We start from the raw sequence: 72,089 nt of genomic DNA on the forward strand, positions 1-72,089 counted from the left end.
GATTTAGCAGATCACATTAAATTCTTTAGTTTTTCTTATACCGATACTGAACGTATGTACTACTGATCCCTTATGAAAGATAAAGGAGAGAACACGACACATCTAATAACAGAAATACTTCTAAGAAAAGCCAACTGAGAGAACAATATTCTATTGATATTTTCATTTGGCTCAAATTGTTTCTTTATGTTTTTACTCAATGATAAACAGACCTCAATGGTCCATACGTACAGCAATTCCATCGGAAAAGGGCATATTCTGGGTATGGGCTCTATAGAAATATTATTATTGGGCACTGACAAGGCAATATTTTAGTTCTGGCTATAAATTCAAGTTTGAGAACAGGGAATATATATAAATATAGTCTGGATACCATGGGGTTTATTTAATTCTACTTCCAACCTTTGTGAGACATGTATTTAGTTTGGAATTCGTTTTCTACTTTAAGTGCCTATTTAATGTAAAAGCTTGTTTTGATTCTTATTTTCTCTAATAATATTCGCCATAATTGCTAAACCTACAGAGTTGGAACGATTAACGAGATTTTGTCTGACAACAATCACTGCAGGCACTTGATGTGAAGCAATGATTTGTTTGGCAATGCTATATATACATTTATGGTGTGTTTATTGGATACTGAGCTAGTTTGTTTTGCAGATGTGTGTGCTATTGTCTGTTGTTCGTTTGCAGTGATATTCTCTCTATACTGTTAGATTTACTAAGTGCTGTAACCATATGGCAATATTCTTTATTTATAATGGTTTATAACCAAACCACTTGTGATAGCTTTTCATTTTAAACACACAGTGATCACCAACTTAAACTTGGTAACTTTCAGATTTGATCTGACACTCTTTGTGATTAACACATTATTTGAATTCAACAAATAAAAATAGCTATATTTTTACATAAGGCTTTGTTTTATATATTTAGATATGATTTAACTCAGATATTACATCTGCCTTCTCAAAAGGCAAAATCAGAGAATCTTAAGTAATTTTGGACAAATTACTGTAGTTTTGGGAAAAATATCAAAACAAACTATGGGATTAAAAACTAATTAAAGATCCCCCCCCAACACTACAAGCTGAAAATGTTCAGCTACAAATAAGCATATTTCCTTAAAGGGAAACTCTAAATACAATAATAAAGAAAAATAACTTTTTAGTAGATATATCCCAATGATATCAAGCAAGCATTTAATTATTTTTTTTTTTTTTTATTGGGCTAGATCTATAAACAGCTTGTAAAAGCTAAAGATCTCGCATGCAGCTTTTGCAAACCCTCCCATTATTATCCCACCCGGACTTTCTGTGGGTGTCCAATCACACACTTTTAAATGCAGCTGGATGAGAAGTCTTTGCAAGGCAGGTGCTCTGGGCGTAAGCAACAAGCTGAAGTGCTTCGGGGATCTGGAGTGTCCCTTTCAAGGGACCCTCCAAACACTTGAAGTGCTTCAGCATGCTGAAATGTTTGAGGTGTGAAAAGCGTGTCCTCATTTCATTTTATGAAAAGCACAGATTTCAATGGTAATTGTCAATTTTATAAATGAACCTTATAACTTCCCTCTTTACTTCTTGTTTTTCCTAGCTCGGTGAAAATAAATTCAAGAGGCAGCAATTGCCCAGAGCACCTGCCTTGCAGAGACTTCTCATTGAGCTGCATTGGGGAGTCTGTGATTGGACAGACACAGAAAGTCTGGGTGGGGGTAAAGGGTAGGGATTATAAAGGCAGCATAAAAGAGATCTGTAGTGTTGGCAAACTGTTTTTAGATATACCCCAATGACAAAATGCATAATTATGCATGTTTTCATTGGTCTATCTACTAACCAGTTATTTTATTTTATTTTTTGCATTTAAGCAGTGGAGTGTCCCATTAAGAGAGGGACCAGTTTGCATATAACCATTACTGTTTCTAAAGACCTAATCATAAAATGTAATTAAAAACTTTGACCCTGTGCAAATTGAAAGGGTAAGGGAACCAATATCACCCCTTTGCGTGCAGCATCAGGAGTTTCTCCAAAGGCTGTATAAGGATGACAGGAGTTGCCCATGCTCTGGTCATGGTTAATAGTGAATGCAGATTAATCGACACACACAATGTCCTTTGTATCACTCGTCCATTCTGATGATGAGGATCTTGTGCTCTTGTGTTGACAATTTGTAAAAGTAATATCTAAAATACATCAATGTGCTACAAACAGCTTTGTTGCAGCATTTATCAGTCATGTTTACAAATGCTTGGGATATATCAGTGGGGCTATCTGTAGTCATCCACGCTAAATTCACTACAATATATTAAATCAGAAATCTATTCATTAAGAAGGACACATCAGATAGATTTCTCTTTTGCTGGTGAAATATTTTGGTCAAAGAGTTCCTTAGGGAAGCGGAGGCATTATAATAATATAATTTAACCTCTAACAACTGCTGCTTAAAACGCTGAAAAAAAGAAAGATAATGTAATTGTTTAGATTAAAAATCACAACACTTCACTCTTTGAGTACCAAAGGGGTGAGCAGCAAATCACTTTACACAGCCCTTTGCATTCAATGGGTTAACCAGCGCACCATAAAATGTCACGCTTCAGTGTAGGCCGCCATTTAGCATTATCCCTCAGAGCACCAGAGAGATGGACTGCGCAGTGCTCACCCCTGTGGAACTAAAATAGTAACTAAAAAGAGAAAGAAAGCAAAAAATAAATAAAAATCAAATAATAAAACCCAGAGGAATTAAAGAGGATTTGTCCCATAACTGATGTGTTTTTTTTTTTTTTTTAAGTGTCACTCTTGTTGATAAACAAATGATTTTGTTATTTTTGTATTTCGGTTAAAGTATTTTTACTTTAAAGCTACAGCAGTCTTCTGGAAAGGCAAGGCAGGGAATTTAATGCAAATAGACTTACGTTTCACATGATTCCCAACAGACTGGTCTCCTCTTTTAGAGTTTCACAAACAAAAAATCATGGGAAAAGTAAGTAGTGTGACCACCTGAAACAGAATTATCCTGGTTCAGCCAGCAGAAGTATTCCTTTTTACATACATATGCTTGTTACATAAATGAATAATGCTGAATTCTCTGGAAAACACAATCTAGAAATGTGACAGATCCCCTTTAATGCCTCGATGAAGGGTCACTCGGAGACAGTTTAGCTATTCCAGCTTCCTTTACAGAATGCTTGCTGTTCTCTAACCCATAATGCTTATGGTGTTTCTGCTGAAAAGGCCTGCAGGGTATTTACCCACATTGGTATAAACCCCACACACATCTGCACACAGCAACACATTCACATTACTTCAAATCCAAGGCTTTGTGTGAGCCATGTGCATATTTTCACATGAAGAACATTAACTCAATACAAACTGGTAAAAACATAACAAGAACTTGCTCCTCTGTAATACGGTAACAGCCAAAGGATCCATTGGGTATAGCCAGGAGCTCAGCCATTGGCTTGTGAAACCCACCTCTGGGATGTACTCAGTGTCCCCAGAAAGCCAGCTGATGTGCGGTGACGTATCCCAGGAATATTAGCATTAGTGAGATGAAAACATGGTTTGCATTCTGCCAATGTCCTCAGTTGCTTAGATTGTTTCCTCATAAAAATATAAAGTAAACTATAAATTGACCAAAACACAGGCACTTTCCAAAGAAAGAAAACAAAACCAAAGATTACGCAGGGGTTGAAGTCTGGGGATGCAGGGCAGGTATCAGCTATTCCACAGCAATGGAAGCCACCTCCGTTTTTGGGGTGTCATCTCTGTCGGTTTCTTCCATGGAGCTGGGTTTTGAGGGCTCTGCCATTTCCTCCTCGTCCACCTCTTTCTCGGCCAGTCCACCCAGCGACCCCAGGGGAAAAGTGCTCTCGCAGTTCTGCGTGGAGGAAACTTGGGAAATGACAGGCATTTGCACAGAGGAGTTGCTTTCAAAGCTATGTTCTGCCAGCTCATACTGCCCAAGGGCCTCTTCCTGCTCCTGGCTCAGGTAATCCGGCACTAGGAAATCGCTGCAAAAGGAGAGAGAAAACACGTCAGCCGCCATGTTACAGAACATTTAACTCCCTGTGTGGCAGAAAGTGGCCTTCACTGTCAGCAAAGGCGTCAAAATCAATCTAATATGCGACCGTGACAGAAGGGGTTAATGTGGAGCTGCCATTAAGAATTTTGTACCATTCGCTGTATTTATCTAGACTGCCTGGAGCGAGTGCTTTTGCTGTTTTTGGTTTTAATTAGTGTGTATTGTTTTAGTAATGTCTCCCTTTGCAGCAATGTGTCCAATGGCACGTGGAGGCAAACCTGCAGAAGGACATCCATATCTTGAAAACACCCCCAACCTGCTAGTCCTAAGGTGGAGCCTCAGCTGCCAACAAACAAGGAGACATTAACCCAGAACAAGAATGATGACGTTCCTGTGACAGTTATTTAAAACTGCTGCCCCAATGGCATTGAACAAGTGAAAAGCTAACTTTACATTCTTTTCAATTTCAAGGTCCTTTGAACACAGAATTAGATGGAGACATGATCATTTGGCTGTTACATCACATACAACCCCAGGAGTCATCCAAATGGAAGAATTAAAGTGCATATATATTTTTGGATTTGGGGTGTTTTTTTTTAATCGTCTCTAAGTAACTTGTCTGCTTTTTAAGTCCAATACATTGCACATTTCCTTTCCTGATAAGTTCAGTTCAGAGATAACCAAAAGGTACATCCACAGTTCTTGTAGAACTACAGCTCCCATAATGCTTTGCCAGTTAGGCCAATGCGATAAGTAACATGCACCAGAAGGTAGGGATCGACCGATTATCGGTTTTACCGATATAATCGGCCGATATTCGGTATTTTCGGCAATATCGGTATCGGCCAATAGGGATACTGATATTGCCGATAATACCTCCCAGGACCGCCAGGCTCATTACAAGCCCGGTGGTCCTGGGGGGGGTGGGCAGCAAGCGTTTACTCACCTCCCAGCAGCTCCTCCAGCTCCCCAGTGTAAATCTCGCGAGACCCGCGGCCAGCTCTGACGGCCGCGGGTCTCGCGAGATTTACACTGGGGAGCTGGAGGAGCTGCTGGGAGGTGAGTAAACGCTTGCTGCCCACCCCACTTCCCTCCCCTCCCCTCCCCCAGCTAAGCCAATGCCACTGGACCACCAGGGATTAACATATCCCCCCTCCCTGGCAAGGCAACAAGCAGGGAGGGGGGACAACAAAAAATAAATAATAATAATTAAACATATAAAAAATAAATAAATAATTTAATATAAAAATAAAAAAAAATGTTTTAATAAAAAATGCCCCCTCACACACACACACACACACATACACTATTATTATACACATACACTACACAAACACTGTGTATATAATTCAGTGTGTTTGTATAGTGTGTGTGTATATATAATGCAGTGTGTTTGTATAGTGTGTGTATATATAATGCACACTACACAAACACACTGCATTATATACACACACACTATACAAACACACACTACATTATATACACACACACTATACAAACACACACTGCATTATATACACACACTATACAAACACACACACTGCATTATATACACACACACTATACAAACACACACACTGCATTATATACACACACACTATACAAACACACACTGCATTACATACACACACACACTATACAAACACACACACTGCATTATACACACACACACTATACATATACACACACACTCTATACAAACACACACACTGCATTATATACACACACACTATACAAAAACACACACTGCATTATATACACACACACTATACAAACACACACTGCATTATATACACACACTATACAAACACACACTGCATTATATACACACACACTATACAAACACACACTATACAAACACACACTGCATCCACTACACACACTGCATCCACTACACACACACTGCATCCACTAGACACATACTGCATCCACTACACACACATACACAGCTCCCCTGTCTAAACACACTGCATCCACTACACGTGGCATGTATATTTTGTGCATTTACCTTTAGAAATAGTTTTTTATTTTCCAAAATGGTAAATGTACAGAATATCGGCAAATTATATCGGCTATCGGCCTGAAAGTTCACAGGATATCGGTATCGGCTCTAAAAAATCAATATCGGTCGATCCCTACCAGAAGGTGATAGGATATGTTTGTTGGCCCCTGTGAACACTTGGAAATCTTACTATATGCTTTGATTTCATATAGTTCAAATTAGGCAGGAGAAAGGACAGATATAGCTCTGCATGAGAAAGGTCTACTGGCCATAGCCTACCTCTTACAGTTATTTACAGGAAAGAACTTATAAAAGTCTAGAAGAGATAGCTACTAACAATTTAATGAACCTGACAGAACTGCTAATAACAATATAGTGACTAGTGAACAAATAAGAGAAGGTGTTTGGTTGTATTTAATTTCAAACAAATCCTAATTTCCAGCCAAACCTTACTGCTAGAGTAGACCTAGCATTGATATTGGCAAGTTCTCCGCTGCTGGGCCCCTGCTGGGTTCAGTAAAGACTCCGGGAGAGCAGGGTCTTACTGAATCACAAACACCAGGCAGTTACCTAGATCTGGTGGAACAACAGGTATGATCATGCTTGGCAATCACCCTTTAAGAAAAGGACTGTGTCTGTGCCTGGCTGAGCATCACTGATTGATTGAAAAGCAACTGTCAGTCTAAAACTATCCTTACCTTTTGTGTCACTTTACCCCACTCCCGCTAGCATGTAAACTCAGTGAGCAGTGCCTCAATCCCTCTGTTACTGTGTCACTATACCCCACTCCCTCTAGCATGTAAACTCACTGAGCAGGGCCCTCAATCCCTCTGTTACTGTGTCACTTTACCCCACTCCCTCTAGCATGTAAACTCACTGAGCAGGGACCTCAATCCCTCTGTTACTGTCACTATACCCCACTCTCTCTAACATGTAAACTCACTGAGCAGGACCCTCAATCCCTCTGTTACTGTGTCACTATACCCCACTCCCTCTAGCATGTAAACTCACTGAGCAGGGACCTCAATCCCTCTGTTACTGTCACTATACCCCACTCTCTCTAACATGTAAACTCACAGAGCAGGGCCCTCAATCCCTCTGATACTGTGTCACTATACCCCACTCCCTCTAGCATGTAAACTCACTGAGCAGGACCCTCAATCCCTCTGTTACTGTGTCACTTTACCCCACTCCCTCTAGCATGTAAGCTCACTGAGCAGGCCCTCAATACCTCTGTTAATGTGTCACTATACCCCGCTACCTCTAGCATGTAAACTCACTGAGCAGGGCCTCAATCCCTCTGTTACTGTGTCACTATACCCCACTCCCTCTAACATGTAAACTCACTGAGCAGGGCCCTCAATCCCTCTGTTACTGTGTCACTATACCCCGCTACCTCTAGCATGTAAACTCACTGAGCAGGGCCTCAATCCCTCTGTTACTGTGTCACTATACCCCACTCCCTCTAACATGTAAACTCACAGAGTAGGGCCCTCAATCCCTCTGTTACTGTGTCACTATACCCCACTCCCTCTAGCATGTAAACTCACTGAGCAGGGCCCTCAATCCCTCTGTTACTGTGTCACTTTACCCCACTCCCTCTAGCATGTAAGCTCACTGAGCAGGCCCTCAATCCCTCTGTTAATGTGTCACTATACCCCGCTACCTCTAGCATGTAAACTCACTGAGCAGGGTCTCAATCCCTCTGTTACTGTCACTATACCCCACTCCCTCTAACATGTAAACTCACTGAGCAGGGCCTCAATCCCTCTGTTACTGTAACAATACCCCACTCCCTCTAACATGTAAACTCACTGAGCAGGCCCTCAACCCCTATGTTACTGTGTCACTATACCCCACTGCTTCTAGCATGTAATTTCACTGAGCAGGCCCTCAATCCCTCTGTTACTGTGTCACTATACCCCACTGCCTCTTGCATGTAAACTCAGTGAGCAGGGCCATCAATTCCTCTGTTACTGTGTCACTATACCCCACTCCCTCTAGCATGTAAACTCACCGAGCAGGCCCTCAATCCCTCTGTTAATGTCACAATACCCCACTCCCTCTAACATGTAAACTCACTGAGCAGGGCCCTCAAACCCTCTGTTACTGTGTCACTATACCCCACTCCCTCTAACATGTAAACTCACTGAGCAGGGCCTCAATCCCTCTGTTACTGTGCCACTATACCCCACTCCCTCTAGCATGTAAGCTAATTGAGCAGGGCCCTCAATCCCTCTGTTACTGTGTGTCAAACGTGGCTGGTTACTACTACATATTTGTTCGTCCACCCACTGTAAAGCGCAGCGGAATTTGTTGGCGCTATATAAATAATAACATAATAAAAGCTAGATGGCTGTAATGGATCCATTTCATGCACTTTAAAACGAGACTTGAGAAATATGTGGTTATATTGACTGATAACATTTGCAATGTTGTAGAACCCAAACAGTAAATGGGTTTTACAAATGGAAACAGCAGACCTTTTGCCTACAATGAGAGCAAAATAAGAATAATAGGAAAATAATACATACGGTAATTTAAAGATTACAATAAAAACATTGCAACCATATTAAAATGAGCACTTTTACAGCACCCTTTAAAAATAATACCACCCCTGAAACTCATAGCTGTTCAATCTGACACCTTTTAAAAAGTACTGCAATAATATAAAATGTGACCACAAATTATGTTCATGGCACAGGCAAATAAACCAATTAAATAAGGATATTAAAAACTAAGTAAATACATTAACCCATTGTGAAATAGGTGTTCAGCTCCTGGGGAAGTGGTGATGCTCTGTGAAATGATTTATTTTAGGCCGTTGCCTAGGGCATGTGTTTGTAACAACTAGTGGGAAACAACTACAATAATGTGAAAGAATTGCTGTAAACCACTTACTCCTAATCCACTGGCACCCTTTAAATGATGTCCCTAGATCCTTTTAACAACAGTGAATATACTGACATAAATATCCTTTAACCACTGTATTGTTGAGCAGAATGCTTTACGTTAGCCATACACATCCAAAGTGGTCTATTTCAGTATGGAAGTTAGTGCAAATAAAAGAAATGCTGTAACCAAGAAACTAGCCAACTGGAAATATAAATCTTGGAACAACGATCCCCCAAAGATGTTATCACTATGAAAGAAATTAACATAAACCAGCAAATGACTTTCATGGCTGGTTGCACGTTACTGACAAGAGCAAAGTAAAATTAGATCACAGATCTTATTACAACAAAGAACAATATTTTAGAGGCAGTGTTTGGGACAATATAGTACAAAATCATTTCTAAAATGGTACTGTTCCTAGAGACACAGCTTGCTGGTAGATGCACAAATTCGAGGTCAGTCCTTCAAGCAGGTTTCAGCATTCCCTACCAAAACTCAGGTTCTGGTGTTAAATCTTCTTTCAAAATAAAAAATCTGAACTAAAAGTGCTCAGACCTTTTATCTGTCACTTTCTCTTTAGCTCAGTTCGTTTTTTTCCTTTATATTAGTTATTGCCAGCTCTCGTAAAGGTTTCCTGTTTTATATCTTCTCTTTCCGGCCCTCATCCAGATTATAAAGCCCTCGTTGACCTCTCCATATAATTACACCCTCTCTATATGACCATCCCTCTGTAATTACACCCTCTCTATATGATCATCCCTCTATAATTACACCCTCTCTATATGACCATCCCCCTATAATTACACCCTCTCTATATGACCATCCCTCTATAATTACACCCTCTCTATATGACCATCCCTCTATAATTACACCCTCTCTATATGACCATCCCTCTGTAATTACACCCTCTCTATATGATCATCCCTCTATAATTACACCCTCTCTATATGACCATCCCTCTATAATTACACCCTCTCTATATGACCATCCCTCTGTAATTACACCCTCTCTATATGACCATCCCTCTATAATTACACCCTCTCTATATGAGCCTCCCTCTATAATTACACCCTCTCTATATGACCATCCCTCTATAATTACACCCTCTCTATATGACCATCCCTCCATAATTACACCCTCTCTATATGATCATCCCTCTATAATTACGCCCTCTCTATATGATCATCCCTCTATAATTACACCCTCTCTATATGACCATCCCTCTATAATTACACCCTCTCTATATGAGCCTCCCTCTATAATTACACCCTCTCTATATGACCATCCCTCTATAATTACACCCTCTCTATATGACCATCCCTCCATAATTACACCCTCTCTATATGATCATCCCTCTATAATTACGCCCTCTCTATATGATCATCCCTCTATAATTACACCCTCTCTATATGACCATCCCTCTGTAATTACACCCTCTCTATATGATCATCCCTCTATAATTACACCCTCTCTATATGACCATCCCCCTATAATTACACCCTCTCTATATGACCATCCCCCTAGAATTACACCCTCTCTATATAACCATCCCTCTATAATTACACCCTCTCTATATGACCATCCCTCTATAATTACACCCTCTCTATATGACCATCCCTCTGTAATTACACCCTCTCTATATGACCATCCCTCTATAATTACACCCTCTCTATATGAGCCTCCCTCTATAATTACACCCTCTCTATATGACCATCCCTCTATAATTACACCCTCTCTATATGACCATCCCTCCATAATTACACCCTCTCTATATGATCATCCCTCTATAATTACGCCCTCTCTATATGATCATCCCTCTATAATTACACCCTCTCTATATGACCATCCCTCTATAATTACACCCTTTCTATATGAGAATCCCTCTATAATTACACCATCTCTATATGACCATCCCTCTATAATTGCACCCTCTCTATATGACCATCCCTCTGTAATTACACCCTCTCTATATGACCATCCCCCTATAATTACACCCTCTCTATATGAGAATCCCTCTATAATTACACCCTCTCTATATGACCATCCCTCTATAATTACACCCTCTCTATATGATCATCCCTCTATAATTACACCCTCTCTATATGATCATCCCTCTATAATTACACCCTCTCTATATGAGCCTCCCTCTGTAATTACACCCTCTCTATATGACCATCCCCCTATAATTACACCCTCTCTATATGATCATCCCTCTATAATTACACCCTCTCTATATGACCATCCCTCTATAATTACACCCTCTCTATATGATCATCCCTCTATAATTACACCCGCTCTATATGATCATCCCTCTATAATTACACCCTCTCTATTTAAGCCTCCCTCTATAATTACACCCTCTCTATATGAGCCTCCCTCTGTAATTACACTCTCTCTATATGATCATCCCTCTGTAATTACACCCTCTCTATATGATCATCCCTCCATAATTACACCCTCTCTATATGATCATCCCTCCATAATTACACCCTCTCTATATGACCATCCCTCTGTAATTACACCCTCTCTATATGATCATCCCTCCATAATTACACCCTCTCTATATGACCATCCCTCTATAATTACACCCTCTCTATATGATCATCCCTCCATAATTACACCTTCTCTATATGACCATCCCTCTATAATTACACCCTCTCTATATGACCATCCCTCTATAATTACACCCTCTCTATATGATCATCCCTCTGTAATTACACCCTCTCTATATGACCATCCCTCTATAATTACACCATCTCTATATGATCATCGCTCTGTAATTACACCCTCTCTATATGACCATCCCTCTATAATTACACCCTCTCTATATGATCATCCCTCCATAATTACACCCTCTCTATATGACCATCACTCTATAATTACAACCTCTCTATATGAGCCTCCCTCTGTAATTACACCCTCTCTATATGATCATCCCTCTATAATTGCACCCTCTCTATATGACCATCCCTCTGTAATTACACCCTCTCTATATGACCATCCCTCTGTAATTACACCCTCTCTATATGATCATCCCTCTATAATTACACCCTCTCTATATGACCATCCCCCTATAATTACACCCTCTCTATATGACCATCCCTCTATAATTACACCCTCTCTATATGACCATGCCTCTATAATTACACCCTCTCTATATGACCATCCCTCTATAATTACACCCTCTCTATATGACCATCTCTCTATAATCACACCCTCTCTATATGACCATCCCTCCATAATTACACCCTCTCTATATGATCATCCCTCTATAATTACGCCCTCTCTATATGATCATCCCTCTATAATTACACCCTCTCTATATGACCATCCCTCTATAATTACACCCTCTCTATATGACCATCCCTCTATAATTACACCCTCTCTATATGACCATCCCTCTATAATTACACCCTCTCTATATGACCATCCCTCTATTATTACACCCTCTCTATATGACCATCCCTCTGTAATTACACCCTCTCTATATGATCATCCCTCTATAATTACACCCTCTCTATATGACCATCCCCCTATAATTACACCCTCTCTATATGACCATCCCCCTAGAATTACACCCTCTCTATATAACCATCCCTCTATAATTACACCCTCTCTATATGACCATCCCTCTATAATTACACCCTCTCTATATGATCATCACTCTATAATTACACCCTCTCTATATGACCATCCCTCTATAATTACACCCTCTCTATATGACCATCCCTCTATAATTACACCCTCTCTATATGACCATCCCTCTATAATTACACCCTCTCTATATGACCATCCCTCTATAATTACACCCTCTCTATGTGATCATCCCTCTATAATTACACCCTCTCTATATGATCATCCCTCTATAATTACACCCTCTCTATATGATCAACCGTCTATAATTACACCCTTTCTATATGACCATCCCTCTATAATTACACCCTCTCTATATGAGCCTCCCTCTGTAATTACACCATCTCTATATGAACGTCCTTCTATAATTACACCCTCTCTATATGAACGTCCGTGATTTCTCAATTATAACACATTTGTTTTATTATTAGTGTTATCATCGTTAGTGAGGATTGCCAAGAGTTTGTGCTCACTATTCGCATACTCAGTGAGAGTTTGTATTTTCACAACTAGGTGCGTAGAGCTTTTTATAACAGCAGGGGAGCTTCTCAGTGAGTTACGGGTCAGTGGTTGGATCTGTTTATAAATGTGATATTTATAAAGAGTCACTGCAAAGTTGTCAGATATTACGTTACTTACCAGAGTAGCTATAATAATGTCCCCTGTTTGAGCATCTCTCACCGGACATTGAGTTTTGTATTTTACAGATTAAGATACCCATGAACTGTATTGATTTACAATGATCAAAAAACCCAAAAAGGAAGCGGCAGATTACATTTATGGGACTGTAACAATACAAAACTGCCAGTTACCCAAGTGAAAACACAAAACTGAATTAACCTCTGATCTAATTACACATTTATAAAATATTTGGCCATTAACATCCTTCAGTGACTTTGTTGTAGTTAATGCAAAGTTGCGACGGCTCATTCATCAGACAATTTTGGGGTTCAGAAAGTTCTCAATTGTTTTGGAGCACAATTGGAAATCACTTCAATTTGTGTCGATATTGGGAACGAGATGTGTGGACGGTTAATTTTGGTGGACTATTTTCAACATGTAAAACTAAATTAATATATAGGGCTACAAAGTAGCTGGTGATCATAATTTGAAGGGAAAGAAAGGTCTATAAAACAATGTATTAGAATATTTAAAAAAAAAACTAACAAAAAAACAGAGAATAGTTTGGAATTAAAGAAAGTGTTTTAAATTTAAGGTCAAAACAATCAAACTGAAAACATTTCCACCAACTTTTGGCCTAAAATCTGTAATTCCCATGAAAGAGTACGGTCAGTAAAATAGGACAATCATTTTGAATTCATATTTAAATTGCTAATTGGTACCCGCCATTATCACAGGTATCTAAATCAGTGGCTCTAAATTACGTACGAAGCATTAGTGTGGTGGCCCATTCTGCAAGTTTAACATTAGTTCAGTGACACATTGTTATGCAAAATATAACAAACCTCCTACCTTAGACTTCTCACAATGTCAAATGAGTCTGAGGAAGACCGTGCTATTACAGTAACCAACTCTTTTGATCACATAAAACCGCACTTCTCACAGCACTACATCGTCAGTGTTACTCACAATTCAAACAACACACAGTTTGCTATTCAGAGAGGTAAGCTGATTTAATGATATAACCCTAAGGAATTGCAGATGTGACCAGGCAGCCATGTGACCCTTAAACACAGTGAGGTCATCTATAGTGCCAGGGGACACACATATGATGTATATATTATTTGCTAGCAAGACGATCAACAAATGGCCAGAAGACCGTTCCAAATGCTTACCCCCTCAAATGAGTATTTGGATTGGGTTTAGGGGTGGTGGGGTGACATTAAATATTGAAGGCATTAAAGAACTCATATGCTGCACACTGGACATGTAAATGAATAGTAATAATAATAAATGTATACTCATCGTTACTGGCTGTACATTATTTCACAAAATAGCTTAGCAGATAAGCAAAACAACCATACACTATTAATTGTGCCGTCCTCTCCAGTGATGAACTAGTTAAATAAAAAAACACATTTAGCTGGAGATTGCCTGCCAAAGCCCTTTATAGTGTGTTTATTTACACAACGTTAAAACACAAGAGGGAAAAACAAGGTCAAAAATGTAATTTGGTTTGCCAGTAAATAATTTGGCCAACCAAGTTACATTAAACTTGAAAATGTGACAAACCACAGAGCAAAATTATATTTTACTTGTAAAATGACTGCGAGGACAGTATGTCTTCTAAGTGCTGGGAATGCGAAAGGAATGTTCAGGGTGCGTATGTCATTCTGTCATGATGAACTAACCAATAAAGAATGCCCGGCAAGAGCCAGCCCTCCGTATCCAGCGCATTCCCTTCTGGGCACAAAACAGTTGCAGACATTTGTTCAGCTATTTTACAATAAAACAATAAAAAAGCTTCTAAAATAATTGGAGTAAACCTGTTTCATAATCCCAAGTGGTGTGTGATGCTCTGTGGTGCACTGTTCAGGCAGGAAATGAGTTACGATTATTGGATCTAAAATAAACTTTGAAGCTTTAGAATCAATATTACAACTGCTGTTCCAAGTTAACAAAATCATTCTGTGAGTCATGTTTACAGGTTTGCAAAAGAACGATAATGCACACCATTCTCCTCTAACTACAGTTAGCGAGTTAGGTTGAGCAACAGTTTGTTAGATAACAGTAGAGTCTGACCCAATCAAAAAAAACAATATGATTCATTAAATGTAATACACTTTAAAAATATGAGAATTAAAGATTTGACAGTTTTCCTTTAAAGCTTTGGATGGCAGAGAGAGGTAGCTAGCCAAAGGACGGTTACCCCAACACCTGCAGTTTACCATTGCCACCTAAGTCTGGACAGCTTTAGTAGATTGGTCAGGCGTTGGATGAGCTCCTGCCGACTAGCTCCTTGCATTATAACCACTATAGTAAATTGTAGTAGTTATAGTGCAGAGTATCTCTTTAAGATACATTTGTTAGTTATATGAGCGAGTCCCACCCTCCCATGGCTAAACTCCCAGTAAACATGTGCCATTTTAAAGAACCCCAATGAAATTCACATGTGCATGGCTACCTGACAGAAGTATAGCAACAACACCTGGGGGCTATTCAAACAGGGAAATTCTGAGCAATCAACAAGGAATCCAAAAGAATGTTCTGACTGATTGCTCCAGAAATGTTGTAAGATAAAACCCCAATGTACTCCTTACTATCAGCAATGTTGTTGGTATATTGCATTGTGAAAGCAATTTACTTAATCAGAAATAAACAAATACAAAACAATATTTCTGACATATTTACTATTAATCTACCAAAGTTATTTTTTAAACATTTGTTACTAAAATAATGCTTTATAACGCAGTAGATTATTGGACATGTAGTGTTGTTTTCTATTTGAATTTAGTCTGCCACCTGCACACACTTTGTTTGCCTTGCTCCCATGGATGCCTAACAGCTAAATGATGAATATTGTGTGAGACTGACAGGGTTTATTGCTATTTAGTTTTTGGTTTTTTTACTAGAAATGTAAAGAGACCTATTATTTTGGAAAGATGTGAAAATAGTATGTATCGTTTTCTTAATTTTATAATCTAAGTATAGCTGTTCCCAGCAGCGGGCTCAGATTCGCTGCCGCATTCTTGCTGGGCACCTCACCTGCTCTGGAAGTAGTTTGCTAGCTCTGACGCTTCGTGGTTCAGGCTCCTCAGGTGCACGATTAAATTTCCAGAGTTGGTGAACATGGCGCCGCATGTTTTGCACTCGTAAATCCGAGGCTTGCGGATAATGTGCCGGGAAACCCGCATGTGGTGTTTGTATTCCCCGAAGGAAGTGAATGTGGCGCTACATATCTGGCATCGGAAACATCGTTTACCTTCGTGTTTCAGACGATGCATCTTTAGGGAGTAAGCCCGAGTGAATTTTTTCCCACAGCGGTCGCACTGAAATGGTTTAATTCCTATGGAAAGAAGAGAGACACAAGGAAGGGAAACTAAATAAAAGTACACAAAACAAAATTATACAAAACATTTAGATATTTCGTGTTGGAGAGTGGAATGAACATAGATCTCAACCTCTACAATGGATGTAAAGCAAAATGCAACCCCCACACAACCACCAATAATTCATAATTCATGAAGTTTGGATTCTTAACCTTAATTTCTAGGGGACTATTGTGCACTTGAGAGAAAGATCAAATAATCCCACATCTGGGACTTTATACGACAAAAGGTTTCCATTTTGTTGGCACTGACAGATTATTATTATTTTATTATTTATATAGCGCCAGCAAATTCCGTAGCGCTGTACAATGGGATGCCCTTATTTGGAATCTTGAATTGAAAGCATTGTTGTATAAAAAATCCTTTGGAACGTAATGCATGATGTAAAAGCCATGATAAAAACTACAGTTTGACCTTATTCTATAGTTGACTTAAGAAAGTAGAAAGCTTGCTTAACACATTCTCAAACAAAAAGGATGTATTCAATACACAATACTACAAAACAAATACTTTGTTATCTGTATTATAGTGTCCCTTAAATTCATCACAAAGTTGAATGCCTGTAATTGACACATTAATAATACAAAGAAATGCATGATAAATTATAAAGAAAATAAAAACCCTCTAGGACATGCATACAGGCAAGTGTAAACCTTAAAAAATTCAGAGAGGATGATGCTGAAGAGTATCCGTCATGTTGTGCTTCAATGTATTTTTGAATTTAAAAAAAAAGTATCTACGGTTACTGTTATTTTTTTCAGCATAGCAACATTTTAAATTGAATTTCTCCACTTCCTGACATTTCTTTCACAGTTACCATCAAGTTGTGTTTACGAGAAGAGTCTCCAATGAATCTCACAAGACTCAATCCTGGAAAATTCACAATCAAGCTACAAGTCCAGGCTGTATTAAAATGAAATCAGTATGTGTGTTTTATAGGTATACCTGCTTGCTATTATCATAAAAAGAATGAAGACACATCAATAGTTTACTTGGTAAATAAACTACAAAATACTCTTTTTTTAACAGATATTCTCCCAACAGAGAGCTCAATAGAAGAAGGGGACTAAAAATTAAGGTTCAGAGAGAGCAAACTAGCAATAAAAAACAGACAGCACACATAGTTGCAATTTAGAATATAGAAATGAAGTAGGAGAGGCCTATTCTCCTATTTGGCACATGCTGGTTGCTAATGTTGGGGACATACCAGAATGAATGAGCATATGCTGCTTCAAGTTCTGTATCCGTGTAAAACGTACACCACACGTAGGGCACTGGAAAGGTCGATCAGGCCCATTTGGACTTGGTCGTTCTGTGCTGCTTGTTGAGGGAGCCAAATATAGCTGGTACGGATACTGGACATTTTCCAGTCTATAGAGGAAGAGAATATAAGGAGAATAAAGGTCAACGCAATACAATTTTACACATAAAAACTTTCTAAATAAGTACTGACTTTATCTCTTCATATGATAGAGAATGCATAGTTTTAATCTGCTCACTTCATGTCCTCAGACAGCAATAAAGTAAAAGAGCTGCATGTGAGGGGGTGATGAGTTGGTGGACATGAAGACAGCATGAAGTTTGTGTTCTTAGCGCTGGATAGGAGATATATTTTAACTTAAAGAAACACTATAGGGTCAGGAATAGATGTTTGTAAAAACACTATTCAGGTGGTCGGCCCTCCCATTGCCCCCTTTCAAAAGCTGTAAAATTTGCGTTTTTTCCCAGTGCTGGCTATGTCCACCATTTCCTTGACTGAGATCATCAGAATTGACAATCTCAGCCAATCCAATGCTTTAATTATGATCTCAGCCAGGGAGGCTAAGGGGGAGACAAACGCTGCGCTAGCCAATCAATCAGCATCTCCTCATAGAGATACATTGAATCAATGCATCTCTATGAGGAAAGTTCAGCGCCTCCGTGCACTGAACATCAGTGCTAAACAACACAGGAAGCATCTCTAGTGGTTGTCTGAGTGAATTACACTGGCGGTGTCTCTTAGCAGTAATGTAAACATTGCCTTTTCTCTGAAAAAGCAGAGTTTACATGTAAATGACTACAAGGACTGACTAAACTTACCAGAACAACTACATTAAGCTGTAGTTGTCCTAGTGACTATAGTGCCCCTTTAGTATCTAATTAGGCAATGAGATATATTAATGATCATGATATATGCTTTACCTAAAGAGTACTGTGTTAAGCCTTAAAGTTAACCTGTCAGTTGTTCAGGCCTTTAAAAATGTTTAAGAAATGAAAAGCCTTAGCGAGTGTCCTTTATCTTGCAATTTTTTGCATATTCTGAAATGTTAATATGAAAGTAAAAATTAAATGTTTCTCACATACAGTAGGTGTGACAAAAAAAAGATGAATAAAACTGGTTAAATACCTTCCTTATAGATATTTGCAAGGAGTCTGAAGGTATTAGTAGTTGAACAGTTCACAGAATGTAAAAAGAATGTTTGCATTTGAGCACAAAGCCTACACAGTGTATGTATATATATATATATATATATATATATATATATATAAAAAATAAAGGCGTTTTAAAAGTGCTATAGCAAGCTTCGTCAATCTCTGCACGGTTAACGAAATGCTAACAGGAAAGTTGTAGAATCCGTTCACTCTTACCCCCTCCCTGACTTTAGGAATTATATGACCCATTTAAACTTTATTTGCTGCCATTTTTAGCATATTTCGAGCCATTAAAAAGTGACCAGTGACATCTGGAAGAGAAATACGTTCCTCTACAGGCTGGTAATGATTCTTCAGTATAAATGAGGATGAGTGAGTCTTTGTGAACTAAACAACAGATGTGTTGTCATCTTGCCATTAAATAGAAAGCCCGCATTTTTGACTATTGTCTGGTAAACTAATAAAACACAGCTTTCTGTATAAACCTAGCTTTTTTCATTTAAAGGAGCATTATAGGATCAGAAACACAAACGTATTCCTGACCCTATAGTGTTAAAACCACCATCTAGCCCCCCTCGGCCTCTCTTGCCACCCTAAATATAGTAAAATCTTACTTGCATTCAAGTCTGCCGCTGCTGCTGCTGACCTGCCTGCTGTCTGCTGAGCCAATCACACTGCTTCCCCATAGGATTGGCTGAGGCTGTCAAGGAGGCAGATCAGGGCCAGAGCCAGCACAAGTAGAACAGAGCCCTGGCCAATCAGCATCTCCTCATAGAGATTCATTGAATCAATGTATCTCTATGAGGAAAGTTCAGTGTCTCCGTGCAGCACTGCCCCAGGAAGCACCTCTTGTTGCCATCTGAGGAGTGGCCTGTGCAGTTATCACCAGGCTGTAGTGTAAACACTGCATTTTCACTATAAAGACAGTGTTTACAGCAAAATGATTGATTCTACTCACCAGAACAAATTCAATAAGCTGTAGTTGTTCTGGTGACTATAGTGTCCATTTAATAGTAGCATGGTCCAATTTCATAGTTTTTCATTGTTGCTGAATCAAAGGAAGTACACAATTTGGAGAGATTTCCAGTTTTGCAAGTTATTTAAACACTGAATATTAGCCATATAAATATCCAGACTTTTTTTTAAAGATGTTTACTGAATCTTACAATACAACCTGTGTAGGAAGTGAATTACACATTGTATAGCTCTTACTGAACGCTTTCCTTTGCATCAGACAAAATCTCTTTCTTTCTTTAAAAGTGTAGAACACAGTCTCACAAAGTCTCCCATCCATATCCTGTCCCCGTGTAATGGAGAGCAATGTTGGTGATCCGATCTCAAGGAAACCCAGAACTCGAATCAGAACAGTGCAGTTAACCGTTTGCTTCAAGAAAATAAGTACATTTTGGTGTGGTTATAATGTGGAATTGTAAATAACCCACACTCTGTTTTTTGGCAGAGGGGCGAAGATGGATGGTTGTTTTAGGCAGTGAACCTCCTCTTAGTATTTGCAGGCTACTTTTTTTTTTTTTAACTTCTTTATTTTTGGACAGTCAGTTAGCATTACACATTTTACTTGCAGACGTTTGCAACATCGCACAACACATATCATCTTGTTTGTTCAACAGTTTTCCAGGCTCAAGGATTATGGCATATGCATATAACAATTGAAGAACTAATGAAGAACAAAAATATATTACACATATGCTGTAATAATTTAAACATATGAAATAGAATACAAAACTAAACTAAAACGAAGATTAAATAAATTATTTTGTGTTGTTATTTAATCTATGAGCATCACCATTTACTTATAGAAAGGCGGAACTAAACTGACAGGGGGCAGCTTTTACAGCAGTAACAAATGAGCTTATTGCACCATAAGCAAGGAAAATAAAAGTAACCACAGTGGTTTAAATAAAACACATATAATAGAGATATTAAATTAAATAAATGAAAAAATAAATCATTATTATAGTAGTAAATAAAAAAACAAAGCTTGAATTTCTCTTTAACGTTTCCCCTCCAAATAGCCATCACAAGTTGGCCAATAGCCCATCACCGGCAGAGGAAGGTGAATATTCTTTATTTAGTAAGTTCTGAACATTGTAAAAATAAGATTCAAAAAAAGCAAGATGTACAAAATGTGCTCCTTGTAAAGCCATACCGATCATCATCATCAGCGTGGACATTGGCGCTTGTGGCACCCTGAAGTGTTGGCATTCCTTCACCAACGCCCTCATCGATGGAGCCTGCGACAGGAAGAGAAAACAAAGTCACATTACAAGTACTCCTTCACCTATGGCAGGCAATATTTGAAATTTTTTCCTTGTTAATGTTTTACACTAACTTAATATAACTTGCAGAGAAACAACTTGTTTTGGAAACACAATATATTCTGCCATCTCCATGTGATATCTTATGCCAGGATGAGCTGGTGACCTGCTCTAAACCTTTTAAAATGTACCTTGTTTATTAAAGGACATCTCACTAACTCATTGGCGATGTAATCTCCTGATTCAACTAACAATGAGGCTCAGTAACCTTTCAGAGACAATGTTTAATACATACAATATATGCTGCCCTAAATAGACTCTGCATTAATCAAACCCTGTCTTGTACGTCTGAAAGCATTTACATGTCACAATCTGAAATCAAATGATAGTAGTGAAAATGACCTGACAAATGTGGAAACTGACAAAAACCAGACTCCTTCCAAACAAGGGGACAATTATGCTGTTGGAATTTTTTTTATTATTACCTGGCCTTTTACATTGCAAGAAATCAAAAAGACTTGCCTACATTTCCATTTCTTAGAATAACGGCTAAAGTACTAAAAGTAACTCACAGATGCCATGATACAGTACCTGTAAATGCCTACAGTAGAGGTAGGCAAACTCTGGCACTCCAGATGTTGTGGACGGCATCTCCCATTATGCTGGCAAAGCACTTGGGGAGCTGTAGTGCACAACATCAGGAGTGCCAAGGGTTGCCTACTACTGACCTACAGCATTATGTAAGAAACAACTATAGTTTCTTCATTTCAGACCCAGACAGTGAAATTCTCTGCAATTACTCTAACACAAAACAGTAGAATTGGTTAGGGCTACTTGGTTGACATAAAGTTGATGCAGATTGTAAGTGGGGAAAAATTAACACTGGTATGAAAAAGGACAATTTAATATTTTTAGATAAGCATTTCACTGATTTCATATTTTTAGATACCGTAAATATTTAGCTGATTTAATATTTTTAAATAAACTTTTAAAATTACTTCTACAAATTATATATTTTTTTCAAACACACATAAAAATAATATATATATATCTATCTCCACCCCCCCACCCCCACCAATATTAAATAATTTCAAAAGTTCATCCAAATATATTAAATGAGTTGAAAAGCCTATGTAAACAAATAACATAGTATAAGTAAACAAGGAGACAAACATACATGGTGGCATTTTCCCACATCTAATAAGGGCATTGTTTGACTTCTGAAAATCCCTCCATTCTTTAATTGCTGTGTATTTTGTTCTGGGGTCTGTAAGACTTGTTTGGACTTTTACCAGCCTTCGTAAAAGAAAGGATTTGACAATGCTGCTAACCCTCTGGGACAGACATTACAACAAAGAATATATCTCGATGACACTCTGCTAACTATATGCCACATCCAAGTGGAAAGTATTTGATTTCTCTGCTGTATTTGTGAAACTAGGTTCAGAAATAAATAAAATACAAGTGAAATGAGGCATTTTCCTGCAATGCCAAACATATTGTTTGATTGTTGAACATTCCTTAACAATGGGATATTAGGAAGACAAAACGAAGCGGTCACTGCTTGTGAATGCTGTGTACTCAATGCTTACGCACTTGATCTGGATTAGTAATGAACACGTAGTGGGAGGCATTGCATGTTTACAAACTAGGCAACCCTCAGCTGGGTATTTATTAAAAGATACTCCCTAACATGTAAATATGACACGCTGGCACAACAATGCATTGTGGGAGTGCACAGCACCTAAACCTCAGAAAATTGTACACTTCCATCTATATATTTGAGGATGAATTTGTTATTGCATCTCTATGTAACCGCACTGTAACCGTTACAGCTTGTTATAGTGGTTATGGTGGTCTATCCAATTGTCAAGAATAAAACAATTTTCGACTTCTGTCTGAGCCTTCTTCAAAGATATCACTAAAGAAGAATTTTGTCCAGAACTGGATGCAGTTTGCTGGCTGAGGAATGTCATCTGATACCTAAGCCAACTAATTCTATCCAAGGACGGATGGAAATTGTAACGCTGTTGCAGAAGCAGGGCCTTCTGCTTTGGCCATATCTGTGAAGAGGGACCAGATGGCTGGCACCTGGAGCACCAGGGCAAGAGACAAACCACTCAAAAACACTTTGGATTGTAACAGTGAGATGGCAGCATGGGACACCAGGCACCAAAACCAAGCAGGCTGTTGGTTGCCAGTGCTTAGGATGCCCCTTCCAATATATCTAATATGAGCCCTTGCCTGCTAAACATTTGTAGATGAATGTTCCACTTTAAGCAGGAATTTGCATTATGCGACAGATAATGGGTATACGCTACCAACAGAATAGAATCCTACAATGGCACTAACACTGCATGTATCAAACAGCGTAATTAATGGTTACGTTAAAGGAACAAGTGAACCAAAAACAAATAAATCCTAAACTCCTTCACATGACCACTGTATATTATAAATCACAACACAAATAATAAATCATTGCCTGATCGCTAAAATGATCAAATCCTACAGAACTGGATTCACTATTAAAGGACCACTAAAGTCATTTTAGTGAAGTGGTATAGGTGCAGTGGTGTATGTTGAACACCCCAAGTTAAAATATTGCCGCTTTGCAGCAAAGGCAATGGTAACCTCGAGGGGTTAAACATGCCTCTAGAGTCTGTTACATTGACAGCCACTAAAGGCTGAGGAAGCCATGCCTCTGATACGACATCAATGACATCACAGGAGGCAAAGTGGTGAGCAGCACCGAGGGAGACCTGATGCTGCAAAAAGGTGAGAACATTATTTATTTGATTAGAAAAGGAGTGGGGGGGACTGTATATATCTAGGGACAATCCTATAGTGTTCCTTTAACCAAAATATACAACTGCATCTCATATGTGGCAAATATCAGCATATAAAAAGTCACTATTAAAAACAATATGTGGGAGGCGGCATTTATTGAGAGAGGGAAATTACTGCTAAATAAACACACAATAAAAATGGTAAACTGCTTCAGTCATTAAATGTTAATAAAAAATAGGTTTGGTTTATTTTGCCTATTGAAACACATTGTGACATTGTTCAGTTACAGAGAATTTAATTGCCAAGCTTAGTCCACATGAAAAGGATCAGTCAGTGAAATTGTGGGGTTAAATAGTGTTTATTAAGGTTTTTTACAAGTATTAATATAATATCACTCATGCAGAGAAGCAGTGATACAAAAATATCACAAAATAGGGCAATTTCATGGATTTTTATGAGCTAATCGTTTAAAGGGACACTATAGTCACCAAAACAACTACAACTTATTGTATTTGTTATGGAGAGTATAGTCAGTCCCTGCAGGCTTTTTGCAGTAAAGTGTTTAAAATCACAGCCTAGTAATACCTCCACTGGCCACTCCTCAGATGGCTACTAGTGATGCTTCCTGGGGCAGTGCTGCACAGTGTGACTGACATTCAGTGTCTCCACCCTCTGCATGGAGACCCCCAAGTTTCCTCATAGAAATGCATTGATACAATTCATCTCTATGAGGAGATGCTGATTGGCCAGGGCTGTGTTTAGTTGTGCTGGCTCTGCCCCTGATCTGCCTCTTTGACAATCTCAGTCAATCCAAGGAGGGGAGGGGGCAGGGGGCAGGGTTGTTAGATGGTGTTTTTAACCATATTGGGTCAGAAACACATGCTTGTGTTACTACTGGATTTCGAATTCCCCACCTTAATACTATTTTTTCAAGGGTTTGTGACAACTATTCTTATGCTAAACCAGAGTTCCACAGCAGTTATAACCAAACTTCAAATAATAGAGTCCAGGTGCATTACTATAGTGTTCTCAGAATGCGCAACAGAAATACATTCAAAATGTTAATGCTCCCATGTTCTCCAACAGAAAGCAATGGAAAACCGGGGATTGACTGAAGATCTGAATGGGTTCCAGGAGATGCCAATTGGGGGGGCATCGCAGGACCGAATTAGGTCTTGGTTTCAGCAGAAGTCACTGGAGTACAGGGATTTCCGAAAATACTAACTAAATAAACACAAAGGTTTTCAATTCACTGTCTCCAAATTCCATTGAAGTGAACACATTTTGTGGAGGACACAATCACATCCTGGTAGCTACATATATAATTTATATACACTGCGCTGGCTAATTCACCAGCAAGGGCATATATTGCAGATTTATTTAGAGGGCTCTGCTTTTGGGGCACTTTTGAGGTCTCCCATCTTCTCAGCTTGAGAATATGTGTCAAACAAATGAGTAAACACCCTGTACTGTTACGGTCTTATTATTTATCCTCAGTTAACATGCCTAATTTCAATGAAGTTGTTATGGTGCCCGTAGTGTTCCTTTAATAAAACAAACTTTAATAGCAGCTTTAACAACGAAACCGATACACAGGAAATCTTCTACATTACCTTTTCAAAAGGATGTTTTATTACTAAAAGCTCAAAATAAAAACTAAACTAAAAAAACTCACTCAAATATACCAGGCTTGGAAAATGCAAGAGGTGGGAACTAACAAAGTCTATGATCAAGCTTTGACTTGTGGAAGGGATTGATGTTTTAGGCACAGTGATTAGGTCACAACTGTGTTTTACATTTTTATGGTTGTTTGATATTGTACCATACAGTGACCAACCATCTTTTATCTTCCTTTTTTAAGAAAACAAATATTTCTATGCAAATATATGTATAATGTGTATATACTGAGTATGTGAGTATAATGTGATATATTATTTCTATGGAATGCTTGTTTATTTATCTGTTTAAAAGGTGAATTGAATGTGTGATTTGTACGTAAGACATAAATAAAAGATGACTGTTAGATGCAGATTTCCTGCATGCACACCAAAGCACCACAAATGCAAACTGCCTTCCACAAATCCTAGTACACAGGTGAAAAGTGATAATTTCGTCGACTAACAGTTTTCATCAGATTTAGTCGACTAACAAATTCGGAGTTATGTTGACTAAAACAAACAATTCAGATCACTAAAATATGACTAAAACTAAAATTAACACTGGTGAGTAATACACATGGGGGAGGGAGGAGAGGACATGAGACACATGAGGGGGAGCTGGGGGATTGAGACACATGGGGGGAGCTGGGAGGAACGTGGAGGAACTGAGGGGAGGAATTGAGACACATGGGGGGCTGGGGGATTGAGACATGTGGGGGAGATGAGATGCATGGAGGGGCTGGGACACACACAAAGCGACACTGAGGGCCTTAGGTTTCAGGTTAGGTTTTGTCACCCCACCCCCAATTAAAACAAACTGATACTTGACTAGGGCAATATTATCTGACAATGACATCAATAAAGATAATTTTAACCGGGGTAAATATTGTTTCCTGATACAGTAAAGAAAGACAAAACAATTTTTTATCATTATTCTGTTGACACAGTATTTGTTTAAAAAAAAAAAAAAAAAAGCAGATGTCATTGGTCAACTCTTAATTAACACCAATGGGACTTAGAAAGAGAAAATAATAGGTCTGATGTTTTGTTTGTAAATAAAAAGGATTCTAAATTGTCTGTGCTCGAATGACCTCAATGTTTGCTAGTTTTGTGATGAGATGCTGAGATGTGTAGTTAATGTATGCTAAAATGAGGAGTACATTACCTATGGAAGAAGACTGAGGGCTAATCAGCAGGTCCTCCTGCACTTGTTCACTTCCAGGAACAGTCTGCTGGTCACTCATTGAGCTTTGAGATGCACTGACAGGCTGAGAGACCTCTTCATGCACCTCCTCATCACTTAGTCTTTCCACTTTGACTCGTACGTCATCCTCCATCACCAATGGAGAATTGGCTTTAGTGCTTTCACAGGCAACATAGTCGGTTACCCTTCGAGCAACTTCAGAAGGTCCTGGCAATTCTAATGTTCTGGACTCAATCTGCTTCACCTTGTCTGGCTGAAGCCGTCGGTCAATTCCAAATGGAAAAGTCCAAGGGAAGGCATGTGATGAATCTACCGGCTGACTCCGTGCTTCACTGTAAGAAGGTGTAGGGTTTAGCACTTGTGGAGAGCTTGTTTGTGTGCTGCATTTCAAAGGACTCTCTGGAGACATGACAATGTAGCTTTTCCGCTTGCGACGGGACTCTCGACATATGGGTATGGTCCTCTCTACAACACTACATTCCGAAGAGACTGGAGAAAGGCTACCGTCTCGAAAATTATTGCAGTTGGCAGTGTTTTCCTGCCCTGTGTCGAGCACTTTCTCTGGTTGAGTGTTCCATAAAATACTGGACTTCATGAACTCTGAACAGGTGCTTGCAACACTAAACATCTGCATGTAACTTGCAGCAGCTAAGACGTCAATGATATTCTCTGTGTTGATGGATAATGTTGCTGTGTATGCATACTCCAATAGAGGTATAAATCCTGTCACCGTAACATGGTGCAAGTCCAGTATGCACTGGCTACTCTCCTCTGCTTGGCCCACCAACTTGGTGCGAAAGAACTCACTACAGGCTGCCAAGACCACCTTGTGAGCTCTGAAAATCTTATCCTGGACACGTATAGTGATGTCACAAAAGTGTCCATCATTACGCAACATGTTCAGTTTTCCCAACATTTCCTGGCTATGTGCCGGAGAATTGTGAGTGAACGTCTTCACCCCCATTCTGAAGTGCAGTGGAGTTGTGATCGCGCAGAATCTGAAACAGAAAAAAAAAAAAAAAAAAAGACAATTCTGAATATTTTCAGCTCATTTAATTTTCTTACAGTCAAACAATGACACACTCATGCAAATGCCCTGGATTTGGTTTGCAAATACAAGTTATTCTTAAAAAAGGAAAATAGAAGCAGATGGCAATTATTGTAAAACACACATACATTGGACTTTTTCCTATACCTGCACTAGCATATTGCCAATCGGTGTATATTTATCCACAATTAGAAAAACACATTATTTACATACATATTTATGTAACACACTCCAGAGCCTCAGATAAATCTTAATTACATTTGCTTCTATCTTTTATTATTTTCTTTTTGATTTTTTTTATAAATTGTTATGAGGATTAAAATACAAATATAAAGAGAATAAACTGAAGTAAATAAAAAACATTTTGGCCATCTCCAATACACACATCTGCGTTCACGCACACACTGTACAACACTGTGGAATAGACTATATAAAATCATATGGCCACCAAATAAAACCTGCCTTACTTATTACTCCACTTCTTTTATCAAGCTAACAAAGACTGAAGCTTGTCTTAATCTCCATCCTATATGAGGATTGCAAAATTAAGGAAAATACACAAGACAAAGTGGTTCCTTGTTTTAAAGAGACATAGATCAGAAATGAAGAAAAGAAAAACAGATTCTGAGAGAAGAAGAAACAATAAGGAAAAGGGTAAATTTGAGGTGACAGATACACTTTAAAAGAACACAATAGAATCAGGAATACAAACAATTCTGATAATCTCAGCCATGGAGGTGGGGGTGGAGCCAAACATTTTGCTGAATCAATGCATCTCTGTGGGGAAAAGTGCAGCACCTCCATGCAGAATGGGGAGATGCTGAACACTAGTGCTGCACACTGTGCAGCACTGACCCAGGAAGCACCTCTAGTGGCAGTCTGAGTGACTGCCACTGGAGGTGTCCCCAGACAACAATGTAAACACTGCCTTTTCTCTGAAAAGGCAGTGTTTACAACAAAGAGCCTACAGAGACAGGCAGTAAACACCAGAACAACTACATTAAGCTGTAGTTTTTCGGGTGACTATCCCTTTAAAGCAGTTTGTCTATCTGCTACATCTTCTTACAAAGGACTTTCCAGGGTAATTTACTAGAGGGAAAAATGAACATTTAAATCTGGGTGATTAACTACAAAGTCTGGTACGGCACTATGGGTATTTTAGTCCAAACCAAGGTGGACAATCTTGATATAAATCCCTTATCAAGAAGCACAAAACCCCTACTGATTACTAAAGATAAAAAATAAAAAAAGTATTTAAATTTTTCAATAACCATCGCTGTGAGGAACTGCATCTATGGATTTATATGCACGGACATTTATGTTAGGTTGATTATTTATATATGACACACACATGTCCTTTTTAAATCTTCCTCTGGAGGCATGGTGAGTCAGAGGTGGGTCACGGATCGCAGGCATACCTTTGTGAGCCATCTGGTTTAAAATAGACCCATGCCTCGCTATGTATTTGGCTGCAGTGCCAGGCCTTATGCGAGGGTGGGAAAAAAACTATGAAAGGTGCACACTTTTGCAAAAACACAGAGCTAAACTCCTGCTTGCCAAAAATGTCTGTAACTGTAATAATGTCAAACAGAGCCTGGGAAATATCAGTGGCCTTTGAATCAATCCTCATACCAGCTTTATACATTGTGATATAACAAAAGCATAATGCTGCAAAAATTCTCCCGTATAACAGGGTCTTCAAAAGCAGGATCTCATCTTCTATCTCACAAGAAGAAATCTTTAGCATGCTAAATGGAAGCAGTTTTATTTTAGACTTGGAGAGGGAGGGGGAAATAAGACAACAACATATATAATTTTGCACAAGGCAAGGGGTTAGTAGCCAGGAGAAGTGTTCTCACCCAATGGGTGAAAGTATCTTGAGTTTTTATACAACAAGACTTGAAAGCTAATTAAGCATATTAAATAACTACACTCTATCTGGAGGGCTGAAGTGCTCCAGCCAATACAGTTAGACGAGTTGGGAGCATGAGCTAGCTCTTCAGAAAACGCCAGGTGGAGAAAAATGCAAATAAGCCAGTATTGCATTCCTAACCTGTTTAAGCCAGCCCACGCCAACTTGTTTTACACATGCATCTTGCTATTAGAATATGTTTATCCATACAGCACAGTCCTGACTGGTTGTGCATCTTATTCTTAACATTTCACAGAGACTTTGCATAGAAAACTATCCTACACTGCTATACCACATGCACCACGACTACTACTCTGTATTTTTATAGAATTAAAAATATAAAACTAAACTTACATATATTGGACATTCATAATTAATGTCCTCTTTTTTTATTTCTTTCTAAAGTAATACACATGAATGTATGTTTATTAAAAAATAATAATATTAACAAAAAGACAACACGAGACGGTGTCACTCCAGTAGATTTTAGAGACCTCTGCTGCCACCAGGAAGTGCCTGTGATATGACAGCCAATCCCCTGCATACTCAGTGCTCACCCTTAGAAAACAATAAACCTACTACATCTATATACTTCGCTGTACTGCAGTTATGCACGAGGATCCTAGTGATTTTCATGGGGAAATATGCACTAGTAAACACAGAGCTGCACACTCATGCAACCTCTATTCTAAAACAAGAGGAATGCCAGAGGGGCACTCAAGAGGGGTATACATATCTTCCAATTATTGAATTACTAGAATACAAATATCTGATACTTATTATGTGTTATTTTAGTCCATGGATTTCCCCTTTAACAAGCAGAAAGGGAAGCAAAATACAATCAACTTAAAAAGGACCCAATATGCAGGGATTTACCTCAATATACAGAATAAATAAATGTACAAAAAATATGCAAAACAAAGAAGGAAAGTTCTGCAGCTGGTCCACCCCCAGAGCAGAAAGGGTCTTCATCAATTAGGATCCCCTCATTGTGATCTATGGGGGTTTTCTAATCCCATAAATCCCACATCCAGAAGAAGCAAAAATAGGTCATTTTCACGGTTAGGTTGCTGAGCTGTGAAGATACCTAAGTTCTAATGTTAATGATAACATTTGCAATCATCGAATATACAGAAATTGCACCCAGTTCTAGACACATCTTTGGTTGTTAAACAGACATTTAATGAACACAACATATGATAATCTTTGCAACATATGATAATCTTTTCATTCAGACATGTGGAGACAGGAGGTGCATTGATAACGATTCGTTAACAGCATAGCATGCACACAGCACTCCATACAGTTGTATGGGAGAACATTATATGCAACAACGGCAGCTCGCAGATGTGACTTGTGTGCTACAATGTTCACGTGTAACGTGTGTGAATATCCTTTCATCATGCTGGAAACACGTGACAAGCACATGTAGCATACATGATTTTAAGATCTAGGTATTGCATTTAGGCAGGAGTGTGAATCTCTGCAAGCCCAGATATCACTGAACAAAAGCTCACATCATTTTCTGGGTTATTAGTGCAACAGCATATGGGGGAAATGTTGGTACTCGTGCATTAAGGCGCTCACAACTCTGGAAAGGCAAATAAGTCTTGCCATCTGCCTGCTCACAGACTCGTCTGCAGGCTGAACAGCAAAACAGAGAATATCCTCAATCATCTCATCTTACTCCATAACATCAGAGTTCATTGCAATTAGGAAGGTGCATACTGGTTTGTATTATACTTACAAGTACTGTGTTGTGATATAATGTTTTGTTGTTTGTGTCTGCAATATCTATAATACGAAGCTACATAATAAGCTATTTATAAGTGCCATTCAGTAAGGAAGATCATTACAAAATGTATTTCATATAGATGCCAACTTGTATTCAGGTCGATATATCACTGCTGCATTGCAGGAATCTGCTTTCTTCATGTAGTTTACAATTCTCATCTGTAAAGTCCTCCAAAAACAAAGTTTACAAATATTGAGGCTGATTAAGGTAAGTTAGCAATATTACTTTAGAGATTGACACTACAATAACAGCGATGTTAATAATAAAACCAGATGAAAGGGAAGCCACAATTAATTTCATCGAACTACCTGCCTTAAACAAGCACTACATATGGCAACAAACTACCGCGAAAGTTTAGACTGTAGATTTTTAAACGTGTTCCCACTTGGGCACTGTAAGGGTAATTTTCCAATTCTTTTTAAGAATATTTTCTATCCAACTGATATATATCGGTCACTCTAAAAGCGGTTCAGAAGATTCACTAAGCATATTCTTGCAGGGCCATAAACACAGAGAGTCGTCAACGTCTGTCTGTGCATAAATATATTAAAACCTGATGGGGACATGGTCAGGAAAAATAATAAATAATCTCAAAAGAATCTGCTTTTCTCCAGAGTAGAACTTTTCCATGGAGCAAAACACCAACAAAAACTAAATTTTGAAGTGTAACAATATTATGAACAATTATGTAACACAGGGCTTGACAAATTTCTCTAGAAACTAGGAGCCAGATAAAAAAGTTAGGAGCCAGTTTTCTTTATAAAGAATTTTGTTTAGTTTTCAATAAAAAAAAAAAATGCAATTCTTAACAGACACTATAGACACCAGAACCACCACAGCTTAATGTAGTTATTCTGGTGTCTATAGCTTGTACCTGTAGACCTTTTAACGTAAACACTGTGTGCAGCACCTACTTTCGGCGTTTCCCCGCTCTGCATGGAGGTGTTGAATGTTCCGCATAGATTCAAAACATCTCTATGAGGAGATGCTGATTGGCACATTTTTGCTGTGCATGCACAATATCCTCCCAATGCTTTCCAATAGGAAAGTTTTGGCTTAGCTCTGATCATAAAGATAGATGATCTCAGTCATGGAGGCAGGACCAGCCACAGTGAAATCGGCATGGTGTGGGATAAAAGGCGAGTAAAAACATCTTTGTTGTGCGATTGGAGGGGGGCAGGTACCTACACACACACATTCTCTGACAGGGGCACACACGCTCTTTGTCAGGCACGCACACACACACTGACAGAGAAACACACTGACAGACACACATACACGCACATACTGACAGACACATACACAAATTAAAATACACACTCGTTGACAGACAGACACACACACACTGACAGACACACATACCGACAGACACACACAAACTGACATTTTGTATGTTAACAGAAATCCACACAGCCTCCCTATCTTTGGGAGAGCTGAGTGTATTTTCCCTGGGGTTCAGTGGGGCTGCTCTCTTCCTGCAGCTCCTCTCTACTCTCTCTGTAGTGATGCACTGTCCGGAGTGACGTCATATTCTGGCTCCCGGCATCATTAAACAGCGCGAGAGGGCGCAGAAGGTAGATTACTGCTCCCTCGTACGCTGCCTACAATGATCCCGTGGGTTGGTGTCCCCTTTGCTTCTGTAGGCAGACGGCCCCCATGCTGCCACAGCTGTATAAAGAATAGGGCCAATGTAACCCCTGAGCCGGCCGGCTCCAGTATTCTCCACCGCAGCCGGCTTCAATGCTCCCTCGGGTGGGTGTCTTAATTAAAGGGCTGACATCCCAGGCACCAGGGCGAAATTTCTAGACGCCATGGCAACCTGGCAACTGTAGCTGATGTAACAATACTATAAAAAAGAAAAAGAAAAGAATGAACAGGTAATGCACTTAAAAAAGTACACGGAGAGGAGACAGGCACAAAATGTATTGCATTAAAGATCTGAGAATGCTTTAATTTTCCACTTAAAACTGTTAATATAGATGCCAATAAGAAGGGACACGTATAATCTGCTCCATGCAAAGTAGCCAAATAAAAATCTTAAAAATAGATAAATATTCTCTGTATGTAGAACTAACCACCACACGACAAATTGATAGACCTGTATGACAGCTATCCTCTGCTTCTTAAGGGTTGTTTTCTATGCCCATTACATAAAAAAATCACCTTCTCTTACTATCTCTTAACCTTGCTCATACAAATGAAATATTCCCAACTTTAGTCAAAATCTTGCAGCTTGAACAGTCCCTACTATTGAGTCCTAATATACAGGGATTCTTCTTCAGCATGGAGGTATAAAGGGTAGAAATGGGAATTTTTCAAAGTTCACAGACAGAGAAAGTGTTGTGACATGTTAAAGAACACTCCAGGCACCATCACCACTTCAGTGTGCTGTAGAGTGTCTTGCTCCCTCCTCCCCCTATAAATAGTGAAACCATTAGGTAACAGTTTGACAACTTTCCTGTTGGGAGCTGCAGGGTACCAGTCACGTCCTCTATGAGAGCTAAAAGCTTAGTTCACTGGCTCACAGTGATCATCTGACACTAATGTAAACTCCATGACGATGCCTCAGGCTCTCTTAGAAGGATTGACCTATGTAAAAAGCAATGGTTTTACTACTTACACTGGGCAGGCTTCTGGTCACCCCTGGTACCAGTACACTGTACTGATTATGGTGCTTGGAGGGTCCCTGTAAAGGTCAGTAGATAAGGCTGCAAAATAAATTAATACAGGGAGAAGGATCCTGTAAATTGGGGATGCCCATTAAGACTATCTACATCTATCTTCAAGAATGTTTATGGCTGCGGTCAATATAAATATATTTTTGATACCAAAAGGCAACAAACTCTGGACTAGTAGCTGGCCACCAACAAACTACATATGATTACCAGCAAATATGACTATTATGGGATACTGTGTTTAATGTGCAGTATGGGAGCTTGTGAATCTAAGTTGCTAACTGGTGCAATATAAAAAAAAAAAAAACTTTTTTAAAAGACCCGCTGGAAGAAGCACCTGTAAGGTGAGGGGAAACAAAGGCAGGACCAGCGGTTTGTTTCCGTAGCTTGTCTCTAAAATAAAACATGTTTATCATTATATAATTTTAATCATCTTCATTGCCATGTAATGTCAAAACAAAATGTAACAATAAATAGTTCTGAAACAATGCAATTTTGTTCTAAGTGTAATAAGCACATTCCTAGTGTTATCATATTGCCAAGAGTAGTGCTAACGACATCACTGTTAGTGTTTAATAAGACAGTACATTAATAGGGTAATGTTGTCAGGTGTAGTGATGACAGATGCGATTGTCATGCTGTTAGAGACACAGGAAGACAGTTGTACATCTGGATCGCTAACCCTTTACTTCCAGCCACCTGCAAAGGACAATCTAACTGACTGGCACTTTGACACACTCCTCCCAGCTGCAATGTCCGCAAGACATGTAACCTGCTAAGCTGGAGGGGAACCACAGTTCTCTGTTAAGGAGCCACTTTAATCTCCAACATCAAGGGGTTATCTTTATTTCTGTTTGCTAAACTAACAGTGAACTGCTGTAACCACCTTACAATGTACAACATGCATGTATCGTTGTAGCAACAAACTGCTTTGCCCTCAGTGTCGTCTGACAGTCTCAGTTCATACTCCACTCAATCGTCTACGGCTGTCAGAGGAGCAGTGGAAAGGCGGCAAAGTTCGGCCATTGCCACTGCAATCAGAGAGCTGAAATTAGCCTTCAGAACAGAACATGGCATAGTAAGGACCCTCTCCATCAATTTCTTATATTGAACCTCTTACTGTGAGTAGCAGTGAGCGACTGTCAACAAGGGCAGCTGGTCATGAGAAAAAATGGCACGTATCTTACAAAGTACATAATGTTTATTCTCACACTTGCACCGATTTGAATTCTAACTTCTTTTGCTCAGAGTAGCATAGGTACAAAGTAATGGGTGTTAAGGCGGGAGGACCTTTGTTTCTCTATATCCGTTATGTTTGAACCTGTCAACTTCATTTTATTAGTATAGAATCCTTGCGTTTTCCACTATTTTTGGAAAAAGCGAACTATCTTGCTGCATCACCTGATCCTGTGCTCTGGCTCTCGATTGTCAGTGTCCCAGGTTTTCTATGTCGCCCCCTCCCCCCCTGAACCCTACTCACTGTCCATTCAGTAGTAAAAATTAGGTCTCTGTACTTGCTAACTGGCTGACATTCAAATTAACTATAGAAAATAAAAAGCTTACCTTGTTATTTAACTGCAATGAATAAACCGGATGAACTTGTTTAATTTAACATTTTGGATGAGCCTTTCAGGTGATTAACCACATCATACAACACCAGCCAATCCCATTCCATATGACACAGAGTAAGCCTTTAATCGAAATGAAATACTATGCAAATGTATAACAGCATAGTTCACCAGACAAGCCCCCAACAATGCCCAGGTTGCAGTCTTGGAGATTCTGGTTTTACTTTATCTTGTTTATGTTGAATTAATTATGTTTTACTGCACCTGGCACTAAGTACGAAACTACAGCAAGCCTTATTTATTAATAAATAACACACTCACTATGTACCTATATCACTGTTACCAGCTTTAATAAGAGCAATGCCTGGGCACTCACTATGTTCCTATATCACTGGTACCAGCCTTAATAAGAGCAATGCCTGGGCACTCACTATGTTCCTATATCACTGGTACCAGCTTTAATAAGAGCAATGCCTGGGCACTCACTATGTTCCTATATCACTGGTACCAGCTTTAATAAGAGCAATGCCTGGGCACTCACTATGTACCTATATCACTGGTACCAGCCTTAATAAGAGCAATGCCTGGGCACTCACTATGTACCTATATAACTGGTACCAGCTTTAATACGAGAAATGCCTGGGCACTTACTGTGTACCTATATCACTGGTACCAGCTTTAATAGGAGCAATGACTGGGCACTCACTATGTTCCTATATCACTGGTACCAGCTTTAATAAGAGCTATGCCTGGGCACTCACTATGTACCTATATCACTGGTACCAGCTTTAATACGAGCAATGCTTGGGCACTTACTGTGTACCTATATCACTGGTACCAGCTTTAATAGGAGCACTGACTGGGCACTCACTGTGTAGCTATATCACTGGTACCAGCTTTAATAAGAGCTATGCCTGGGCACTCACTATGTACCTATATCACTGGTACCAGCTTTAATACGAGCAATACCTGGGCACTCACTATGTACCTATATCACTGGTACCAGCTTTAATACGAGCAATGCCTGGGCACTCACTGTGTTCCTATATCACTGGTACCAGCTTTAATAAGAGCAATGCCTGGGCACTCACTGTGTTCCTATATCACTGGTACCAGCTTTAATAAGAGCAATGACTGGGCACTCACTATGTTCCTATATCACTGGTACCAGCTTTAATAAGAGCAATGACTGGGCACTCACTATGTTCCTATATCACTGGTACCAGCTTTAATAAGAGCAATGCCTGGGCACTCACTGTGTACCTATATCCCTGGTACCAGCTTTAATAGGAGCAATGACTGGGCACTCACTGTGTACCTATATCACTGGTACCAGCTTTAATAAGAGAAATGCCTGGGCACTCACTATGTACCTATATCACTGGTACCAGCTTTAATAAGAGCAATGCCTGGGCACTCACTATGTACCTATATCACTGGTACCAGCCTTAATAAGAGCAATTCCTGGGCACTCACTATGTACCTATATCACTGGTACCAGCTTTAATAAGAGCAATGCCTGGGCACTCACTGTGTAGCTATATCACTGGTACCAGCTTTAATAAGAGCAATGCCTGGGCATTCACTATGTACCTATATCACTGGTACCAGCTTTAATAAGAGCAATGCCTGGGCACTTACTGTGTACCTATATCACTGGTACCAGCTTTAATAAGAGCAATGACTGGGCACTCACTATGTTCCTATATCACTGGTACCAGCTTTAATAAGAGCAATGCCTGGGCACTCACTATGTACCTATATCACTGGTACCAGCTTTAATAAGAGCAATGCCTGGGCACTCACTATGTACCTATATCACTGGTACCAGCTTTAATAAGAGCAATGACTGGGCACTCACTATGTTCCTATATCACTGGTACCAGCTTTAATACGAGCAATGCCTGGGCATTCACTATGTTCCTATATCACTGGTACCAGCTTTAATAAGAGCAATGCCTGGGCACTTACTGTGTACCTATATTACTGGTATCAGCTTTAATAGGAGCAATGTCTGGGCACTCACTATGTTCCTATATCACTGGTACCAGCTTTAATAAGAGCAATGCCTGGGCACTCACTACGTACCTATATCACTGGTACCAGCTTTAATAAGAGCAATGCCTGGCACTCACTGTGTTCCTATATCACTGGTACCAGCTTTAATAAGAGCAATGCCTGGGCACTCACTACGTACCTATATCACTGGTACCAGCTTTAATAAGAGCAATGCCTGGGCAATCACTGTGTACCTATATTACTGCTCAGCTTTAATAAGAGCAATGCCTGGGCACTCACTGTGTACCTATATCACTGGTACCAGCTTTAATAAGAGCAATGCTTGGGCACTCACTATGTACCTATATCACTGGTACCAGCTTTAATAAGAGCAATGCCTGGGCAATCACTGTGTACCTATATTACTGCTCAGCTTTAATAAGAGCAATGCCTGGGCACTCACTGTGTACCTATATCACTGGTACCAGCTTTAATAAGAGCAATGCCTGGGCACTCACTATGTACCTATATCACTGGTACCAGCTTTAATAAGAGCAATGCTTGGGCACTCACTATGTTCCTATATCACTGGTACCAGCTTTAATAGGAGCAATGTCTGGGCACTCACTATGTACCTATATCACTGGTACCAGCTTTAATAAGAGCAATGCCTGGGCACTCACTGTGTAGCTATATCACTGGTACCAGCTTTAATAAGAGCAATGCTTGGGCACTCACTATGTACCTATATCACTGGTACCAGCTTTAATAAGAGCAATGCCTGGGCACTCACTACGTACCTATATCACTGGTACCAGCTTTAATAAGAGCAATGCCTGGGCAATCACTGTGTACCTATATTACTGCTCAGCTTTAATAAGAGCAATGCCTGGGCACTCACTGTGTACCTATATCACTGGTACCAGCTTTAATAAGAGCAATGCCTGGGCACTCACTATGTACCTATATCACTGGTACCAGCTTTAATAAGAGCAATGCTTGGGCACTCACTATGCACCTATATCACTGGTACCAGCTTTAATAAGAGCAATGCCTGGGCACTCACTATGTACCTATATCACTGGTACCAGCTTTAATAAGAGCAATGCCTGGGCACTCACTATGTTCCTATATCACTGGTACCAGCTTTAATAAGAGCTATGCCTGGGCACTCACTGTGTTCCTATATCACTGGTACCAGCTTTAATAAGAGCAATGCTTGGGCACTCACTATGTACTTATATCACTGGTACCAGCTTTAATAAGAGCAATGCCTGGGCACTCACTGTGTTCCTATATCACTGGTACCAGCTTTAATAAGAGCTATGCCTGGGCACTCACTGTGTTCCTATATCACTGGTACCAGCTTTAATAAGAGCAATGCCTGGGCACTCACTGTGTATCTATATCACTGGTACCAGCTTTAATAAGAGCAATGCTTGGGCACTCACTATGCACCTATATCACTGGTACCAGCTTTAATAAGAGCAATGCCTGGGCACTCACTATGTACCTATATCACTGGTACCAGCTTTAATAAGAGCAATGCTTGGGCACTCACTATGTACCTATATCACTGGTACCAGCTTTAATAAGAGCAATGCCTGGGCACTCACTATGTACCTATATCACTGGTACCATCTTTAATAGGAGCAATGTCTGGGCACTCACTATGTACCTATATCACTTGTACCAGCTTTAATAGGAGCAATGTCTGGGCACTCACTATGTACCTATATCACTGGTACCAGCTTTAATACGAGCAATGTCTGGGCACTCACTGTGTATCTATATCACTGGTACCAGGTTTAATAAGAGCAGTAAAATGATACAGTTTATGTAGACTTCAAACCATAACTGCTTTGCAATTCCTAAGGATTGTAGAACAAAGGCCGAATGTCACTGTATAATTAAATGTACCCAACATAACATTTAGCCTCTAAGATGTGCCAGCTAAATCACCAGCTTATGTGTTACACGCGAGAATGATTCACAGGCGAATAAATGAACGCACACATTTACTGGCAATTTAAATAGAACAACAGAGAAATATTGACTAGCACAAAAAAATGAGGTTTTAATAAGTGCAACATGCGCGATGTGTGATTAAAACCCTTTTTTTTTTTTTTTTTATCCCTATTGGTGATAGATGTTTGATGGATTAATAGCAGGCTTGATATATTTTGATATATAAAAATACCTGTTGCGGAAATACTCCACACTGGTTGGGGCAATAAACGGGTCTGATAGAAAAGTTAAGGGGACACTATAGTCATAGCCCTGCAGTATCACTTTGTTTATACAGCCCTAGTCACACCTCCCTGCATGTGACTTGCACAGCCTTCTTAAACACTTCCTGTAAAGAGTCATCTAATGTTTACACTTTATTAAAACTTCTGTTTAATTTAGATTTTCTTATCTCCAACTCTGTTAATAGCTTGCTAGTCATTGCAGGAGCCTCCTGTATGTAATTAAAGTTCAATTTACAGAGCAGGAGTCAAAAACTTTTAAAGTACATGGCATCTGACAGAGAATGAAGCCATTTTTTTCCATGCAGGCTGTGTGAGTTACAGCCACGGGAGGTGTGGCTAGGGCTGTATAAACAGGAACAAAACTGATTTAACTCCTAAATGTCAGAGAATTGAGCAGTGAACTACCAAAACTGGTTCATTAAGCTAAGGTTGTTTTGGTGACTAAAGTATCCTTTTAAATATTTGTGCCTCTTATTTTGTTATGTAAAAACATTTGAATAATACATTTGTAAACAAAAATAAATAAATAAATGAATAAATACATAAATGAGAAAACAAATGATGGAGGAGCAGTGAGGACTAACTTGGTGGAAATAAGGACAAATAAGCACAAATGGGAAAAGTGCGACAATATTTGACGTAGTACCCCCAGTCTTTGTCTATATGTCTGTACAGAGGCACAAGGCAAATGCTTTTCCACCTTGATATTTCTGGCCTCTAATCTGTCAAAAAAGAATAAATAAAATTCAAAATGACCTTTTGCTGATACTAGCTGTACCTACACTCTGAATGCATGTTAAATAATATGCCCACAATTGGTTACTCCATTATCTGTACATAAATAATGCTGATGATAAACACTACTCCAATATTCAGGTGAGGAATTTTCCACCATCCATAAAACGAATAACACCACAAAGCACATCTGGGGAGGCGTCCAGAATATTGACAAACTACCAACCCGAATACATAAAGAACTGCCTCACATATTGTCCAAGAAAGAGTATAACACTATGCAAGCCAATTCTTCCAGTACAACTGCCATTTACTGATAATAAATAAATATAGCCAGTAACGCAAGGGAGAAATCAGTTTAAAGGGAAAGAAGGATTTTCAATCTCCTAACAAATGTTTATTATACAGGTGTGAATGGTTGTACATAGCTCCAGAACACTATGTCGGGATGATTATTATTATATTATTTATATAGCGCCAGCAAATTCTGTAGCGCTGTACAATGGGTGGACTAACAGACTAGTAATTGTAACCAGACAAATGGACGCACAGGAACAGAGGGGTTGAGGGCCCTGCTCAATGAGCTTACATGGCAGAGGGAGTGGGGTATAGTGACAAAGGATATAAGTAGGGGTAATGAAATAGGTTGCTAGAAAAGTATTCACTGGAACTTAGTAAGTTATTTTTGACAGTTTCAGGAGGGAAGTCATGGGGTGGGGGATGAAAACCCTCTAACAGTTTAAATGATAAGCTTTCCTGAAGAAGTTTGTTTTCAAAGATTTTTTTAAGTAATGGAGAGTGGGTGAAAGTCTAACGGAGAAGTGAAGGGAGTTCCACAGAAAAGGTGCAGCCCTGGAGAAGTCTTGGAGGCGAGCATCAGATGTGGGAGTACGGACAGAGGATAGACGTAGGTCTTCGACAGAGCGCAGGGGCCTCGACGGGACATACTTGTGTATTAGGGAGGATAGATAGGTTGGAGCAGCATTACGTAGGGACATGTTAGCAAGCACCAGAATCTTAAATTGAGCCCTATATCTAACTGGAAGCCACTGTAGAGACTGACAGAGGGAGAGGTGTGGGAGGTGCGGGCGGAGAGGAAAATGAGCCTCTTGAGATGCGATAGACCCCGTCAATCACTACTTGTTTCGCCTGCTGTGGCATGAGTAGGGAGTTGAGCAATCTCCTGGTATATTGTGCCAGGTCTTCCTGGGTCACCGTCTCCGGGATTCCCAGGATTTTGGCATTCCGGCTCCTGTGCTGATCGTCCATTGCGTCCAAGCGGTAATTAAGCAGGGACTGGGTGCGTTGTAACTCTGCATTTTGTGCTTCTAGTTGTATGCATCGTGTAGTGAGGCCCTGCGTGTTTTCCTCTACTGTCATAACTCGTCCTTCCACCGTTTGTATCTCCTCCTACATGATGGCTAGGTCTGTTGCGAACATCATGCGGATGTGGCGCAGAAGGTCTTTTATTTCTCCTTTAGTGGAAGGCAGCTCGTAGTCCTCATCCAAGGAGGGGTGGTGTAATCCCCCTGTGTTTGGGAACTCACCCAGCGCTTGTTCTTCGGAGGAGGTCAAGGTTGTGTCACCATTTTCTTTTGGCGCAGGAGTTCCTGAAGCCTTAGCGGGATGGAGGAAAAGGTCACCAATATCGTGGTACCCTGATGCTTAGATTTCTTCCCCATCTTGTAATAGCTTGATGTGGGCCAAAATAAGTGTGATTTGGGTCGTGTAATTGCGAAGTTAAAGCTGATTCTAGCGGCGCTCGTTTGACACGCTTGCTCCGCCCCCCCTCATTTAAAAATGAAATAAATACATTTTATGAAAAAAAAAAAAAAAAAAAGCTATATGTACACTGCCTATTTCTGAAATCCACGTCTGTTTAATATGTGAACCTAGGGGACACAGAACATATCCTATATATAATGATTTCCATGGTGATGTGGTTAGCACAGAGTTTGACAGCAGATGAGGACAGCAGATCACCTAGTCTGCCCTAGTTTGGTTACCATGGTTCCAACATTCTTCATAGGGATTTTACGGCCTTGATAAAAAATAAAATTAGAACTCAGGAATTTACAGGTAGAGCATACAAGGGCATATGATCTAAACTAGTGATTAATAATCAGCAATACAATGATACACTAATATTAACCAGTCATCTTGGCAAGACGGAGGTGAAAGTTGTAATTTCATGGCTTCATGCCATAATATTATATATAATTAAACTTCAAAGTTAAGTTTTAGTTTTTTTTTTTTTTTTAATAGAGTTTTTGCCTTTTAAATTATCTGCCTAAAAGATGATACATGTTTACCAGTGGCTGATGATGCTGTGTTAAATGTCACAGTGAAATCTTGGCCCATAAAATGTCTCCATTCTGCAGAAAGCCAGGCAAACCAAGGAGCCTAATCCACTGCACGTGCTATGCAAATACAGGTGTGACAACCAACAATAGCTAGTAATGGAATTTACATAATGCAAAGTCAAATGGAAAAAAAAAAAAAAAAATACCCAGCCATTTTTCTTTTCACATTTGAAAAAATAAAAGGTGTACAATAGGGTCAGGAACACAAACATGTATTCCTGGTCCTATAGTAGCTTACAGTAGTGATGGTGCGCAACAACAAAAATCGTATTCACTATGGACCTCTTATAGAGAGTGAAAGTACCCCTGTGTACATGAAATGAGGTGTGTACAGAGTGAAAATATTATTAGTAATTGAAACACAAACAGTGCTTGTGGTAAAACAAAGCACAATCTGTATGTATACTTGCACACATGGAAAATCACTCTGACGCCTATTAACCCCTTAAGGACACATGACATGTGTGACATGTCATGATTCCCTTTTATTCCAGAAGTTTGGTCCTTAAGGGGTTAAGGAGACAAAAACAGAAAGAGAGCTCCTAGTGCAGCATAGTAATTCACTTATAGATATATAGAATAAAGCAAACAGAGGTGCCCTTTAGGTGTTACACTCACAAGACTGGAGTGGTAAAAGCACCACTTGTTGCTATAGCACTCAGGGAGGATCAGCCCCTAGAGTGCGTGGGATCCGTGGAAAAGAAGATTGCAATCCGGATCTCAGGTAAGGATACTTTATTAATAACAATTTAAAAACAGCAAAACTTGTTGTGGAGGTAGGTAGTCCGCTCACCAACCTCAGGAAACCGCAAAGAAAGTTCCATATACTCATGCAATGTAAAAATCCTCTGGCTGCTGTCCTGGCTGTTGTTGCCGACTGTCTTCAATTCACTTTCTGGTTCCGGGTCCATAATGCATTTCTCCCCGCCCACAGGGCTTTATTTTATATATCTATAAGTGAATTACTATGCTGCACTAGGAGCTCTCTTTCGTTTTTTGTCTCCTTAATAGGTGTCAGAGTGATTTCCATGTTTGCAAGTATACCTACAGATTGTGCTTTGTTTTACCAGAACCACTGTTTGTGTTTCAATTACTAAAACAATTTCCACTCTGTATACACCTCATTTCATGTACACAGGAGTACTTTCACTCTCTATAAGAGGTCCATAGTGAATACGATTTTTGTTGTTGCGCACCATCACTACTGTAAGTTATTTTATGTTCAAATCGTTTTACCAGGATTTGTTTTTGTTGGTTGCTGCATGTACTAAGATCCTTCTCCCATTTGCGCCATTCTATTTATAATCGTTTTTTCCTGGTCCTATAGTGTTAATAATACCATCTAGCCCTCCGGTCCCTCCTTAATATAGTAAAAAAAATTACTTAAATTCCAGTCTGCTGCTGCTTGCTCTGCCTGCTTGGCTGACTTCATTAGAAGTGTTGATCTGAACCAATCACAATGCTTTCCCATAGGAAGATGCCAGAATACCAGGAATAGCAAAATACCTATTCAAGTGGTTGGCATAAAAACACATGCAACTGCAAAGGAAAATCCCTTCTTAACTGCAGAAAAGAATAAGAACAATACGTGGGCACTGGAATCTCAAAGGGTTAGCATAATGAGTACATGACACCAGTATAATCTCTAATGGTTACCACAAGCAAGCACCAAGAACAGTGACTGTCAAGTCACTGTATGTTAAAACATACATTGCATTAAAGCTGTACAGGTCTGGAACACTAACCGAACACTAATTAATGTAAAAAGGAATGTGTGGAGATAGAAAGGAACAGCGTATGATGTAAAGCAGGAGGAGGTCAAACAGTAGATTCTCAGATGTAGAATTTTAAGGATTAGCAAGACTCATGTGAAATGTATTTCAATGGCTGGGGCTTCACTTTTTAGTCACCCGTGATACAGGTGAAACATAGCAGAGATCGTGTTACAGCTTTGGAATGTATGGTTGCCATAGAAACTGCTTTATTTTTTTAGCAGGGTGAGAACTTTGACTTTTATCAGAATTTGTTATATAATAAGGTGCAATCAAATGCTTCAAAATTCAAGCAAGGCAAAGACCTTGTGCCAGTAAGCATTGCACTTATGCAAACTTTCAAACCTGATTCCACACAAAAACGTATTTCACTTGCTAAAGACATGGAAAATTACCCCCACATACAATAATGGATGGCAGCTTTTTTGGCAGGGCAACTTTTGTCACGAACAGTATAACCAAATACGCAGGAAATGGGAACACCAGCAGAAGAAATAGATAGACGAATCACTAGGTCTGGACTTAACGTAATAAACTGTAAAGCGCTATGGAATCTGTTGGCGATATACAAATGGCTATAATAATAATAAACAGTGAGAGAGACAAAGTCAATAAATAAGACAAATAAGTCAGGAATACAGATAAACAGCAATCAATATAACAAGCCTGGTAAGTTAACAGAGGTATTCAAAATTCCCATAAACTAGGTAAAAATCCAGGAATACACAAGAACTAATGGGGTAATAAGGCAGAAACCACGATAGGGCACTGAACTAGGGACAAAACAGGATTAAATACAGTTACCTCGGCTCTGATTAATCCACATCACCCATTCCACCCGAAAAAGGAAACAAGGTTGCCTGGGAGACACAAGCAATTCTTAACTGGAACTGACATCCCAAGAACGTGCCACTTGCGGACGCGCCAATCGAACGGGCAGTGTCTGAATTGTTATGTGTAAGCGGGCTGTGCATTCAAACTGCAACGAAGCCGTATCGGCAGTGTCGATGGTGTAAGTATCATGATAGCTTTAGAGAACAAGGCTGATACCTAGTGTCTTCTGGAGTCTATAGGATGCTGGACTAGAAGTTCTCTGTGCAAGTATATTTGGAATCCAGACCAGATTCCTTTGAGGTTAAGCACCCCGCCCAGGCCCCCCAGCTTCTGAGACCTCTGTAGAGGTGGCCACAGGTGCGTGTATAAATAGGAGGAGTTTTATAGTCATGTCACTTTTAATTTTTTCTTCATGCAGCACAGATATTATCTGCAAATGTGAGTATACTCATTCAAGCACCAACACTTTAATTGTTTAGTTGTTACACTGTTTTGAATTGCTTTTATCACTCTTTATTGTATACTCACTTTGCTCTTACAAAGAAATTAATTCAATACACTGTAGCTTGTGTTTAGCACCAGTACTATTTAATTTGTCTCCCACATTTTGTAATTAGTGTAGGACCCACTGACATTGGGGTACTTTGAACCAGTGGTGGGCTTAACATCATATGACCATATGGTGGAACTAAATCCCCATATTTATTCTCTTAGATGGGCGTTGTATAGTAGCCTTCTTAGTTATGAATTTTTACAAGTCTGAGTGCACCGTAACTAGTTTTTTGTAGCTGGACTAAAAGTTGTCAAATTGAAACAATCTGCAATGGAGTGTATATAATACAAACACTTTAAGATAATGTTAACTTGTCCAGTTGCTATGTAAAAAAAAGGTTGTAATTATTATACAGTTGATGGTTTATGAATGTAAAAAAACTCATATTAATGCCAACAATCTGCACATGATGATCTTGTTTATTGCCAGAGTGCACATCTACTGTATGTCACCATCCAATCACCTAATTACACTACATTTTATAGATGACATTTACATTTTTACAATCATTCAAACAATAAATACATTATCAGTGGAGCTGGGTCTACATCGAGATTACATCTTAAAATCTATGATATAAACCGTGTTGACAAATACCATTTGTGGGTTCTTTCTATTTTTTTTTTTTTTAACATCTTTGTTCAGCTCTTTTCTGTATCATTTGAATTCCTTCTGCTACTTGTCGCAGTAACAGAAAGACTTTGCCTGTCAGATGATGTCTCAAAGCAAACCCTGTCATGCAGACTGGCAGCACGGAATTAAATGGTTGGGTGAGGAGTGGCGTGATTGCGCTGCCAGTAGCTACATAGGCCTTATGTAATATTGGTAACTGATCTAATCTAATGATCATCTTGGCAAACTTTGATACCTGTACCTGATTGCACATGTTTTGTTTTAAAATCTAATAATAAAAACAAACACAAGAAAATTAACTGATCTAGTAGAAACAATGGGTAGTAAACTGGATGTACGATGAGCTTCTAAATTCATTCACAGGGAAACTGGGTTACAAAAAGATTCTAATACAAGTGATGGGCAGAGATTACCGATCATGCATCATAAATTAGAATATATATAACACGGAAATTATATCGGTCATACACCATTTTACTAATAGTAAATATAAATGCACTAGCACTCTTTTTAGTGCTTCACTGTATCACTGTTTGTCACATTTGTAATTTTTCTGTGTGTGGGCATAGGGGTATTCCCACATTTAAGTGTTTTGAGCTGCTATTTCACTTTTAGAATTTTAAGCGCTTAATTACAACACACTAATTTTACTTTTTGAAGTAAAATATTTTGGGGCAACATACCCAAAGTGTAGCAGTGATCGTGGGAAAACTGTCAGATTCCTAAGTGCTGTTCTTTTATGTTTGCCTAAATCTCAGTGTGTACAACAGATCCAAGTTGGATGGCTATCTTATCTTATAGTTTTGCATTCAGTATGTCATACGCAAGTGCAGTGGAAGTAAAGGAACTTGCTATAAACATTTAAATTGAATACATAAAGGAAGGAAACAAAAACCAAGAATATAAAGTGTAGATGGTAATGCACATGGAATTTGAGATAATAAATGATAAGATCCACTCACATGGACCAGAGCCTGTAACTACTGGCTCTGTAATCAACGCCTTTATGGTAGCATACCACCGTCCATCGAGTGGGTTTCCAAATGTGGATATGTAGAAAAAGAACTCCAATGGTACAGTATATTTCATACTTCTATATATGAACTAACTTAAAAAATGTAAGCTCACCTTGCTTAGAGCCCACAAATCCTGGCTCTGGAATTGAGTACCTGTTGCCTAATTCAGGGTTGGCAAGACCTCAAATGGATCCTGTTTGGAGCTGAAAATCACATTGGACCAAAACTGTGCTAAGCAGATAGTACAAATTTATTTCCAAAGTATGGTTAAAATAAATTCATAAAACAAATATAATTAAAAAGTATAAAACACTAAGTCCTTCCAATCCAATGCCAATACGCGTTTCACTCGGTTGAGTTTCCTCAGTTGGCTGTGTGTGTAGCTCCAGAAGGTGTCAGTTTTTAAATGCTGCCATCAAATGAAGTCTCCAGTCACATCAAATAAAGTCTCCGGTCACATGATAGTGTTGTTGCCAATCGTCATGTAGACTGGCCCATTCCTCTGTTTTAGGCACTTGTGTTTGATTAGGGGTATCCACCCCTTCTTTCATAATATCCCCCAGTAGGAAGCCGCCCTTGGACGAGCCCCCCAGTTCATGTTTACTCCCACTCTCAGCCTGGCTTATACCCAGAAGTGACGTTGCGCCCTTCTCGACACATCACTTCACCTTTTTGAGTGAGTCCACTTTCCACACACCTCCGCCCGATCCACCTCATCTTGCATATCTTCACCGATGAACGGACGTTGGGCAGGGTGTGTCCACATCCAGAGGGCTTCATGTTTTTTATGGGCAGGAAAGGGCATGCAGGAGAGGGCATTTAAAAAAAAAAAAAAAAAAAAGTATACAAAGGTGGTTATTCATTCTATACATACAGGGAATTGGTTCCTATATATTCTTTATAACAATATATATAACAAAAATATAGAAGAACCAATTCCCTTTTCCTACATATCCACATTTGGTGACCCACTTGATGGACGGTGGTATGCTACTATAAAGGCGTTGATAACATTGCACAGCACTACAGAATTTGCTGGTGCTATATAAATAATAAAATATTAATAACAGAGCCAGTAGTTGCAGGCTCTGGTCCATGTGAGTGGATTTTATCATTTATTATCTCAAATTCCATCAGCATAACCATCTACACCAAGCATGTCAAACTTACAGCCCACAATGAATATCTTTGCGGCCCGCCTGCCCTGGGGCTGCTTTCTACTGTGGTTGCGACCAGCCACAAGACACAAAACATATTTCTTGTCTTTTTCTTGTCTTCCCTCCCACAGCCACAAGAGCACAGAGTGGCTGTCTGACTGCAGAATAGGTCAGCCACTCCTCCTTTCCTCCTGATCACAGTGCCAGAGGAGCCTCTGGCCTGCTTGAGCAGAGAAGAGCAGAGCTCCAACTGGAGGAGGGCGGCTCATCTTAAGGTAGAAAAAGAGGGGCTTGGGGGACCTTCCTGTGTAGTGTGCTAAATTGGGGAAGGGGGGCAGTGTATTAAATTGAGGGAGAGAGGGGCCAGTATATTAAATTGCAGGAGGGAGTGGGCAGTGTATTAATGTGGGGGATGGAGGGGACCAGTGTATTAAATTGGTGGAGGGAGTGGGGCAGTGTATTAGAATGGTGGGAGGGGGGACAGTGTGTTTAATTGAGAGGAGAAGCAGTGTATTAAATTAGAGTGGGGGCAGTGTATTCAATTAGAGTGGAGGGAAGAGGGGCAGTGTATTAGATTAAGGTGCAGTGTATTAGAGTGGAGGAATGGGGGCAGTGTATTGGATTTGGGGGAAGTGTATCAGATTTGGGGGCAATGTATTAGAATGGGGGGAGTGTATTAGATTTAGGTGCAGTGTATTAGATTGGGTGGAAGGTGCAGTGTATTAGAGTGGAGGAATGGGGGCAGTGTATTGGATTTGGGGGCAGTGTGTTGGATTTGGGGACAGTGTGTTGGATTTGGGGGAAGTGTGTTGGATTTGGGGGAAGTGTGTTGGATTTGGGGACAGTGTATTAAAATGGGGGCAGTGTATTGGATTTGGGGGAAGTGTATTAGAATGGGGGGAGTGTTTTAGATTGGGTCTGCATTAAAGGGACACTGTAGGCACCCAGACCACTTCTGCCCATTGGAGTGGTCTGGGTGCCAACTCCCACTACCCTTAACCCTGCAAGTGTAATTATTGCAGTTTTTCATAAACTGCAATAATTACATTGCAGGGTTAACTCCACCTCTAGTGGCTGTCTACTAGACAGCCACTAGAGGTCACTTCCTAGTTTCTAGCACAGGTTTCCTGTGCTAGAGCGTCGCTGGACGTCCTCACGCTGTGTGAGGACCTCCAGCGTCGCTCTATTCCCCATAGGAAAGCATTGAAATGATTTTTCAATGCTTTCCTATGGGGAGACGTAATGCGCATGCGCGGCATTTCCGCGCATGCGCATTAGGTCTCCTCGGCCGGTGAGCGAGATTAGTCTCGCCCACCGGCCGACGTAATCACCAGGAGGAGCGTCGCGGAGGCGGAGACAGCGGCGAGGGACATCGCCACTGCCTCAGGTAAGTGACTGAAGGGGTTTTCACCCCTTCAGTAACCGGGCATTGGGGGGTGGGAGGGAGAGGGACCCTCCAGTGCCAGAAAAACGGATCGTTTTTCTGGCACTGGAGTTTCCCTTTAAGGTGCTGAACAGTCCCCATGGAGATGCTGATTGGCCGCGCAGCTTTTTGCCACACATGTACAATAGCCTGAATAAAGTTTGATAATCTCAGCCAAAGTGAAGAACACACTCACTTGAAAATCAACAAGCTAACATCATTTGGTTTTTTACAGCTGTGCAACAGCATACATTCACCATATCAGTCCCATTACCAAACGTTTCTTAATATGTCAAGGTAGTTGGACTAAAACATTGGGTATATGCAAATGTGTGTCTCCTTAAAATAAATTTGCTCTTTTGTTTACTTTGAAACCCTACGAGCATGAGGATGTCCAGTGTCAGTTAGGCACTTTTTATACTGTACTTTTCTAAGTGAAAAAATTATGTTTTTTGCGTGCCTACATAAACTTAAACCTTGTTTATTCGGCCCGTGTTAGCCTTTGAGTTTGACATGCTTGTTCTACACTATATATTTTTGGTTTATGTTTACTTCCTTTATGAATTCGTTATATACCCGTGATACACCATTTTACTAAGGGTAAATATAAATGCACTAGCACTTTTTTAACACTCTACTTTATCACGTCTATAAGAGAAACATAAAATTTTGCCTCTTTTCAAACAGCGCAACAAAATGTTTATATTTCAGATGACAAATAAATACATAACAATCCAAACCCCTAGAGCTATCCATGTTGCTTTTTTGCTTTATACAATTAGTTATTACAAGATAAATTGTCACTTTTATAAAGGTGCTAAGTTGTAGAAATCAGACAGGCAGGAGAGGGATTCACCTGATAGCTTCCTGCCCAGCACAAAGCAGAAGTCAATGCTTCTCATTGGATTTAATGCTTTTCTATGAGAAGCACTCTTTGAGCAGAGCAGCAATTGCCTCATGTGTCCTGATCTCCCAATGATAAGCTATTAGAAGCCTTGCACTGGATGGGAGATCCGTAGTGCTAATCTCTAAGATGAATAAAAGAGCTACGGTAGCTGATTAAAGGTAAGTAACCATCATCATATTTCCCCACATCCCCACCCCTGCTGATACAACCCATACGAAAATACCACAAATACACATACGACCTCAGGCACTCTACAGACTCCGAAACACCCGCATAGTCCCGCTTCCTGCGGACCTAACCCAAATACACAAACCCTCCACTACCACACACTACAACTACTTCATTGAAACTACAAAGTACTTATAAGCTACCAATGGACATTAGCGAACATATGGAGGGTACAGTCCCTCGTTTTGTTTAGTTACTCAATGTAGATGTCAATTGCTCATTCAATGTAAATTCATGTTCATATGCTAATTGGGGCCTGCGTGCCCGAAACGCGATTTACATATCTGTCAATAAAATTGATTATTCAAAAAAAAAAAAAAGGTAAGTAACCACTCTCTGTTTTATAAGAAAGGGAACCCATTAGACTCAATTTTAGCTCAATGTATACATATATATGTATACATATATTATATGTCTGGAAATCATTTGTTGTTAAATAACTCCCTTTGTATAATTGTAATCATAATAATAATAATACTATACTCTGCATTTCAGGTATGAGAGAGTGTGTGTGTGTGTGTGTGAGTGTGACAGTGCTGCTTTAAATACGTGAATCTAGTTAAAATGTAAACATATCCTACCTAATGAAATATGTTGACATAGTTGTTTTATTTCCTAATAGCTACTCTTCATTTAAAGGTATTCTCCAGTGCCAGGAAAACGGGTTTGAGAATTTGGAGTGCCCCCCTCCCTCCCGCCCCCCATCCCACATCGCTGAAAGGGTTAAAACCCCTTCAGACACTTACCTGAATCCAGCACTGATGTACTTCGGCGCTGGGACAGGCTCCATCCAGGCTCCTCTCCCGCTGATGGGGTTGACCTAATGCGCATGCGTGGCAACAGCCCCGCGCGCATTAGACCTCCCCATAGGAAAGCATTGTTCAATGCTTTCCTATGGGGATTCCGGCGACGCTGGAGGTTCTCATGCATAGTGTGAGGATGTCCAGCGTCGTTTAGACGACCAAAAGTCGTCCAGGAAGCCGGAGGTCCCTCTAGTGGCTGTCTGGTAGACAGCCACTAGAGGAGGATTTAAAGGGACACTTTAGTCACCAGAAAAACTACAGCTTATTGAATTTGTTCTGGTGAGTAGAATCATTCCCTGCAGGCTTTTTGCTGTAAACACTGTCTTTTCAGAGAAAATGCAGTGTTTACATTACAGCCTAGTGATAACTTCACTGGCCACTCCTCAGATGGCTGTTAGAGATCCTTCCTGGGTCATGGCTGCCTAAAATGCATCCAAACATTCAGTATCTCCTCCCTCTGCATGCAGACACTGAACTTTCCTCATAGAGATTTATTGATTCAATTCATCTCTATGAGGAGATGCTGATTGGCCAGGGCTGTGTTTGAATAATGCTGGCTCTGCCCCTGATCTGCCTCCTTGTCAGTCTCAGCCAATCCTATGGAGAAGCACTGTGATTGGATCAGGCCACCACTTCTGATGATGTCAGCAGGCAGGTCTAAAGGAAACAGTGACAAAGCCAGGAGCTACAAACTTGGGAACAAGTAAGATTACTATATTTAGGGAGGCATGAGGGGACCAGGGTGGCTAGATGGTGGTTTTAACCCTATAGGGTCAGGAATACATGTTTGTGTTCCGACCCTATAGTGCTGCTTTAACCCTACAAGGTAATTATTGCAGTTTATAAAAACTGCAATCATTACACTTGCAGGGCTAAGGGTGATGGAAGTTGGCACCCAAAACACTTCAATGAACTGAAGTGGTCTGCGTGCCTACAGTGTCCCTTTAGCTGATACATATTTTCAGGATCGAATCACAGATCAAACAATAAATAACAATAAATAGCTGCATCCCGCTAATAGCCAATAATGAACTCTAATACCGATTCTCATATCATATTTTAGAAAATTGAGCTCACACTTAAAGCAACAGTAACTTTAAAAATATATTTATTTTTACGCCCAAGTGTTACTTGCTGATTTTAAATTCAGTTACTCCTCCTTTTTCAAATAAAACATCCTAACCCCCTCACAAATACATTAACCCCCTTATAAAAAACGAACCTGTAATCCTCTCCTCACAGCAGTTGTTCTCCTGAGAGATTATTAGGATTGTTTCTCACTGTTCTCTACCAATATGATGTCTGAATTAAGGAGGTAAATTTGAAAGCCAGATCAATGTATCTAAGCACACAGAAATGGGATATGGAATATAGTCTTGAACTTGAGCTGCTTCCCAGCCTTTTCTCCTTACATAGTCTCAGCCTATGTAAGGAGAGGAGTTTCAGACTATGTAAGGAGTTAAAAAGTTTTCCAAATCATCACTCTTGGCCTAAATTTTGCAATTTGTTTTTCAAATCACTTCAAGCGATTGTCACCGCCTGGGGTGTTGTCTTTATGGCCAAGCTTTGGGCAAATGCAGGGGAAGGTGAGTTTTACTTATCGACATCTATTTCTTTTCTGGTCTGCATGTGCGAGAGTACAACACTAAGGTCTAAAGAGAATCCCTCAATAGACAGCCGTTTCCTCCTCAACTACCACAGGCGTGGCAAAAGGCAGCTCAGTCATTTATAAAGCTTTGTCAAGCATAGGAACAATACTAAGTCAAAGTAGTCCCTAAAGTACATCTTTTGATTGGGTTGGAATATCAGTGAAATTCCAGCACAGTCAATGTGAATATTCCATAAGCATTTAATCTTTCTGAAATACTCATTTTGGATGAGGGGGAAGGTTACAGTACTGCGTTAAGTCCCCTGTTTAGTGGATAAACACCACATGTTTTGTTATTATGGAGAGTAGCTTACCTGAGGCATGATGAAAAAAATGTCATATTAAAAGGATTCTGTTGTGATTAACAGGAGAGATAACACAACTAAATCTACAAATAAGGTAATCTGTACAGTGCTAGGAATTCACCCAGCATCCTCTCTGATGTGTTCCTGAATGCTACACTTTAGGCAAAAAGTGGACACACAAAGCACCATGCGTCCATCATACCCTATTTGAATCAAATGCGGTGTCATTTTTTTTCACCCATTACAATAAAAGTCAATCTATAGAATACTATTTTGTAGGGCATTTATCTTACAGTTTTAAGGAGGCATGCCACTGTTCAAAATATAAAACCACTGTTTAGCAGATATACCCCCAATGATAACATGCATTCAATTATGCATTTTTTTTTAAATTGGATATATGCAGCTCAATGAGAAGTATTTACAAGGCAGATGCTCTGGACAATTGCTGCCTCTTGAGTTTAGCTACACTGAGAGAAGCAACCAGGAAGTAACAGGACTTTGTAAAATTGACAGCAAGGGTGGGTGTAACCAGGTTAATTTATAAAGTGACAAACAGAAATGTGGTAAACCGCATAGTTTACCACATTTCTTTTTGTCATGTTTTGTATTTTATGCAAGGTCTGGGAATCCCTGCTGACTCACCTCTGCCTTCCACTCTATTATTATAGTGGGCACCTATTCTGTGTTTTTGTAATATATACAGTGTCAGTTTCTACTGAAATCTGCACTTTCTGTAAAATGAGAAAAAGAGGACACACTCTTCACACATAAAGCAATTCAGCAAGCCGAAGTGCTTTAGAGGCTTGGAGTGTCCATGTAATGATGGGTGTGATGTACGTTCATCTTAATTATACAGGAACATCCTGTGTAAATGCACATGCAGAAATATATACTCAACGTTTTTGGTTAAGTCAAAAAGGATTTGGTTTTGATAAAATTATACCTTGCTAATATATACAGGGTTATTCCCCAAAATAAGAAATTTGAGGAAATTCAAAGCTAATTTCAATTTAAGGTGTATAGCTGACTGGGGGAACGTTTTCCAGTTCGGATATATTTTTCCATTTCCTGTCACAATAACAACTTAATTTAAATCACGTTGTTTTGGTCCCTTTAAGTTTGAAATCAACTTTGAATTCATGACAATTTTCATCTTGGTAAATAGATGGAACACATCGAGTGGCAGTCACTCAGACAGCTGGAACTAGCCCCTGGGAGACGTGTGAGAAAAAGTTAGTAAAATCACCTTTTTCAGTGCAATTGGAGCAGGGCTGGTAAAATGAACAGCCACACCAGTACTATAGTGCTCCTTTAACTTTGAAATTTAGCAAATGAAACCCGAATAGAAAAACTAAAACTAACTAGCTAGCTGAAATACATTTACAACTTGGCTATAATCACAGTTTGGATATTTCAAGGCCCCTTCTTTCCCAGGCCAAGTTGGTCCCATTTAAAAGTCCCACTTTTTTAGGCCAAATATTTAGTTTTGCAATCCAGATTTAATTCACTATAATTTGGAGATTAATAACCTAATTATCCTGTCTGCTACATTACATTGCAGATCTTGATTTCAAAATGACCTATTACCGTATATGGTTTGTGACATCATAAACATCGTTCTTAGGAAACATGCTGGCATTGCAAATACTATACCTCCCGATGCTGCTTGTATACATGATTGTCTGTGTTTAAGTGTGTGCCTAACCCTACTTTAAAAAATGAATCATGTTATAAGATAATGCCACAGCAAACCTCTAGGGAAAACAGTCACACAGGACAAACCGCTATGCCATTATTTACTTTTATAGATCCGAACTCTCAGTGTATAAATATATATGCACACATGTTAATATTTAGAAGTGTATCAAAATTATATATAATATAGGATGTTTATAGAAAATAATAGATCAGGACAATGGCGAAGACCAGGTCATGACACAAAATTGGTTCTCCATGGCTGTTGCATCCCAATGCTTAGAATTGCAAGCACTTATATTCACCAGAACCCACAATAAATTGCTTCCTTTAGGTTCCCCAGCACAATGGAGTCCCACATAACACTGGGAGGGGTTTAATGTGCTTTTTTTAAAGGAATATATCATATTTTAGTTATAAGAACAGGGCACAGATAATTTTACAGATTCAGAACAGTTCGTCAAGCCTAAGTGGAGTCCATTTTTTGTAAGAGGGAGCCTAAAATAACTAGGGAATGGGTCTTATACACTAAGGCAGTTAAAATAAAAGAAGGAGGCCAGGTGTTACATAACGGGATAGGTTAATGACAGAGGTGGTAAAGGGGAAAAAGTTACGTACAGGTGAGGGGTCAGTAGGGCAGTAAGGGGGAAGTGGCAAGTAAAATGGATAATTAAGGGGAGGAACATATAGGGAGAGGTCAGATAAAAGGCCAGGAACTAACATGGGACATAATGACTGACTCAGGTAAAGATAGAATGGCCAGGCAGGGGAAAGGATAGGTAAAGAGCGAGGAGTGAGATACAAGTAGGGAGTTGGGTACCAGGAAGGGAGGTTATGTACAGGGAGGGAAGGGTACAAGAGCTCATGTTGAGAGGTAGGTGAGGGAGCAGATAAGTCAAGTAGGGGGAATGGGAGAGTCAGGTAAGGCTACATATTTGAAATACCATTGTGGAGAGGCTGGTAATGAGGGGAGGGACAGGTTATGAGGTAGTACCTCAGGATAGGGAGGGGACAGGTTGTGAGTTATCGGAGGGGGCAGGTTATGAGGTAGTACCTCAGGATAGGGAGGGGACAGGATGTGAGTTAGGGTAGCTGGTGATAGGGGAGGGGGCAGGTTATGAGTGGGGGCTGTATTAATGGGAGGGGGCAGGTTACGAGAGGGAGGGGCTGTAATTATGGGAGGGGGCAAGTTATGAGGGTGAGGAGCTGTAATTATGTAAGGGGCATGTTATGAGAGGGAAGGGGGCTGTAATTATGGGAGAGGGATGGTTTTGAGAGGGGAGGGGGCAGGTTATGAGGGGGAGAGGGGCTGTAATTATGGGAGGGGGCAGGCTATGAGAGGGAGAAGCTGTAGTTATGTAAGGGGCATGTTATGAGAGGGAAGGGGACTGTAATTATGGGAGGGGGCAGGTTATGAGAGGGAAGGGGACTGTAATTATGGGAGGGGGCAGGTTATGAGAGGGAAGGGGACTGTAATTATGGGAGGGGGCAGGTTATGAGAGGAAGGGGCTGTAATTATGGGAGGGGGCTGTAATTATGGGAGCGGGCTGTAATTATGGGAGGGGGCAGGTTATGAGGGGGAGGGGGGCAGTAATTAAGGGAGGGGGGCAGGTTAGGAGGGGGCTGTAATTATGGGAGGGGCAGGTTATGATGGGATAGGGCAGGTTATGATGGGAGGGGACTAATTAAGGGAGGGGGCAGGTTATGAGGGGGAGGGGCTGTAATTAGAGGAGGGGCAGGTTATGATGGGGAGGGGGCAGGTTATGAGGGGGCTGGTTATGAGGGGGAGGGGGCTGTAATTAGAGGGGGGGCTGTAATTGGGGGAGGGGGCAGGTTATGATGGGGAGGGGGCTGTAATTGGGGGCAGGTTATGATGGGGAGGGGGCTGTAATTGGGGGCAGGTTATGATGGGGAGGGGGCTGTAATTAGGGGAGGGGGCAGGTTATGATGGGGAGGGGGCTGTAATTGGGGGAGGGGGCAGGTTATGATGGGGAGGGGGCTGTAATTGGGGGAGGGGCAGGTTATGATGGGGAGGGAGCTGTAATTGGGGGAGGGGGCAGGTTAGGAGGGGGAGGGGCTGTAATTGGGGGAGGGGGCAGTAATTGGGGGAAGGGGCAGGTTATGATGGGGAGGGGGCTGTAATTGGGGGAGGGGCAGGTTATGATGGGGAGGGGGCTGTAATTGGGGGAGGGGCAGGTTATGGGGGGGCTGTAATTGGGGGAGGGGTCAGGTTATGAGGGGGAGGGGGCTGTAATTGGGGGAGGGGGCAGGTTATGAGGGGGAGGGGGCTGTAATTGGGGGAGGGGACAGGTTATGAGGGGGAGTGGGCTGTAATTGGGGGAGGGGGCAGGTTATGAGGGGGAGGGGGCTGTAATTGGGGGAGGGGGCAGGTTATGAGGGGGAGTGGGCTGTAATTGGGGGAGGGGGCAGGTTATGGGGGGGCTGTAATTGGGGGGGCAGGTTATGAGGGGGAGGGGGCTGTAATTGGGGGAGGGGGCAGGTTATGAGGGGGCAGTAATTGGGGAGGGGGCAGGTTATGAGGGGGAGGGGGCAGGTTATGAGGGGGCTGTAATTGGGGGAGGGGGCAGGTTATGAGGGGGGGGGGCTGTAATTGGGGGAGGCTGCAATTGGGGGAGGGGGCAGGTTATGAGGGGGCTGTAATTGGGGGAGGGGGCAGGTTATGAGGGGGAGGGGCTGTAATTGGGGGAGGGGGCAGGTTATGAGGGGGAGGGGGCTGTAATTGGGGGAGGGGGCAGGTTATGAGGGGGAGGGGGCTGTAATTGGGGGAGGGGACAGGTTGAGGGGGAGTGGGCTGTAATTGGGGGAGGGGGCAGGTTATGAGGGGGAGGGGGCTGTAATTGGGGGAGGGGGCAGGTTATGAGGGGGAGTGGGCTGTAATTGGGGGAGGGGGCAGGTTATGGGGGGGGCTGTAATTGGGGGGGCAGGTTATGAGGGGGAGGGGGCTGTAATAGGGGGAGGGGGCAGGTTATGAGGGGGCTGTAATTGGGGGAGGGGACATGTTATGAGGGGGCAGTAATTGGGGGAGGGGGCAGGTTATGAGGGGGAGGGGGCAGGTTATGAGGGGGCTGTAATTGGGGGAGGGGGCAGGTTATGAGGGGGAGGGGGCTGTAATTGGGGGAGGCTGCAATTGGGGGAGGGGGCAGGTTATGAGGGGGCTGTAATTGGAGGAGGGGGCAGGGGGCTGTAATTGGGGGAGGGGGCAGGTTATGAGGGGGCTGTAATTGGGGGAGGGGGCTGCAATTGGGGGAGGGGGCAGGTTATGAGGGGGAGGGGCTGTAATTAGGGGAGGGGGCAGTAATTAGGGGAGGGGGCCGGTATTTAAACCCTCCAATCTGCACAGTGAGCCCTGGGATTGAGGAGGGCGGGAAACATGGCCCCTCACACAGTATAACTGACCTGGCAGTCTGCGTACGGCCTAGCGGCCCGGTAAGAAGCGCTGGGAGGGAAGCACAGGCCGCCGATCCCAGGGTCCGAACAGAAATCTCCCCGGAGCTTGAGGGTCGCGCCTTCCTCGCTCACTCCCCGGCTGACCCCCCTCTCCCGCCGGCAGTTGGTGCGCTCCGTCCTTTGCCTGCGTGTCCCCGGGCAGCCGCGCGCACAGGCCCAGGCGCTCGGAATCTCCCACTTCCCAGTGGCGGGGGGCGAAGAGGAGTAAAACGCATCAGTTTGTTTGTGTCCCACAATGCAGCGCGGCCAGAGGGGGAGCTGCGTGACGAAGAAAGGGGCGGGAACTGTCTGGCTCTCTGTTGCCTGGATACAGCAGTGAAGCTCCCACTGCCAGGACTTAGTAAGGGCGAGAGCAATAGGAGGCCAGTCCACTACCAGCCATAGTATCCCTCCAGGGGGGAACTGGCCAGTGGTTAGTGAGGAGTGAATGTGTAGAGCTATGGCCTCTATGACTGGCTCCCACTGCCTGTGTTAGCCTAGTGTGGGGATCACCATTCCATTATCACAACTAGTTTGGAGGGACCCTGGAATGATATGGGGGCTGTTATAGAGAGAGTGGGGGTGATATGGGGGCTGTTATAGAGAGAGTGGGGGTGATATGGGGGCTGTTATAGAGAGAGAGAGTGGGGGTGATATGGGGGCTGTTATAGAGAGAGTGGGGTGATATGGGGGCTGTTATAGAGAGAGTGGGGGTGATATGGGGGCTGTTATAGAGAGAGTGGGGGTGATATGGGGGCTGTTATAGAGAGAGTGGGGGTGATATGGGGGCTGTTATAGAGAGAGTGGGGGTGATATAGGGGCTGTTATAGAGAGAGTGGGGGTGATATAGGGGCTGTTATAGAGAGAGTGGGGGTGATATAGGGGCTGTTATAGAGAGAGTGGGGGTGATATAGGGGCTGTTATAGAGAGAGTGGGGGTGATATAGGGGCTGTTATAGAGAGAGTGGGGGTGATATAGGGGCTGTTATAGAGAGAGTGGGGGTGATATAGGGGCTGTTATAGAGAGAGTGGGGTGATATAGGGGCTGTTATAGAGAGAATGAGGGATGATAATGGGGCTGTTATAGAGAGTGGGATAATAATGGGGGCTGTTATAGAGAGGGTGGTGTTACTTGGGGGCTGTTTATAGAAAGAATGAGATTATATGGCGGCTGATAAAGAAAGGGAGGTATGATATCGGGAAGCTGATAAAGAAAGGACGGCATTATATTGGGAAGCTTAAAGGGCGGTATGATATCGGGAAGCGGATATAGAAAGGGCGGTATGATATCGGGAAGCGGATATAGAAAGGGCGGTATGATATCGGGAAGCTGATAAATGGGGGTATGATATTGGGAAGCTGATCTAAAAAGAAACCTAGAATGTGACGGCAGATAAGAGCCATTCAGCCCATCTAGTCTGCCCAATTTTCTTTTCTTTTTTTTTTATAAGTGGGCGGTATGATATCGGGAAGCTTTATATAGAAAGGGCGGTATGATATCGGGAAGCTTGTATAGAAAGGGCGGTATGATATTGGGAAGCTGATTAAGAAAGGGCGGTATGATATCGGGAAGCTTATATAGAAAGGGCGGTATGATATCGGGAAGCTGATTAAGAAAGGGCGGTATGAAATCGGAAAGCTGGTAAAGAAAGGGCGGTATGATATCGGAAAGCTGGTAAAGAAAGGGCGGTATGATATCGGAAAGCTGGTAAAGAAAGGGTGGTATGATATCGGGAAGCTGATACAGAGAGGGCGGAATGATATCGGAAAGCTGGTAAAGAAAGGGTGGTATGATATCGGGAAGCTTATATAGAAAGGGCGGTATGATATCGGAAAGCTTATATAGAAAAGGCAGTATGATATCGGAAAGCTGATAAAGAAAGGGCGGTATGATATCGGGAAGCTTATATAGAAAGGGCGGTATGATATCGGAAAGCTTATATAGAAAAGGCAGTATGATATCGGAAAGCTGATAAAGAAAGGGCGGTATGATATCGGGAAGCTGATAAAGAAAGGGCGGTATGATATCGGGAAGCTGATAAAGAAAGGGCGGTATGATATCGGGAAGCTGATATAGAAAGGGCGGTATAATATCGGTAAGCGGATATAGAAAGGGCAGTATGATATCGGGAAGCTGATAAATGGGGGCATGATATTGGGAAGCTGATCTAAATAGAAACCTAGAATGTGACGGCAGATAAGAGCCATTCAGCCCATGTAGTCTGCCCAATTTTCTTTTCTGTTTTTTATAAGTGGGCGGTATATCGGGAAGCTGATCTGGAAAGGGCAGTATGATATTGGGAAGCTGATCTGGAAAGGGCAGTATGATATTGGGAAGCTGATCTGGAAAGGGCAGTATGATATTGGGAAGCTGATCTGGAAAGGGCAGTATGATATTGGGAAGCTGATCTGGAAAGGGCGGTATGATATCGGAAAGCTGATACAGAGAGGGCGGTATGATATCGGAAAGCTGATACAGAGAGGGCGGAATGATATCTGGAAGCTGATACAGAGAGGGCGGTATGATATCGGAAAGCTTATATAGAAAAGGCGGTATGATATCGGAAAGCTGATAAAGAAAGGGCGGTATGATATCGGGAAGCTTATATAGAAAGGGCGGTATGATATCGGAAAGATTATATAGAAAAGGCGGTATGATATCGGGAAGCTGATACAGAGAGGGCGGAATGATATCTGGAAGCTGATACAGAGAGGGCGGTATGATATCGGAAAGCTTATATAGAAAAGGCGGTATGATATCGGAAAGCTGGTAAAGAAAGGGCGGTATGATATCGGGAAGATTATATAGAAAAGGCGGTATGATATCGGGAAGCTGATACAGAGAGGGTGGTATGATATGGAGGTATTATATAGAGCGGGCCATATGATATTGAGGTCGATAATGAGAGGGCGGTATGATATGGAGTAATTATGGCCTGCTCTATATATGATATTGAGGTCGATAATGAGAGGGCGGTATGATATGGAGTTATTTATATAGAGACGGTGGTATGATATTGGGGGTCTGATACAGAGAGGGCGGTATGATATGGGGGTATTGTATAGAGACGGTGGTATGATTGGCAAAAGAAGGACATCAAGAAAGTGGAAAGAGTGCCAAGAATTAAGAAAACCGTATGGCTAATTTATAAAAAATATCAAAGTGAAAAAATGGTAACACACTTAAGATAATGAAAGGGTAAATGACAGTGGGTCTGATCTTGATATATGATTTCAGCGAAAGATTGGGTATTCACTAGAACTGCATTATAAGACTTTTTCCCTAATAGAAAAGAAGTTACAAATCATGGCAAAATAACACTGGAACAAATGACAAAGTGAAACGTTTTATAACTCTGCTCTTCCGGACTATTGTTAGCGGTTTGGTTGTCAATGGGTCACGACTGGTTTCCGATGGGTAACCACGTTTATAAATTCAGGGATGTTAACCTAGATAATTCCTCCCAAAGCTACCAGCTATGTTTACATAATGGAAAATTCAACACATCAATAAATCAAATGCAAGTCATTTTATAGCAGCACACATAGGAACTCTGAACTAACCCAATCAATCTTATTGCAACATTTGTGGCTTACCTGTTGGAATGAGCTTGCCAAAAGAAAATAAATCCTTTGGCAGAACAATCAGTTTGCTGAAAAAGTTTATTTTTTTCCCCAGATGTAAGCTACTGTTCCAAGTGGATGTACACTGTCTTTTTCAATAGATTTCAAAGCATATCATGAGAATTATCAAGTGTTCCTTGCCATTGGCAGCATGAAAACCCTAAAACAAAATACCCAAAACCCTATGATATTAGTAATAAAAGGCACCATCACCAAGAGCTTAAGATGGACTATTTAATTATGTATCTGGGTGATTCCTATGTTTGTCACCCTGTGTCCATTGTGGGTGCAGGGTGTGTGTGTAATGTGGTTGTTTGGGGTTGTGTTAATGTGCTCTCCAGTCTTGCTAGTGCTTGCAATCAACTTGGTGGATTTGACTGTGGAGCCTGTACAGCGCCACCTATTGGTTGCAAGAATCTAGCAACAGCTATATGCAATTATGCACTACCTGAATAGCAAGGCTTGCTAATTTGCATATTCGGGTAGATTTGCTAATTCTGCAGGCAGGAGAGAGATTTTCTGATAATTATTGTCTTTCCCACCCCTTTATAAATATGTTATTATAAGTTCCTGTATGTTGTCTAATGTGATTTGACTTCCTGTATATTTATTGAGATGTCACAGTAACCTATAGCTAGTCCCAAGAAATATAACGTTTTTTTTATGTCAGGTCCTTTTGGAATTTGTGTCGTGTGTGGATTTGTAGGGATCCTAGTGACAGAGTTTTCGGACCTGTTTGTTGGTTGCAGGATCACTCTAGCCACAGGATAAAGCAAGAGAGCTAGGACTGAGAGCCACAAGTGTCTTTTTAAAGACAAGAGTGAAAACATTGTAGGTGGATGTGGATACCTGCCTGAAAGCAGGGTTGCAGTGTATGAGGCAGAGGGGACGATACCCTCCTGGAAGAAGAGCTGCAGCCTGGTCAGGTGGAAAACCTTCAGTCCTTCAGTCAAGCTTCGGCAGCTAGGGCTGAAGTGTTCCAGGATCCCTGTACCGGAGCTCAATCACATTTAGTGGCAGCAGTGGGATGGCTTCCTGGGGCAACGTGCCTGGGACACCTGCAGAAGGATAGCGCTAGCACTCATGCAGCGTCCTTGTCGGGGAAGGAGTTCCAGAGGAGAGTGTCGGAGGGATTGGCTTTCTTTGGAGACAATCCATAAGCAGAGGTACCCACAGACTTGGAGCAGGCAAGCATGGCATCCTCAGACTCTTACTCAGAGTTTCTGTTCGATGTGTGGCAGCGACTGGCCTGGTATGGCTCTAATGTTTCAATGGAGACCTTCCAGGTGACCATTGATATACAAGCCAAAAGAGACCACGAGTTCCTGATGGCTAAGACAAGGGGAGGAGGTCTCCAGCGAAAAGAGGTTTGCAGCAACCCTTCAGCAGAGGTGGTGCAACTGATCTGTGAGGATGTGCCCACAGATTTAATTGACTTTACATCAGAGGATGTTAGCCTACCTCCCCAGCGGAAGATGGGAATCGAGCGTGCACAGGCACAGGCAGCCAGCCTCCCTCCCTAGCAACAGATCTCAACCAATGGAGCGGAGAAAGTTGTAGTTGGTCTTATGCCCCAGCGGCAGAGTGCAACACTGCATACAGAGGTAGAGGTAACCGGCCTCCCTTTCCAGCAGCAGAGAGCAACCCCAGTAGAAGAACCGGCAGTAGGGCAGAGTGTTGCTAGACTCTGTCTACAACAATTGGTGGCACAGGACTGTCAAGTTTCAGCCGTCACTCCAGCAGAAGAGCTGGCATCTGGGCAGAGCACCGCTGATTTCTGCCCACAAGCCCCTGAGGTTTTTGGCACAGGAGGTATAGATGGGACCATGGTCTCCACACCTGAATCACATGCTGGGCAGCCTGCCCAGATCCTCACCCCAGGGGCATGAGGACCCAGCAGCAGCTGGAGTTACTGGGAGTGAAAACAACCGGTCTCCATCCCCAGCAGCAGCTCGAGTTACTAGGTGCGGAGACAATCTGTCTCTCTCTCCAGTGGCAGAGTGCAACCCAGCGTGCGGTGGTAGACGTAGCTGGCCTCCTTCCCCAGCGGCAGAGTGCCACCCCAGCAGAGTGTTGCTAGACTCTGTCTACAACAATTGTTGGCGCAGGACTGTCGAGTATCGGACACCAAAATTGCAGCTGTCACTCCAGCAGAAGAGATGGTCTCTGCCCCTGAGGTACTTGGCATGGGAGGTGTGGATGGGACCATGGTCTCCACACCTGTATCACAGGGATACCGTGCAGTAGGCCTAGATCCCCTAGCATGGGAGTCCAAGCCACCTTGATATGTTACCATCAGCAGAGTGAGTATCCAGGATATGGTGCAGGCGGCCCATCTCCCCAGCGGCAGAAAGAGCTCCCCAGCAGCTGAGTATGTACCAGGGAGAGTAGCTGAGGGGGCTGTCTCCCCAGCAGCAGAATGAGGAGCTCACCACAACTCCAGCTGAAGCGCGGGCATCGGGACAGAGTGTGGCTGGTGTCTGTTCCCAACTACAAAAGGTGAAGGATATTTGTCCCATATTGGTAGAGGGGACTACAGTCTCCACCAGTGTAATGCCAGGATGCTTTGTAGTTGGTCCAGATCCCCAACTCATTGATTTACAGACACTGGCCACTCTGTATTCTCTCCAGCAGCTGATAGGACTTAAGGGAGAAGTTGTACTTGCCACTTTTCCTCTGCGGCAGTTACATACTATGAGAGATGACGAGATTGGCTGCGTAAGGGACTCTTTTTTTTTTTTCTTTTTTTTTTTTTTTTTAAACTGTATCTCTCCTGAACATTGCTTTATCATTGGAATCAACTAAATTACTAACTTAGGAGTAAACCCGTTCAGAGTCTCCTCCCAGGTTGGTCTCCATTGGAAGGGTGAGATATGTGACGGTAGTCACCATCACCAAGAGCTTAATATGGACTATTTAATGATGTATCTGGGTGATTACTATGTTTGTCACCCTGTGTCCATTGTGGGTGCAGGGTGTGTGTGTAATGTGGTTGTTTGGGGTTAAGTGTTAATGTGCTCTCATGTCTTGCTAGTGCTTGCAATCAACTTGGTGGATTTGGCTGTGGAGCCTGTACAGCGCCACCTGGTGAATGCAAGGATCTAGCACCAGCTATATGCAATTATGCACTACCTGAATAGCATATTGCTAATTCTGCAGACAGGAGAGAGATTTTCTGTAAATTATTATCTTTCCCACCCCCTTTCCTGGCACTATAGGATCTTTTTAAAGCCTGGACTGCTCATGGCACCTGGAAAAGAGTGAGAAGGGAGTGATCGAATGTTTATTTTTAATATTGTGAAATCTTGCAATGTACATGAAAGAGTTGGCAGACATTAACCAGTGTTTCTAAAAAGATTAATATCTCATTGTGACAAACTCCCCTTTTTCTGTGAGTTTGCCACAAGTTGTTGGAGGGGCCTGTTTGCCAGCCTCCTACCCTGTGACTATGGCCCCTGCAATAGAACTGGCTAAAACACTCCAAACAGGCTCTATATGGTTCGAACAACCGCACGAACAGAGACCACCTTGGAACTTGTTAACACCTATTAACAGCTTGGAACGTTTCTCACCGCAGTGTTCTAATTGTTCATCTGAGTGGCTGCGATTCCTATGAACAACCACGAGGTGGGGGCAATCTTGTTCGCATAGATGCAGACAGCAGTGTTTGGGCATAAATCTCATGGACTTGAAATCCGATACAGAAACTCCCGAACACCGCTGAACTTTCATCATAGCCTGCGTTCGTTTCTATTCAGCTTAGAAAGGGTACTGTTCGGTGAGATTTTTTCTGGATGAAGGGAACAAGCTCCAGGGTAAGACTATTGACTCAGTTCGGTAGTTTGTTCGTTTGCAAACTACCGAACTAGACCGTCCTCTGGAACTGTTTTAGGCAGGAAACCATGCTTGCAGCCGGTCAAAAAGAGACTTCCATGAAACTTTTGAACCCCTGCTCTGATATGGGTGATTTTTGGATATGTTTTTCACCCAAATCAGGGCTATCCGGGGATGTAACATTTTGGGGGTATGTTATATTTTGGGGTACTTTCTGAACTTTGTGAAAATTAGTTTTTTCTGCCTGGAGATAATTGAGTTACTTACAGGACTTTACTCAATTATCTCCCAAGCTGAGGGGAGGGATTGTGTGCTGTACCTGGGCGTGTCACAGACTGTGTATGTTTGTTCTGATTGATTTCCTTTGTGTTCCTGTGCCCCATCAGGTCCAGGGGGTGTTCCTCTGGCCTGGAGTATTGTATAAAAGCCAACCTGAACCATTAAAGCTCAGATCATCTTGCACCTTCATGAAGTCTTGGCTCATGTTTGGGGGATTGGAGAACTACACTCTGGGGATTGCTATAATCACTATACTTCCCTGAGTATAATCACTAAGCTCTTGTAAGAGCTGTTCCTGCTTGACTCTCTGGAGCGAGAGAGGTTCACCCACTGGAACCTGGAGCCTTGTCGTAGATCCAGGGTGAGACCCCAACCAAGCTGCAGCAGTTTGTGGGGTTTGCAATGGTTATGGTGCTCCAGTGCAGTGCTTATGGTACTCGTTAGCACTAGGAATCAGCGATTGACGGAGGTACCTGGTCGGAGAGCCAGGCAATCCGTCACACTCATCATCATGTTTTTTCATAGCTCTGGGGATAGGATAATCGTGTGTACCAAAAGTAATAAGTCCTCCTCAATCCCAATGTAAGAATGTTCTAGAGTTTTAATGCTGAGTGATGACTTGTTGCAGACTTATCTAGTATGTATTACTTAAGAACCATCTGCCTTGCCAGCCTGCTAATGAAAGAAAGTCTTTGCCCAACTAACGCCATGGCCAGCAGTGAGCTAGTCTTATGTTCCATGGTTTTTTTCAAACATGATCTTCAGAAATCTTCAAGATTTGGCCCTTGCTGATTCTAGATCTCCAGATGGACATTAACCTCCCTGGCGGTATGATTATGTCAGGAATTTTGTACCAAAAGCGGTACCATTTTTTTGCATTTGAATTACCCGCCCAGTTCCGCCCCCATGTCAGGCATGTCAATCAAATTTTAATTAATCAAATCACATAATTACGTTAAAAGATTATTTAAATATACATGTAGAATTTTAATATATATGCATTTATAGGTATTTAAATTCTACGTGTATACTAATGTAATCTTTTACGTAATTATATGTATTTATCTATATATATATATATATATTTGCGGTTATTTGTATTTTATATATATATATATATATATATATATATATATAATGTCATTCTAAGTGTATTTTGTTACCGATATATATATTAATAACAAAATACAGTTAGAATGAAATTACATATGCATATATAATTTATATTAAATTTTGTTTCAATATTTTATTTATTTATTTTATTATTTTATTTATTTATTATTTTAATTATACGTATTTATATATAATATATGTACATATAATATATATACATATTATATATATGTAAAGTCATTCTAAGTGTATTTTAATATTAATATATATACTTATATTAGTATTAAAATACACTTTGTATGACGTTACATATATATAATATGTATATATATATATTATATATGTATATATATATATTTTATTTTTACACTTGTGTTTTTTTTTTTTTTATACTTCCCACCAGCAGGGGGACTGTCTGATATTTCAAACAGTCCCCCTGCTGGCAGATCCACAGCCAGCTATAGAGGGCCATGTGATCGCTCTTTGAGAGCGATCACATGGCCCCCGGGGGCCTGATTTGACGTGGGAGGGCTGCCTGGGCTGTGAGGCAGTCCTCCCGAAGCGGATCGCGGCGGAGGTAAGTACATCTTACCTCCGGGGGCTCTGTTATCTACCCCGAGCGTGACTCGGGGTTACCGCTTCTGGCAGCGAAAATTAACCCCGAGTCACGCTCGGGAATACCGCCAGGGAGGTTAACAACCTAGGAAGGCAGTATTAGAACAATGAGAAGGTAAAATAGTGTGCTATAAATTGTTCTCACTTTCTCCCAAGGACAGTATACATAGGCATCATTAGGGGTGGCGTTTGGGACCCGAGTCCCAGCTGTGGGGCTTATTAGTTCCAGATCCCTTCAGGTTGCTATATAGTAGAGTTATTTTTTTTTTAAAGGGATCATTTGAAACATAGAAACATAGAATGTGACGGCAGAACCATTCGGCCCATCTAGTCTGCCCAGTTTTCTAAATACTTTCATTAGTCCCTGACCTTGTCTTATAGTTAGGATAGCCTTATGCCTATCCCACGCATGCTTAAACTCCTTTACTGTGTTAACCTCTACCACTTCAGCTGGTAGAGGTTATTCGTATGCATCCACTACCCTCTCAGTAAAGTAATACTTCCTGATATTATTTTTAAACCTTTGTCCCTTTAATTTAAGACTGCCCTCTTGTTGTGGTAGTCTTTCTTCTTTTAAATATGGTGGTCTCCTTTACTGTGTTGATTCCCTTTATGTATTTAAATGTCTCATCTTTCCTCCAAGCTAAGTTGGGTTAAGATCCTTTAACCTTTCCTGGTAAGTTTTATCCTGCAATCCACGAACCAGTTTAGTAGCCCTTCTCTGAACTCTCTCTGAGGTATCAATATCCTTCTGAAGATACGGTCTCCAGTACTGCGTACAATACTCCAAGTGAGGTCTCACCAGTTTTCTGTACAATGGCATGAGCACTTCCCTCTTTCTACTGCTAATACCTCTCCCTATACAACCATGCACTCTGCTAGCATTTCCTGCTGCTCTATTACATTGTCTGCCTACCTTTAAGTCATCAGAAATAATCACCCCTAAATCCCTTTCCTCAGATGTTAAGGTTAGGACTCTATCAAATATTCTGTACTCTGCCCTTGGGTTTTTACGTTGCGTCCAAGATGCATTATCTTGCACTTATCCACATTAAATGTCAGTTGCCACAAAGGTAGATCCCCAGATATTTTAAAACTACGGCTTCCATAATGCCCCCTTTGACTTAGTACATGGTGGCAAATCCCTTGTTGGCAATCACAGAAGTCATACGTTTCTTGTAGGCCACCAGGTTTGCACACATCTTAGGAGGGATTTTGTCCCACTCCTCTTTGCAGATAGTCTCCAAATCATTAAGGTTTCGAGGCTGACATCTCTCAACTTGAACCTTCAGCGCCCTCCACATATTTTCTATGGGATTGAGGTATGGAGACTGGCTAGGCCACTTCAGGACCTTAATGTGCTTCTTCTTGAGCCACTCCTTTGTTGCCTTAGCTGTGTGTTTTGTATCATTGTCATGAAGGAATACCCATTTTGAAGGCCCAGGCTGAAGGAAGGAGGTTCTCACCCAAGATTTGATGGTACATGGCCCGTCCATTGTCCCTTTGATGCAGTGCGGTTGTCATATCCCCATAGCAGAAAAACACCATGCCCCGCCCATATGCTCTGCCATATGGGCCAACGCCAGTCTTCACAAAGTGTCTTATCTGAAAAGACAGTGTGTTTACATTAAAAAGCCTACAGGCACAGGCTATAGACACCAGAACCACTACATTATGCTGTAGTGCTTCTGGTGACTATAGTATCCATTTAATGTGAGGTAAATTAGAGATTAGTGCCACTAATAATATATTGGATTGCCTACTTACCACCAGTTGAGGACAAGAGGCTGATGATGGGCTCAGTCTGGCTCCACAGGTCTGGTGTAGAAGAGGCTCTCTGGAGACTGTTTTTAACAGTGCTCACAACAATTAACGAACAGGAAGCAGCTCCATTTTTTTAGGGCCCCTTACACAGCTCAAGGTCTGGGCCCCCAGGGGGCATACGCCTACAATGCCCACCCATAAATCCACCTACATGGCCCATCCATGAGTTGGGGATGTTTTATGTGTGCAATTTGTGTAAGGGATGTAGTGTGTTTATAGGGGATGTAGTGTGTGTGTTTGCGTGCAAGGAATGCATTGTATGTTTCTGGGTGTGTGTGTGTGTAAGGGGTGCAAGGTTTGTTTCTGTGTATGTAATTGAATGCAGTGTGTGTCTGTAAGGGGTGCATTAATTATGTAAGAGAACGTAAGGGATGAATTGTGTGTTTCGGGTGTGTCTGTGTGTGAGTAGGAATGCATTGTATGTTTCTGTGTGTGTGTGGGGGGGGATGCATTGTGTATGTGTGTAGTGTAAAAGAGAGGGTTTGTGGGGTAGGATAGGGACTGAGATGGGAACAGCTTTCTTTAAAAAAAAAAAAAAAAAAAATTCATAGTGCTCTCCCCTCAATTATTGATTTCCCCTTCCCTTCTGTCCCTCCGTGTTCTCCCCTTCTGTCACTTAGTGCTCTCCCTTGGCCCCCTGTCCCTCTGCAGTCCCCCTTGGTGGTCTTCTCACTCCCCCCTCCCCCTTTAGTGGTCCTCCCTCTCCCAAACCCCTTAGTGGTCCTCCCTCTCCCAAACCCCTTAGTAGACCTTCCCCTACTCCCCCCACCCCCTTAGTGGTAATCACCCTCCTCCCCTCTCCTTAGTAGTCCTCCCTCCTTACCCCCCTTTGGTGGTCCTTACCCCCCTTAGTGGTCCTTATCCCCCCTCCCCTAGTGGTCCTTATCCCCCCTCCCCTAGTGGTCCTTATCCCCCCCCCAACCTCCCATAGTGGTCCTTATCCCCCCCAACCTCCCATAGTGGTCCTTATCCCCCCCAACCTCCCATAGTGGTCCTTATCCCCCCTCCCCTAGTGGACCTTATCCCCCCCTCCCCTAGTGGTCCTTATACCCCCCCATCCCATAGTGGTCCTTATACCCCCCCCCCCATCCCTCCCTTAGTGGTCCTTAACCCCCCCCCCCCTTAGTGGTCCTTATACCC

At 41.3% G+C, this 72,089-nt stretch overlaps 1 protein-coding gene across 2 annotated transcripts; it reads right to left on the reverse strand.

Annotated features, from left to right (window-relative positions):
• Window positions 1-1,080: 1,080 nt before the first annotated feature.
• Window positions 1,081-59,908, reverse strand: ZBTB44 (zinc finger and BTB domain containing 44). 2 transcript variants are annotated; one of them, XM_063436343.1, is made up of 6 exons: window positions 59,632-59,908; window positions 26,853-27,889; window positions 21,134-21,218; window positions 17,762-17,925; window positions 16,211-16,511; window positions 1,081-4,003 (listed from the first exon to the last, which is right to left on the reverse strand). In XM_063436343.1, the coding sequence occupies exons 2-6, from the start codon at window positions 27,853-27,855 to the stop codon at window positions 3,712-3,714; spliced, it is 1,845 nt and encodes a 614-aa protein (XP_063292413.1). In that variant the 5' UTR covers window positions 27,856-27,889; window positions 59,632-59,908; the 3' UTR covers window positions 1,081-3,711. The 2 variants fall into 2 exon arrangements, with proteins under 2 accessions (XP_063292413.1, XP_063292414.1); XM_063436344.1 differs by having other exon boundaries at window positions 3,910-4,003; window positions 16,428-16,511.
• Between the last annotated feature and the right edge of the window lie 12,181 nt (window positions 59,909-72,089).

Source organism: Pelobates fuscus, chromosome 11, assembly GCF_036172605.1.
Source record: "Pelobates fuscus isolate aPelFus1 chromosome 11, aPelFus1.pri, whole genome shotgun sequence".
Taxonomy (NCBI): Eukaryota; Metazoa; Chordata; class Amphibia; order Anura; family Pelobatidae; genus Pelobates; species Pelobates fuscus.

Bases quoted from the DNA above. Each gene is read 5' to 3' on its own strand.
- ZBTB44 (XM_063436343.1), bottom strand. From the start codon at position 27,855: ATGGGGGTGAAGACGTTCACTCACAATTCTCCGGCACATAGCCAGGAA. The intron at 16,512-17,761 runs GTATGTCCCCAA...TTCTTTCCATAG, and splicing joins GCATATGCTCATTCATTCTG to GAATTAAACCATTTCAGTGC. The intron at 4,004-16,210 runs GTGAGGTGCCCA...CTCCTTTTGCAG, and splicing joins GCAAACTACTTCCAGAGCAG to CGATTTCCTAGTGCCGGATT.